Here is a 59,818-nt window from a genome sequence, read left to right as displayed (position 1 = left end):
ACAATTTTACAATGTATACTTGGGGACAATGCATCTGAGACGGCTAATTTTTTGCACTAGAGAGTTGTGTTGGCAACGCAGAGAAACCTACAGCGCCACAGTCGACCGAGCGCGAAACTAACTCGATCTCAATAAACGTAACATAACCCATGACCGTCGAATCTAACCTTAGAATACGTGTCAATCCAACAAGTCATTATGCCCGCGGATTCTTAGGTTAGATTCGACGGTCATGGGTTATGTTACGTTTATTGAGATCGAGTTAGTTTCGCACTCAGCCGACTGTGGCGCTGCAGGTTTTTCTGCGTTGCCAACATAACTGTCTAGTGGAAAAAATTAGCCGTCTCAGATTCATTGTCCCCAAGTGTACGTACGATCGTCATGATCACCACATTTCGAATGATAAAAATCTTCGTTTTCAATAGCCACCTGAAATTACGAGCTTCAGCTTCATTCAACCTTTCTCTTTGGACCAACTGATTGTGCACTGACATATGGTTGGTTCTACACAAAGATGACCAGACACAGAATGAAAGGTTTTCCACAGATATACAGAGTATATCGGCGTACAGTTCCACTCCAGTTCGTTAAATTTGCCCAAATTAAGCGACGCCTACACTGCAACCGGCTACATCCTGATGCCCAATTTTCGTAATTCCCCTATTCCTGCATTCTGCACGTGCATTCCGGACCCCTTACGCACTTAATTTGATTCTCGGTGATCAGTTCATTCGTCTAACAAGAGCGGACCTGCGTACTTAGGGGAATGTTCTGAAAACCATATTGAAATAAACTTTGACTCACGCAAAATATGGTAGTTTTGTCGATGGTTATAGCCGTGATGATATTGTCAATGACATATGTTTGCGAGCTTGTGTTAAATATGTTGAGGACGATATTCGCCGTATTTTTGCATTCGCCGAATCATTTTATTAGTGACATTTATATCCTGTACTATATAAAGTAGAATTATTATCACCTGAGATATCTTCTAGGATTACCGTTTTCTTATTACATTTAAATTATATGCACGTGTGTTGGTATATACGCATCCAGGACTATATAATCCAGTGTACAGTCATAGGGTTTATAAAATTACAACGAACAGATGGTGTCTTAGACATGCTTCGTCGCTTCTCACTGTTCGACATTAGGTTAGGCACAAGGGGTGTGTGAAAATTAAACATGAGTACGTGTGAAATTTTTATGAGTATGTTCCGGTTTTCGTCAAGCTGACATTGCAGACGTCGCATGAACTAAGCAGAAAGAAGTGTCAAAAGTTGTATTGCGAAAAATAAAATGGAAAATCAAATTTGAACGATGTTTTATACTTGCACGCTGCAATGGGATGATTTCGCAAATATGTAAGAAAATAATGCTAAAACTGTCACTTACAAAGTCTGTTCCGAATATTTTGTGATACCTAGAGTTTACGGGATGTTCAACTGTGCGCGGACAACGAATTTTCAAGTTTGTCGGCAATGAATGAGTTTAAAAGTAATCGGAGCATACATTTAACTCGAGTAATTAATCATGAATTACGAATGGATACCATCATGCTTAGAGAACACCATTGAATATCTGATTTCTGATTAATAAGCATATGACACAAAAATGTGATATCAAAAAAACTTCGTCCAGATGTGCATAGAAATATGGGAACACTTATTTAATGCAAAGTTCAGAGTGGGAATGATTACTCGTTCGATTTCCATCAATGTTCAGGAAAAGATGGTTCTGTAAATGTGAGTAGCTTTATCTCAAACAAAAAAAAATAAATAAATAAATAAAAATCGATTAGCTCGTGATATTTCACTGATCGTGAGCCACTTAACAGAACTTGTTGTCGTCGCATTTTCCTCTCACATTCAAGCTAAAAATGACATCGCTATTGCGCTAAGTGGAAAGATCTCGAGTCATTTAAATGCCTGAAATACATGTGACACATTATTCGAAAAAAAGCATTACCGAGCATTATCGAAAAAAGGTGAGAAAAATAGTTTCTTGAGAAAGGATGGGCGGAATTTTACCTACAATCAACCTATCAAATCTCTCTTATTCTCTCCCTGAACGTCGGGACAATGTACATATATATATACATATATACATCTCAGTAACGCAACACGTATATACGAATATGTATACATTGTGCACGCGGGACAAATACAGAAACAAGCTAATGGCAAGATTTTCCGTCTTTGTCCGGAGCGAAGTGGCGGATATATAGAAAGCTCCCTTCCTCTTGGCAAGCCCCGTTTTCTACTCCCCCTCAGCATCTATCCACCCCCCACCACAAGGGTTTCGGGTAGACGTCGTTGTAGCCAACTATGTATAATGAAAGATATTAACTACAATTTTATATCGAATTACTCCTGAAACACGTTGCGAATTACTTGGGCGGGGGCTGGTTTTATACGGGGCGAACGGCGTCGGGCCGTTTCCTGATTGGCTGGGTCATTAGCGTCGGGTTCAGGGATTGGTCCGTTCCAATTTTTGGTGGGGATCCCGGGAGGCGGGACCGAGGAGGCGGTATGGCCGACTCAGGTCGGAACCTGATGCCCCTGGTTCAGTTTAGCTCAGACGAGGGAGCTCAAAGCATACGTCGTTGCATGCCATCGCCAAGAGCTTGGCCGACCTGACAACGCACAAACGTTTCTTACCGAAGGATCCGTCGAAGTGAAAATTCGCGCGGTTTTTGAGCTTTTTTGTTATCGTTGTTATTTACGAATCCCCCTCCCCCCCCCCCCCCCACCAACCCTCCGTCCTCCCCTCGATTCAGTGTAGATGATCAAGTTTTTCACCGTGCTCGCAAAGACGACGATGTGAACAAACGAGCACGGCAAGTGATTTGTTGGAAAAATATTACGGTCTAAAAAGGAACGTAACGTTACGGTGATTTCAACGAAAGGGAAAAGTGCAGCGAGGAACGTAGGACTCCGCTGATCATAAGTGATTGTTGTTTTTTTTTTCATCTGATCGTTGCTTGGTTGATTCGTTTTTTTAATTTCACTTAAACTCAATTTGAACGGTTGTCAGGGAGGAAAAGTGACGCATTGGTGTTGGATTTGATGGGATTGTTGTTGCGTTGAAAGGGATATCGTAGATGCATCGTTGCATGACGAGGACCGATCCTCGCGTCGAGACATTAAGATCAATTATAAAGTGATTAGATACATAGTTGGTGATCAAAGGACGCGAATGAGGAAGGAGAATAAGGAAGAACTCGGAACGGTGTGTGTATTATATGCAGTGACGTGCGTACGTCGGTACGTACGCGGTTAAGTGCCGCGCATGCATAATAGAAAAGTGAGAAATTCACCCTTGTACAGAAAGAGGCACGTAAAGACAGACCAACACAGTGGTAAAACTCGTTGAACGGACGGAGGTTGTATTGTGCGCTTGCACCGGCTCGGTGAATAGGCGCGCTTATATAAAAATTAATTATGAAAAAATGAAAGCGGAAATGGCGGTGAGCGGCGCGGCAGCGGCGGTATACCTCGGTAATTATGTTAAGTGGCCAATTAGCAATTAGCGGAGAAGCTACTAGCGAACACTGTACCGGGCACCTTAATTGCACCTCAGCCGGTTACCAGCACCAAGAGCGCAGGAGCTCGTGTGCCGTTTAAACTATCGTAGTTCCAACAATCTTCAAAGTTGGCGTCCGTCAGGAAACGACCGGCGATCACCCCAGCCGTAGGATAGTTGAGAGGTTGAGTCCGGATCGTCGAAGGAGGATCGATTGGCGAGCTTCCGGGGCGACGAACGATCGGCAAGATTATTTCGCCCAGGTATCGAGGGAGTCCTGCAGGGCTGGCGAGTAGGGACGCTGCGACTTCGGGCGTGCCGAGATCATCACCGGGTGAATCGCGTGCCGTTATGACGGTCCATCACCACCACAATCACCACGTGCCGACCCTGGGTGGCATCAGCGTCGGTGCAGGCAGCCACGGGTTGAACCTTACCGGGATATCCGCAGGACTGGACGCCAGCAGGAGGCTTCAGCAGGACGGTCTCCACCAGGACAGGAACGGGCTCGTCGAGCGGCTCGTCGGAAACGGAATCGAAAGAAGCGGCTTACCTGCCCAGGACAGGAACGGCCTGATCACGGAGAGGAGTCACATCGACAGGATGGGCGATGCTTCGACGACGATGCCGCAGAGGTCCAGGTTCATGATCACCGACATCCTCGCCGGCGCTTCGAGCCCCTCGAGTCCCTCAAGCCTGATCCAGGGTCAGGGACCTCCCGGAAGCCCACCGTCGACACCCCGAGATCTCAGCGTCAGGCATCAGTCCAGATCTTCCCTCAATAACAGCACCCTCGACGAGGACAGCGACGAAAGTCATCACGACGCCGCATCCGTCTCCTCGAACGGTAAGACCTACACTTCGGGTTATACGACAGTGGGTTATTATCCATAAAGAGAAATTCACACCTCGGTATACGTTGATCCGCGAACTTAACAGTTGGGTATTGATCATCAGTTTAGCATGGACCATGCCAGATCGGAGGTGATAAGAGCGGTTCCACTTTAAGTTACTTTGATCATATTCGTGGAATTGAACATCGTCTCTGGGTCCTTTGGTCAAGAGTGAGAGGACAAGGAAATTCAGTTCGTAGTTCGGTTTGAAGATCCGACGCAAGACGATGATGGTGATTCAATTACAAGCCATGATCGTCGGTGAAGAAAACCCGAACGGAACTTCCGAGTCTCAAGTTAGTCTAGGAGTCTGGCGTACCACATTCCGTGAGTTTTGAAAACCAAAAAAACGCGCGATCGGAACGAATTTGTCAAGCGACGTGTGGAGAACTATTATTTAGAATTTGAACCGGCCAACTACAACTACAGCGTAGTAGGTCACCCAACCTAACTTCATCAGTCATGATAAGCATCAAACATCACCCAGTAGGTATTGAGTCGGTAATCCAAGAAACCATTATCTAACGTTATGACCAAATGGTTTTGAATGGAGTCCAACGGAGACGCGAGAACAAGACCCAGAGAATCCTAAAACGAACAAAAGTTTAGGTACGGTGAAACATCTGAGTAGTTTTAGGTGCGGAGAGAATCGGACGGTTTAACTTCCGAGAGTTCGCTTAACACTCTATGACACCGACGACACTGTGGGAAGACTGCAAAGAGTTTGCGCGGAAAAGCGGCTGGAGCAATTACCTTACGACAGCGGGAACTTGTGAGTTGTAGTGAAGTTTTCTTGGTCGTTAATGTGCCCGTGATGACACAGCGATAAAATCTTTTCAACGATGAATAATCACTGCAGCGTCTTGCTACTCGAGTAGAAATTCATCCGGAGTGAAACTTTCTGAAACCTTCTGTATCATAACGTGTGCCACATGCCCGTTGTGCGCCTTGTACCCACTTCGCCTATCCTCACCTCCGATCTCGGATCCATCGCGATTTCGGCCTGAGTCAAGGGCGTCCCCTCGTTTACCTCACAGCCACTCGAGGTGTGTAATTGCGTGCAAACTCACGCCGCCCATGGCATTCAGCGGAGGCAACAATTATCGCCTAAAAAATTATACCGGCGACTGATATATTACACACTGTCCCGATAACCCCAGCGAGCATTTATAATACAGACACCAAGGACGATATTGTATGGTTAATTCTTCCACGCACGTCTTCGAGATACAATTTTCCGGTTTTTAGATGCCTTTCACGACGCATATTGCGTTGCAACTAACTCACGTGTTCAACATCCTTTTGGTAAACGGTCAATCTGCAAATTTTTCTTGTTTCCAAACTTAGTGATTCTAAATTTCAATCTTCTCACCAGAGAAACTTGGGAACACGATGCGAAGCTCTGTTCAGCAGACAGATCGTGCTTCTTACTCCAAGAGTTAGGCCCCATGAACATAAAACGAAGCACATTTCTGAGGAATGATGTACTTCTCGCCCTTCCTTGTTACCAAGAATAAGTATAACGGTTGATGATCGTGACGATCTGAAACGAGTTTGAAGAAAATCAAGCCTCGTTTAACACCCAAGCTAAAATTGATACCCTTATACAAAACAGTGTAGGGGATAGAGTAGTCCGAACACATGGAATCGGCGACTGTCATCCATTCACCGTTTGCACCCTCCAGATCCGCGAATCCGCACGCGATAATAGACGAATGAATCGAACGACCTGTAAGAAAGATAATAATAAAGTGGTGGCGTTCAGGTTGACCCAATTCATAACCATTAGTTCTCTAATAACGCCCCAGTCCTGCAAGTCCCCCCCATATGCATACATAATCGGGTTTTATCTCCAAGCATCAAACTTTCGTGCGTTCCAGCTGCTCGGAATCAGGAGCCGTCGGCTAGTGAGATCCGTTTCTCGAAGCATTGAAGCCGGGTTCCGTTTATTGAAAAACAATGATTCGAATCTCGACCATCATGAATTGGAAGTGTATTAATCACATGTAGATATAATAATACGGGTTGACGATAAAAGGACAACATTGCATCGCTGTTCCATAATTGGAGGTGCAACACGAGTAGTCCAACTATGCACGGGTATAATTTTTTTCCGTATCTAATATAACGCGTATCATCATTTAGCCGTTATCTACGCGTAATGCATAACGTGGGAATGATATATCAGACCAGCACTGGCATACATAAGTATTTATGATAGGTATGGGCGACTACGCGACAGCGGAAATTCGGTGTGAGGTGAGCTTTGGCGTGCCTGTGTCATTGTACGTCCGTATTTAACGTTTCGGTGTGTAATTACAAGCCATTAGCTTACAGCGATGGCAATGCGTCAACTGATTAGAGAAAACGCGAAATTACAACGTTGCAGGAAGACGACTTGTTGAATAATATTTTTATTATTTTCAATGTAACACATATTTCGTACGCGTGTGTGTGTATGGGAGTCTTATACCTACACCGCGAGCCGGTATCTTCGACCTCATATTGTGTGGTATGGTTTCAAACATCATCGCATAGGTATTGCCGTTATCCTAGCCTGACCGATCACCTAGGTACCTGTTAAATACCTGTTTCATTGATAACACGCAACACTCTTGCTAAATATAATTGCCAACTAATACTCAACGTTACAATATCGCCGATTGTTATACAACTCTTTACCAATTTTCCCGTCAATTTATTCGACTTTTTCCGCAACGTACATTTATGACAATAATCGTGGCACGTGTATATTATTACGATTATAAATATTTTTTTGCCAACAAAGTCTACGCATTTCTATTTTTTATTTCAGATTACATCACACGTTCGTGACAATTCGCGTAATTTCATGATTGAAACAGTAAGATCAAGTGTTTGATAATTTTCCGCCATAATCGATCAGTTCGGACATTCGATTACGGATGTATATGCGAATCGAGTTCTGAAAGGTGAAACAAAAAAGTGACATAAACCTTGCTCGAATTAATGGAAATTTATCGCACTTCGGCGAGACCTCGTTAGTCTGACTGTCGTGTGTTTGTACGAGTAATGGTGTGCTAATTTCATATACTCACTAACATTAGATACATACATGCCGGACTTTAACATGTATTCAGGTTATGCGAAGAGCGATAGCTTGTTCCCGATAGGTTTCAATGTCTCTGTTACTCGGACACGAGCAATATTATAATTATTACGCACCGCGTAAAAGAAGGTGTACATATTTAAAGTTTAACAAAAAGTATACGAATACCATTTAGTAAAGATCATTCGAACCGTGAACGGTCGTTTTATTTCTGTCTCAGAAGACTGGAAATTTTTAAGAAAGGTTACACGACGCGAGAAAGGATCGTGTACAAAGTATTCACAGGTTGTCCATCAAATGAATAAAGTTTATGAGAAGCATTTGTTGATTTTCATTAAAATGTGTAAATTACAACGTATCACTAACGAGCAAGAATAGAAATCTCTCTAATACCGATTTATTTATTAATCGGTACAAACAATACTGCCGGTGGTTTTTTAAAAATTCATTTCTCTCTTCCTCACTTTTGACGAAGTCTAAGTGTTCAAAAAGTATGAAAAAGTGGAAAGCATATTTTTGTAAAAAAGAGCAACAAAATGTTTTAAAGAAAAAAAAAAAAATAAATAAATAATGTTTCAACGATTCGGCAAAGCACACGAATAACCACCGGCAGACAAGGCGTGAAATAATTTCGTCAAAAATTTTGACATCTGTTGCCGACACAGGGAGTGAGGAAAGGAGGCCTGCACATGGTACAAAACGAGGTCTAGCTACTGTAGCGAAACTTGCAGCGACAATCGCTAATCCGAAATGAGATCTAAACGGTTGCCGATCATTTCCGGTCTCGGGATTAACACCGGCGAAGTCAGTTGGCAGTTTTGAGGCGTGAAGCACCCCGACAATCAGTTCAACAATGCGAGGTGAAGGGAACCCGGTTTTCGATCGGTGCACTCGGCAGGCCTGTCAACAATGAATCCGTATAAGCGGATTAGGTTCGACGTTCGGTTTGTGAAGGAGAACCAGAGTTGGGTATTTTCACGCGTTCCATTCCTGCGCGTTCGGATCAACAGCCTGCTGCACATGCTTTTTCGCTTTTCACTGAGAAACCAAGTTTTCATCTTGGTAGCACATTTTTAACTACAAAATTTGAGATTTGTGATTTTTCTTAACAAACGCAAGCAAAGTAAATGTCATTGTAGACTTATACAGGCATTAAAAACGTCATGCTGGTATTAGGAGAAAATAGCCACGCAATTCGATTCAAGATGGTATTGACTACGAATTAAACAGAGTATCGATACCGCAAAAAAAGAGCTAGGCTCATTATTGACACTGGAACGAAGATATGGATCTTGGATACAATATCTGTATACTTTCACAGATTCTACACGTTTCGCTCATTCGAAAACTTTCCCATGTAGATTTAGTCTAATATGCACCGATTCATAATTAATTCTTCATTGTTTCGTCAAAGTTGTTCAATTCAGTTGTTTCACGAACTGACTTTGCGTTGCAGTAACCAAAAAAGGATCGACGATAGCGCAAAATGGTTGCGCGTACCTCGTCTTTTTGTAATTCCAAAAATATTTAAACAGTTATTGAAACGATACCTGTTTTACTGAATTTTTTTGGTTACTGTGACGAATCAAATCTTTCTCAGTGTGTATAGTTTCAAATTCATCACCCTCTGTGAAACTGTGCTGTAAAAGTGAGGCCACTTGTAGTTGACTGCACGAGGTGCAGGGGTCTCTGAGAGCCTATAAGAGGCTTTAGGAGAGAAAATCTCGTTACGCAGGCGTCAAGAGCCGACAATATCTCGACGAATCCCGACGCGGACGCAATGCGACGGACTGGATTATTCCTGATCTCTATAATACGTATCACTGTTTAGATCCTTGGGATTTCTACTATGAAAAATAATTATGGTACTTGAGTTACAAAAGTTTCAAGAGCATTAAAAAGCTAATCTGCGCACACATATATACGAAAAAACGTAACCGTCATTACACAGGATATAGTGTTGAAACACGGAATTGTTACTGTATCAAACTATCAACATCAGAGAAATCACATCTTTTTACCTTTTTTTTTTTTTTTTTCTACGAACAATCCATATTGCCTACCCGATTCTGATGATCAGTAGGTAATTTTATTTGTAAACGATATTTATGTACATATGCACAAATCGTTCGGATAAGTTAAAATGTTTCATAACAATAACGAATTTTCACTGAATCGTGTGTAAGTTTGACATATTTATATGTTAAGAATATTATAGATTTTAGATATTATTTTGCCGCATGATAAGCTCAAGATAAAATCTGTCAGAGACGATTTGTCAGGGATTCGTTTGTGAAATAAAATGACTTATTTTTCGTTAGAATCAGACGAACTCTACGAATTGTTCTGCGTGAAAAATCACTACAATAATATGTATTCTCTGATGTTGTGAATAAAAAAAAAAAAAAGTGTTTACAGTCAAAATTTGGCGTTTCAATGATTTTTTTCCGCTCCCGAATTGCAAAAGTTCGATAAAAATAAGTTCAATTTTCTCAGCTTCGGTCCTACTTAAAATCAAAATAAAAAAAAAAATAAATAAAAAACATATGTTTCGAATTTATTACTTCGATACATTTTTCATCCAATTATAGGTTTAGTCTAATCTTTGAAGTTGCCGAAATGAAACATAATCAGTGAGTTCTTTGATTCCATAAAAGACGTGAGAGTGATTTCAGGACTTTACGATTTCCAAAGTTTATATTCCGAGGTTGAAATATGAAGAAAATAGAAGAGATTTATGATTTTCATCATACCTGTAGACGCATAAGAAAGAAATATAGAATGGAGCGCTTTCGCGGTTGCGAAATGTAGGTATTAGGGCTCTTCGTCAAAACTGTCGAATATATAAAGAGGGCTAATGAAAGCTTTGCAGGTACGCCGTGCGAGGTCGTTGCTCACTTTGGGATTGGCTAACACGAGTTTTGCGTGACAAAAAGGCTTTACGTGATTATACAGAAGCGGTAGGTACCACCAAAAACGTCGCGAGAGAACCCTTCGACTTCCGCTCGTTTTAAGAGGCTCCGCCTTACCCCGTTTCGCCTCCTAGTTGTTTCGATTATTCAAGCCGTCGGTTCCCTGATACGATTTTGATCGTCCCCAACACACGCGTGATGTGACTGCAAACCGACTCGAGAATATTCATATCCCAAGCATGTATAATACACATTATATAACGTATAAATCCGGGAGCGAAAAAACCGTTCCCGTTTCTGCCGCATGACGGCAATCTTCTTTCCCCGATCTGCCGAAACCTCCGATTCCCCGTTTCGATGGAAAATATCGAACCGTTGCTATACTCGGAGACTTTGACGTATTTCAACTATCACTGCCTGACTGAGAGAAATTTTTAGTTACGGTTCAAGTCTAGTATTGTAATTTGAATAGGAAAATTTAATCTCTACGCTCTCTGATGTATCGAACGAATTATCCCGATGTAAAATTAACAATCGTGATAACAGCTGACGATAAATTATGGAAAATTAGTCCGCAACTTTCACAAGTAATGAAAATATATTTCTCCTTTCTGCTTTCCAAAAGAAAGAAAGGAAAAAAAAAAGCATCTAAAACACTTACAAAAATTTGATTCAATTCAAGTCGAAATCAAAGCGACGATATTTTCACAACTTCTTTCGAGTTCTCTTTATTCCTGAAATTTTATTCCAACTCGCCGGTCGCTGAAACAGAGAAATAAAATTCTGCGAGTAAGATTGATAACCAGCGTTGTTTGAAAGGTTGAAAAAAACAAAAGGGTCGAACGAGCGCTGCGTTACCGACCTAATGATTAACGAACCCTTAATTGCGGGACGTATTGCATGTTACATTACGATACTCAAGTTGAAATACGTCGAGTCTAATTCAATCGGGACATAAAAATAAAAAATAAAAATAAAGAATGAAATTCTCAAGAGCAGTTCGTTCCTCGATTCACGACCGACGATCGGAGGGGGAAATCAGGGCAAAGAGTCAAGAATCTTCCGCGCCTTAAGTGGGAAGAAAAAAAGGTAAGGAAGCGAAGGGGAGGGCGAAATGAGGAAGAAAACAGAGAGAGAGAGCGAGAGAGAGAAATGTGGCAAAAGAATAGAAGAAATAGGGGCGAAGGGGGAAGAAAAAAAAGGGGGGGTAGGGGGGGGGGGGGTGATAGAGATGAAGTAGAAAAAAAAAAACGGAAACAAAACGAAACGAAACAAAAGAACTCCACGGAAAACAAATGAGCGGCGACTAAGTGGCTCTGCTGGCACTTAAGGGAGAAAAAACTTAATTCGGTAAGGAATCGAGTTTGTCGCCGTAATCTCGTTCCGTTTGAATTATTAACCGCCAGCAGCGTCTGAATACACACACACACACGAGGTATGTGAAACAAGCCAATGTGTTGGTACAGGTGCTGGGCACTTACGAATGATTTAATACGTACATTTGAATTTCGTTGATTTTTTCGAACCGCACTGAAAGAAATTTTTAGTTCCGGTTACCGCTCGGTCCTCAACTATTTTTATTTTTTACCACAATAGAAAAACATAGTTCTAGGTACAGAATGAAAATTAGTTTTCTAGCTGTTACCGGAAAGCCTGGTATCCGTTACTATTCTTTCTCATTACGATCACTGTTCCTAGATTTTCTTGCAATTGTTGCGAAAATTTAATGCTTGTGAAACAATAAATTGACATTAAAGCCTTGTTTGACTAAAAAAGTAGAGTAAACCTCAAAAACTGATTTTGCGTCGCAATTACCAAAAAAGATCGACGATAGCGCAAAAATGGTTAGGCGTACCTCGTTTTTCGTAATTCCAACAATATTCAAACAGTTTTTTTAACGATATCTGTTTTACTCAATTTTTCTAGTTACTATAAAAAATGAAATTTTTCTCAGTGCGGTAATCGGTTGAATTGACTAATGAGGAAAAGCATCTGGGATTCAATGAGGCCGGAATTATTCTTCGGAAAAAGCTTGAATCTCAGGATAATGGAAGTTTAGGTTATTTATCCAATTTTGAATTTTTCTACACAAATCGTGTTGACTTGGAAATTAATCGTTGCTTCTGTTATCAGTTAATCGGAAAGAAATGTCGAGAAAATTCTCAAAGTATGAAGAAACTTCTTCGACAATGTCACAAACGAGTTTTGATGTAGGATTCAGATTTTGAAATCTCACTTCACGATATTTAAACCGTGAACTGGTTTCATTGGATTGAAGTTAATGCGGGTGAAAAATGTTTTATCCACTTTTTTTACCGCTGCTCATTTACATCGTGAACGTGCAGAAAGTTGGAAGAGGCGATGGCAATTAAATAAATGGAAATATATGAAAACTCGATGCCCAGCGTGAGGAATTCTTGTAATTGAAACTTGAGCAGGCGAAACCTCATCTCGCAGGTATATAACATTCGATACGTTAGTCATGGCACGGAATCTGCATTTACTTACTCGGTCGTTTTTTTATGTTTTTTTTTCTTTTTTTCTCTTCTTTTTTTGCATCAATAGGTACTTCGTTCTAATTTGCTCTAGGATTTCAGGCGATCGCTGAACTAGTTACGTAAAGTATAATAAAGTCGTTTAAGGATCTCCGTATCACGCGATATTCAATATATGTATTATACTTGTAAGGGAATACCGATACGCATTAATTAATGCCCCCGTATAATATTGTATTGTAGCACAAAGTAATCCCGATTGAGTTACGCCACGTAGAGTGATTATGCAAGAACGCAGCTGAGGAATGGATAGGAAATAAGTCGTAAAAGATGAATCGAACGTTGATTTGAGGAAACAAATGCAAATGGGGAATTGACTCCAGCTGGTTACGTTGTGCGAATACACATCGTTTGGAGCTGAAAGCTTCGATGAATTTTTATGAACGAAACGTGTTTTTGTATTATGGAATAAACATGGGGCGGGGTTGAAATTCCGAATTTGAAAAGTTACGAAATCGGCTAATTCCGAATTATTTGACGGTGAAACTTCAAGTAAGAAATCAAACTTTTACGAAACGACAAAGTTTCGAACGGTCGGTAAGCCGACGGCTCAGAGTTCCGAAATACTAAATTCCGAAAATTCAAGTTGCGATAGAGCAAATCTCCGAAATGTGAAGTTACGATATACTCAGAGAAATTTTTAGTTCCGGTTACCGCTCAGTCCTTAAGTATTTTCATTTTTACCACAATCAAAAAATAAAGTTCTAGGTACGAAATGAAAATTAGTTTTCTAGCTGTTACCAGAAAGTCTAGAATCGGTTACTATTCTTCCTCATTACGATCAGTGTTACTATATTTTCTCGTGACTGTTGCGAAAATTTAATGCTCGTTCAACAATAAATTGACGTTAAAGCCTTGTTTAAATAAAAAAGTAGAGTGAACCTCACAAACTGATTTTGCGTCGCAATAACTACAAAAAGGATCGGTGATAGCGCAAAATGGTTAGGCGTACCTCGTTTTTCGTAATTCCAACAATATTCAAACAATTTTTTCAACGATACCTGTTTTACTGAATCTTTCTAGTTATTGTAAAAAATGAAATTTTTCTCAGTGTAGAGCGAAATTCCGAAGTATAAAGTTTCGACGGAGTAAAATTCCGAAAATTAAAATATCCCCACACAGCGTGGTTTACCCAACGAGTGGGTGTAAAAAATCAGAAAAACCGAAAATCGGAATAACCAGGATTCCAGACGTGAAAACATGGAAAATCCAAAACGAAGATAAATCAAAGTGCAGAAATTTCACCCAGCCAGAAATTCACACAATTAAAAATCTTCGATCATTAAGAATTTCGATGTTTCAGATTGTTAAATTTTCTCATTTTCACACTTTCGGACCTTTGAGCATCGAATTTCGTACTATTCGAAACTTTGCTGTTCCGACAAAGTTCGATTTATTCACTTTAACTTTCGCCGTGAGATAATTCGGAATTCGGCGCTTTCGAAACTTATCAAATTCGTAATTTCAACCCTGCCCCGTAAAGTGTCGACATAAACAGAATAATATCGATTGATATCCCGCATAATTCATTCGCCTAGCTTCGCAGGGGTTTTAGTGGGTTAAGTTGGTGACACTGGGACACAATACGCCTCTCGGGATAATTTTCAAGGGGTCAGATTGAGACCCCCGACGACCCTTGCGACCCGCTTCACCCCAGGGATCAACACCGTCTGCAATACAAATGTGTGTATATATAACCATTGTAAGTGGATACGTGATTCCCGCGATCGTTTTTGGGTCTCGCCAAATATATTTGTACGTAGCTTTGGTTCAGAGAAGTTAGCTCTTCGGTCGCTTTTTGTTGTTACAATTTCTGTCTCTTTTTTTTTTTTTTTTTTTTTTTTTAATATTCGAAATGTAGTTGGAATTTTATAGATGGACAATTTTTGCACATATTTTTTCGTTTTTGAGGCATTTTTTATTAACAATATTCGTGGACGAAAATGAAAACGAGATTTGCTTAAATCGACTGGATTGTTAGTGGCGATAGCAAAAAAAAAAAAAAAATTACTGAAGGGTTGAAACTACTACTATAATTCTAGGATAATCAGTGGACTGAAAATATATTTTTATCAATTTTGTATTAATTCGATTTCATATCGTTTCTAACCTGGAATAATTTTAACCCTGTTTATATTTGTTATTTCTTCAAATTAATTTCACGGTAGAAAAATTGAATAAGACATTAGACACACTTTTTTAGAAAAACAATCTAAACGAATGTTTAAAAAAAAAAAAAAACAGAAATACATATACCGAAGATCGACCAAAAAATCAAATTTATGTACGTATTTTTCGCAAAAAAGTGCACACGCATCGTTAATAAAATCAAAACTGCAGGGGATCAATTTAAAAATTCGGAGGATATAATAATAAAAATTTTTTTTCATGTAATCTCTTAGTTATTTTGTCCAATCTATTGAGATATAAAATTGAAAAGCCTGTATTATAAACAGGATATACAAAAAAAAAAAAATAGTTGAAATAATTTTTATAAAGTCGAGAAGAAAAATTAAAAAATTCTTGAACGAAAGAAGTTCATCGAGCAAAAAAAAATGATTCTGTGTTCAAGAAAGGCGAATGAAAAATGAATTCCCACGGTTGAGAATGGAGAAAAGCAAATTTTTCGAATGAAAAAAATACGCTAGGTGCAACGCAATGTGAAGCTGGGAGCTTTTGCGAAACTTTGATACCACACACATTGAAATTTTCAATTTTACGATCCGTCATGTTGCAGCAGCAGCAGCAGCGGCACGCGAATTCCCGCGGTGTAGGAACACATCCGCGACGAAGCATGCGACCAGGTAGCCGCCATGATGGCATTAATTGCACCGCATATAATTGCTTAATAAACATCCTGTTAATCACGATTTTATACACGGTGTATACCTAAAGCCGCCGCACGAAACCCGCCGGCATAATAACGCGCACCGTGGCACTGCAATATAAATAAGAAGTGATGTAATTTTTACCTTTTCCTTTTTCATTTTTTTTTTTTTTTGTTCTTTATTATTATTAAAGGCTAAGAAACCCAATATAACGCTCCTAAGATTTTTATTCCATACAGGTATCGTTGAAAAAACTGTGTGAATATTGTTGGAATAACGAAAAACGAGGTAGGCGTAACCATTTTGCGCTATTGTCGATCCTATTTTGGTAATTGCTACGCAAAATCAATTTGTGACGTTTACTAAACTTTTTTATCGTTGCGCGAGCATCGAGTTTTCGCAACAGTTGCGAGAAAATATAGCAACAACGATCGTAATGAGAAAGAATAGTTACGGATACAAGACTTTCCGGTGACAGAAAGTAAAAAATGAAAGTAAAAAATGAAAATAGTCAAGGACTGAGCGGTAACCGCAAGTAAAAATTTCTCTCACAATCAGTGCAGGTTTGGAAAGTAATTAAACAGGCTTAAGGAGGGGGTGAAAATTTCGGATCGTAAGAACGTTATCAGGTTCAAAAATGCCTCTCATCGGCAATGAGGTATAAAAATCCAGACTCGCGTACTCGGGGTACGACCAGTCCGACTCTGCATCGTTCCATCCCTAGGGAGGCGTGTAACCCCTAAAGAGACGTAAAGAGCCGTTATCGGAGGCTCATCGGTTGGAACGGGGTGGTCGACGGCGTATTTTTCGCGGAGGAGGTTAGGGGTTGACGGTGAGGTCAGGGTGGCCGAGAGATTGGGTATTCGGAGGGTGAAAAGGGGCAGGAGGAAGGAGAGAAACAGAGAGGGAGGAAAAGGAGAGGGAGGAGAGAAACAGAGAGAGGTCGCAAAGCTCCCGAGGACGACGGATGGACCGATTGAGTTATACCCGACGAAAGAGGCGAAAGCGCGGGCTCTTAGCCGCGTTTGATCGGCCAGATTCGCTTGAACGGTTCGCCACCGTCGCCATTTTACAAAATGGCCGCCTTTATCCCCCGAGGAACTCGATCTTCAGCCACGAAAGAGGGGCGAGAGGAAGAGAAGCGCGAGGTACGGCAGGAAGGGGGATGGAAACTAAATTCAGTATGTGATACACTTATTGTCGGAGAGCCGGAGAGAGACTCCGAGACTTCCAACCGTGTTCTTTTTGAGAAAGCTAAGACACTTTCAAGACGTTAGGAGGGAAAAAGTTTTACCCAACTTTTCGCTCTCTTCGGCCAGAGCTAGCTTTTGCTGGCAACGTTCACAAGCTACGGAGTAACGCGAGACGTGAATTTAACCTCGGGGAGGGGGTGGAAAAAGCTTCGGCTGTGGCCTCAAGTTCCACCTCAGTTCCTATGCAACACCGGACGAGAGTAGAAAGTATTTTTCAAAACATTTTTAATTCCCCGTGCAGCTTTTCTTTGTCCTCGTTGGATCGCGTGTACGGTCGAAAAATCTACATCGACGTACCTGCGGTATAAGTAACAAACTATTCGACTGAACTTGTTCTCTTCCATGACGAAGTTCAAATATTCCTTTTTTTTTTTCAAACTCTTCGTCGGTGTTTCAAATTTCACTAACAATAATTGTCCTGAGTATGTTTTGGCTAGATCTGGAAACCGAAATTTGACTGAAAATTTTTATGTATAACCACATTTTATCAGACGATTAACGGTCGTTTGATCGTATATTATATACGAGGCTGGAAAATTTAATTTTGACAAATATATGCATTAGAAGTAAATATTAATTGTATTTTCGTATGAATCCCTAGCTGATAGATAATTTATTTCGCGCGAATGAACAAATTTCAATAAAATTACACGTCACCAAACAGATCGTTGTTTTAAGAAAATTAGTCTCTTCTTATTGGGTTTATATTCAGATGGATTTCTTTTCTTCTTTCTTTTTTTTGTCTCCGAGTGTATTTATTGGAGGAAGGTGCGGTCAGACAATCATTTTTTTTTTCTTGATCGAATTTCATGCGGTTTTACGGAAATAATATTTGCTTTCAAGGCAGAGAGAAAATGATTTTCAAGTCGTCAATAATTTTTTAAGCTAAATAATTATTAGGAACGAATGTTTAAGCATCTCGTACAGAAATCAACACGAACAAATTTTATTTGTAGACGAAGTTCACAATCTATAACAAATCGCTGATACGCTACCACAAATGTTGAGTTAATTTAATGAATAAGTTTTTAACGATTAATTAATTGAAGAAATTAAATTTGTTCCTCACAATATTGCATTTGTCATTTTTGAAATTGAACGAATCCGATGCGTAATATTAAAAGATGCATATTAATTATAGAAAATCTATTTAGTAGGATTCTAAATATAGATAACTGTATTTAGTAGATAAAAATTTGCAATCTGTACTATCGAAACACAATTCTACAATTGTCGATCGTAAATAATCCAATCCAGAATGAATTATCCCAAATCATACGGAGTATTCGAAATTCAATCTCTTCTACGATTAATATTCAATTCTCCATACAATTAAGATAATTCGCATATCGTATTCGTCTTTGAATTCCGTGCGTCATAAAATTTTCGAAATCAATTCCAGGTGACTCGTATCACCGCTCAACTTTTGCGCAGTGCATCAACGTTGTTTATACTCGAAAATATTTCGCAACGTGCGAATTGCGCCGCGAATTTTTTTACACATTCAGACGTAATCCCGCCCTTCGTGAGTAATTCGTTCCGCGGTAGCGATGCGGCTGCGTGGTCCAATAATCGTAGCGACCAATGGAGTCTGAGCTGCGCAGAACTCCCTGATCTCGCTTGGCTGGAGATGCACGGAGGGTTTACTGCAAACGTATACGATATACAGCGTAAAACGAGAGAAACGCGAATAAACCCGGCGGACGATCGCGGGAAAGAAGATAAAAGAGAACGAGCTAGAAAGAGAGGAGAAAAGCAGGGAGAGAGAGAGAGAAAAAAAGGAACGCGAACAAACTCCCAGCATCGATTTCCCGTCGAAACAAAAGGAGCGACTGCAGAAATCCGCAAGGCGGCGACCCGACGCCGCATGCAACAAAATCGCATAGATTACAGAATATCAAGAGAGATTTTGCCTTTTTTCCATATTTTTCTTCCTCCCTTTTCAATCCATGTATATTCGCTCCGTTCGTTTCGTGGATCTGGAAATTTATTATACACAAACGGATTCGCCAGTGTTGTACGTCATACTTGTCACAAAGTATCATAAATCATCCTCTTTTCGCGAAAACTCTACTTCGCAATTGCGGTTATTCATTGGCGATTTTTAATTCATAACGGTTTTTAATTTACAACCTCACAGCCCGGGTCTTGATCTATTATCCTCTACGTCACGGATACGCGGAGACAAATAGTTTTTTTTTTCTTTTTTTTTCAAATTACTAAGGGATTTACATACCAGCAACGAGAAAATTTGCTGCTCGTAACCATCCAGTGAAGTGATTATGGTGGTTAATACTATGTTTTCTGGCCATTCTTTAGTTTAGTTGTACATTTTTATAAGGCAAACAAGTGCTTGGGAACAATTATTTATTGTTGTATCGACGTCAAATTAACGCGTTAGTGATTACAAGTAAATATATTACGGAGTTACTATTGTTCAAAAAGAATAGTAGACTGAGAGAAATTTTTAGTTCCGGTTACCGCTCAGTCCTTGACTATTTTCATTTTTTACCACAATCGAAAAATATAGTTCTAGGTAAAAAATGAAAATTAGTTTTATAGCTTTTACCGGAAAGTCTGGTATCCGTTACTATTCTTTGTCATTGCGATCACTGTTACTAGATTTTCTTGCAACTGTTGCGAAAATTTAACGCTCGTGCAACGATAAATTGACGTTAAATCCTTGTTTAGCTAAAAAAGTAGAGTAAACCTCACAAATTGATTTTGCGTCGCAATAACCAAAAAAGGATCGACGATAGCGCAAAATGGTTGGGCGTACCTCGTTTTTTGTAATTCCAACAATATTCAAACAGTTTTTTCAACGATAACTGTTTTACTGAATTTTTCTAGTTACTATAACAAATGAAATTTTTTTCAGTGTAACACGTGCCATACTGTTTGGTTAAAATGTTAGAAAACTCTTTTTCATTTTTAACCCAGATCCATATTTTTCGGTTCTGACTGTACGGTAACCGCTACTAGAATTTTTTTCCCAGTACAGAAGAGTTACGTTGTTATTTCTTTGGGACGAACTGGCAGGTGTTTCTTCTTTTTTGTAACTTAACCTCGACTGTAATAGAATGTAAAATTCAATGCCAATTAGTCTCGTTTTTGTACGGCGATGCGAACTGCCGGTGAAAACAGAACGTATGCGAAGCCGTCACTATGCCTAATAAACTATATCGTCATTCGGATGATCGACGTTCTACTAATAGTTATTAACATTACTTCGATGAGTGGTAACAGCGATTGAATAATTTTGTTCGTTAATATACTGCTACTTCTTGTCTCCACTTACTCGACGTTCATACTTTCTAACCGTTGTTCTCTTCAACGCATGTCCGAAGTAGTAAAACCGTATGTCCAATTAAACAAACAATTTTGAACTTCGCGATTTAACGTCAAGCTTGCCTGTTCCCAGGCGGTAAAGAAGACGACCCAAAGGGCTCGTCCTCAAGTTCCTCAAGTTCAGCGCTGAGCAAAAAGCAGAGAAAAGCCCGAACGGCGTTTACGGACCACCAGCTCCAAACCCTGGAGAAGAGCTTCGAGCGTCAGAAGTACCTCAGCGTCCAGGACAGAATGGAACTGGCGGCGAAGCTCTCGCTGACGGACACTCAGGTCAAAACGTGGTACCAGAACAGAAGGTGAGTTGCAAAAAATTTGTTCACCATACATTTCCGTTCGTAATCTACTCGCCCATTTTGTCGCTTTCGATTCCCGTTCGACTTCGCGTTTGCGTCAAGCTTCGAAGGCTCAGCTGTTGCAGGATGTGAAGAGATAGATACATAGATAGACGTATAAAGAGAGAAAGAGAGAGAGAGAGAGATAGAGAGAGGGAGAGGGAGATTGATAAGGCGTGCAGGGGACTATTGGAACAATGCATGAGGGTCGTGGGGGAGGCGAGGAAGCCGGATGAGATGATTGTCAGTTTACGTTTGTTGTCGACTGTCCACTTTACCCGGCAATCACGCATCAAGACAATCGGAATGCCCCACATATTCACGGCCTGTCCGTTTGTCACGCGATCATTGCTCGGAACTTGCTATACATTTTTTTTTTGTTTTTATCCGTATTACAGGCGATGTGACAACGCAACGCTGACTCTGACATTGCCAATTTTGTGAAATGAGACGCAATATGAGCAATTGGAGAAGCTTTGGTCAGAACGATCAGAAGCTCGACTTTATCGCATTACACTAATGTCAATTTTTAAATGACGGTCAGTGTGAAGCAACACTTGAAATCAATGCATCTTTTTTTCCTACGGTGTGACGTTTGATCGACGCTGGTTCCAACATTGATTGTTTCGCGAAATGAGACTGTGATGTGCGATTTAAACATGTATTTGATTGTCCAGGAAATAGTGTAGTTTGGTCAAAAAGACCAAGACCAAGACCTTGACTCGAAGCTATACGTACGGCAGACCAACTGATTATTGAAGAGTACAACGATCGTAGCTTTTTGCTGAGATTTACTGCGGGAAGATGGTTTGAAACAGTGTTACCAGTTTTTTCTTAGTGATTTTCGTGTGAAAAATGACTGTGTAGAATATGAAGTTCTGCACCATCAGTCGAGTAAACTAACCAAATGGCCTCGCCAACATCGTTAGGAGTTTCTTTTCCATTGCGGTGTGATTTTCTCGGAAAATAGTATCCGGAACAACCAAAGTTGAACGGTTTCTTCTCACGACAGGCTAATAATTCCGATTGTTTCACCTCGGCTGTGGCACCTTGTGAATTGAGTAAGAGTGCCTATCGGTGTGAGAATCGAGTTAGAATCCGATACTTTATCGGGGCGCATGGTCCGCGCACTTAACCGACGATCGGTGGAAAGGCGTTCTTGTTGTTTGGGTATAGGCACGACGAATCGGTAAATGGAAGTGCGCGGCTTTCAACAAAGCCGAACTAGCGTTGTTTACTGTTTCGTTGGTAGTATCTAAACGCCCATGGCATTGTGCTCCGTAACGCGGACTTCATAATACTACGAATACCTAAACGCTGTGACGTTTTTTGCGTACACCGCCAACCGGCCGAGAACCGATCGTATCTTCTTGACCGCTTCCGTGCTGCGGACGTGATGAGCGTATAGAAGAGGAACTTGAATCTCGATAATCATTAGTCAAAAATAATTCAATCGCTCGATTTTTTCCACCTCTTTCTTTACTCGATCACAGACATTTTCACATCACTTTCAATTCATTTTTGGATTGGAATCGTGTGAGGTGAAACAGCTTTCAACTATCGGAATCGAGACCGCATGTGGAGGTTTGGATTTCGATGAAATAGTGACACTTTTTACCGGAGTTCTCAACTATTCGTGTCAGCCTTCCTCGTCCATGTGATTTTTTACTGACGTTACCGATCAACACGGACGATTTGGTCTTGGGACTTTTCAAAAACTCTCAAGAAATTCAAGTAACCAGTTTCAGGTGTCTACTTGATATTTCAATAGTTTTCATGAAGAAACTGACAATTAGTTAATTAGTATAAGTGGTTTAACAACGACGGTCAGCGGATGGTTAAAAGTAACGTAACGTTTGACGGTGTTTGACACGTGAAAAACAGTCGGGTATTCTTTCGATTCAGTTACCACACCATGCTTCGTACTTGTGGCTTTTACATGTTAACATTCATGGTAGATTTACGTTAAATACAGAGACAATTGAAGAGAGCATTATGAAACCAAACGACCGTAAAAAGCAAAGGGGTCTAGATCAGTTTTTGACTCCTCTTCTTGTTATACCGGCTCCTCGATTACACGATTGATCGAGTGAATCGTTAAGGTAACCTTCTAGTCATCGAGACTATAGCTCGGAAGCGAAAAGAACTCGTATAAATTGATAAAATGCTATAAAACAAGATATATTGATTGTATTTTGAATAGAATTCAATTGAAACTTTTCTATCGGTTGGGACCAACGTTGCAAGTCATTCCGTGAAATGCTCCCAGGACTTCAACAGGATATAATCATTAAAATTAGCCCAATGTCAAATTCGATCGTACGAATGTGTTTCTCGGTTGAAAAAAAATTCTTCTTAATTCGATGTGAAAGAAAAACAAAAGTTCGTATCTCTAAACTCCGATACACGTAAGAAGTAAACCAGCTACGATTAATTTCCCGTTAAAATTGACGTAAAGAGCTGTGAAAATAGGCTTCGTACATGCATTACAGTGTGGCTTTAACGCGGACGATTCGAACACAGACGGCGATAGGTTTTTCTCATCCACTTTTCTAGTTCCATCTCTATCTTCCACTCAACTTTTTTACCTCCTCTCCATCCCCCCGCCGATTTAAGTTGGCGTTAATCGGGTGTGGCCAACGGGAGAAGTATCGAGTAAAACAACGAAGCCTCGTCAAGCCGTGTGATTCGGATTAGTTCGCCCCTCGAATCGGGGCCCGGTTTGCTTTTGAAGTTCAGTCCAACCGAGTAACCGAAGACCAAAGGGAATCCTCCCGGGTTTCGGGGGCCCCGATTTTGGGCCTCACGGGGCCCGAATTACAGGCGCCGGTAGATGACGAAGTGAAATCCTCTGTGCGCTGCGCTTCGATGCCGCTTTTCGTGCACACACGCGTCTCTGTCCCTTAATGGTGCGGTCGAATACTCACGCCGCGAGTATAACGACCGGGGCCAGAAACCGTCTAGCCTCGGCGACTTTGGGTCCGTCGGGCCCCTCGCCCCATCGCCCATTACCCCTGACTTGGCTTCTTTGTAATTAGCTCTCACTCGACCGGATGACCGTCCGAGGACCGGATGCTCGTTCGCGGTTCTTTTTAATTTCGTCGAAAAGCCGAAGAGCGATGTGCTGTAACCTATAACCGTAGAATTTTCGACACCCGGTACATAAATTTGGGACTTTTGTATCTCGCTCGAAAAAACGTTCAGTTGTCACGTGTATTCAGATTTCACAAACATCCGCATCGTTTTCGATATGTGTCCATATCTTTGTATTCGTTTCTCAATATTTGACCGTCTGAAGAGCCAAACTTTTTCTTTTTTTTTTTTTCCTTTATGCAGGCTGTACCCGATATTTCTAATAGTTCGAGAATGAAAATACTGTAAAAGGAATAAATCAGACGTTAAACTATTACAGAGAAACGAGTTATTGGAAGATTAACTTTTCCGCCATTTTGCATACATTTCGTTTTTTAGTCAGTCTTAAATCCTCGGAACCGACACACTTGTAGTTGTAATTTTGCCCCAAATATTATACAAATACTTTGAATCAATGTTTTTCTTTCTTATTTGTTATTCCACATAGATTTGATTTCTTCTGTTTTCGAAGCAAAAAAATGGTGACGGTGAAAATTATCAGTAGTGTAGATCGATTTTAATGAAAAATATTTTTCGATCCATTTTCAACTCAAATCGGGATCTAAGAAGTATTTCGAAATTCGGATAACTCACGAAAGAAAACCGCGTAAAGTTTTATCGATCAATACTAATAATAGACTGAACACGAATTATGGGCTTACGAAAATGATCGAATGAGCGACAACATTGTGAGAGTAATAAGAAAAAAAAAAAAAAAAAAAAAAAACACACACACAGTTGACATTTTACATTGAATATCCTGGCTTAATAAAATTCGATAAAAATTATCGGTCGTGCGTACAAAATACACGCAGCTTCACGGCTGAGAGCCGTTGAAGTGAAAATAGTTTATCTTTAAGACAAGAAAAAGTGGTGAATCTCGACCGAGAGCCGCGATTCAGCTCCTCATACGCTAAGAGGAGTGAGAGATAATTTGAAACAGAAACTGTCTTGCCCGTATGTACGTTATATACATGTAATAATAGAAGCCGATCAAACCGGGAGAAGAGATTGCCTTTCGGTTTACCGAACGCACGAGGCACTAAAAATCGACGAAAAAACGTAAACTACAAAGAAACAAGGTGGGGAAAAATTGAGATAAAGTATGGCCGAGCGGGCGAGGCGTACGCGGTGCTACTTAACGCTCTGTAAATTAGCCAACCATCTTGGTATGTGCGCTCCGCGTCCATCGGACGAGTTACTTTTTTCATACCCACTGACTGGACCAGCCTCTGACAACCACTCGCCACGATTATCCTTCACAACCGGATTAGACAAACGGAACCACGATGATTCGACGCGAGGATAAGCGACAAAAGCATATTATTCAAATTTCCCGTAATTATAATATGGTAGGAGAATTTTTGTCGAGAATTTAAGACTAATTGTAACGTGCGAGATGGATTCTTTTTTTCTCATTCGTTTTGTACCAAAAAAAAAAAAAAAATTGAACAGTTATTGAATATATATGGAAAACGAAACTCGAGCGTGAGATTTTTGTTTCGTATAATTGTATAATGACGCAAATTGAATGAATTTTAAAAGATTGTGAAAATATATTATTAAACACCACGTGCAATAGATATTAAACTCGTGAAATAAGGTGAGAATCGTGACAAATTTTATTTATACCTGTCGAAAATTTGCTTTATAATTCAAAAACGTGCCAATAATAAAACAGTTATCGCGTCAAGCTATGCAGGAAATGTTTTAATCACTGAAAAAGAAAGAATCATGGAAGGATGTGGCTAAAGATGAGATAGATTCAAACTTGTAAAAAATTTGATACCAGCCCTGATATCTATAATTTCTCGTGAGTTGGAAAAAAGTTTCTTTGATAATCTCATTGAGAAAATTACGAAGAGAAGATTCCACACGAATTTGAAGAATAAATAGTCCTGGCAAATCGCAAATAAATTATTTCTTTTCTCAAAAATAACTAACAGAAACCCTGTTGTCAGTGAAATCAGAGCTGTAGTGACGGTATTATTCTGTTAAAATAAATTTAAAAAAAAATTCATCGCAATCTTCGAACCTTTCGCCTCGACTGCAGAGGTCAGTTAGGATGCGACATCGTCTCAATTTGCCAACGGCGCATATAACGCAGGATCTCGGACAGGACATTTCCTGTGTCCCTCGAGGGGTCCGGAATCGTGGAGATAAATCTCGGCGAGTGTCTGGGTGGTGGCATCCGAGGTGTGGCCGGCGCCAAAATCGCTTTAAAAACCACCAAGTCACCGGGCGTTTAAGAAGAATTTAACTGCGCGGCGTGTATTTGGCCGAGGGTCGTTAAAGCGTGACTAATTTCTCGGTTTTCCCTCTCTTCTCAAACTCGCGTTTGTTTTCGACGCAAAAGAGCCGAATTAGCCGAGCGATTCTGCCCTTGTCTCAAGTAAGGTTAGATTACCTTAGGTTAGGTTAAGACTGAATCAGCGAAGCAATTTTTCCTTTGTCTCAAGTGAGAATACGTTAGGTTGGGTTAGTTTAAGTTAGTTTAGGTTAGGTTAGGTTAGGTTAGGTGTTTTTACGATTATTCTTTTTTCTTAAGTAAGATTAGGTTAGGTTAGGTTAGGTTAGGTTTTTTATGATTTTTCTTTGTTCTCAAGTGAGATTTTTTTTAGGTTAGGTTAGGTTAGATTTTTTACGATTTTTCTTTTGTCTTAAGTGAGATTATGTTAGGTTAGATAAGATTAGTTTAGATTAAATTAGGTTAGGTTCGTTACAATTTTTCCTCTGTCTTAAGTGAGATTATGTTAGGTCGGTATAGTTTAGGTTAGGTTAGTTTGCGCGGTTCTTTTGTTTTCGGAAAAGATATCCCGGAGCGAAAGATCGCGTCGCCTGCATCCTTTTATAATTAATACCGGCGTTAATTAACAGCCGAAAACCGTGTGCCAGCGCGTTTTGCGTCTCCTCGGGCGTGATTCGATCGTTTTTCGATCCTCCGCGAGGGCATAAAACACGGCTACAGAGTCCACCGAGCCCTTTTGATTCACACGGAGCCCACCTTTTGATCCATATTTGGTATATACGCGCGGAGATCTGTGCGGTCCAGTTTCTTATTACTGTTTTTTCATTCTAATTCTGGTTCATTACAAATTCCTTGTCTTCTGTCTTCAGCATTATTCAACCGTTACAAGTCATTACGGAATCTACATATGATCGTGCTTTTGCAACTTCAGGTGTTGAGTATAGGTTTATATTTTCGAACTCTATTACACGCCGCGAGCGTATTTTCGGCCCTCTTTAATAAACCGATGGTCGTTAATGGCGATCGGAATCGGAGAAGAAGTATTTGAACGTCAGAGAAGTGTTTCACGTCTTACGCTTGTGCCGAGTAATTGCATGTTATTATTGTAAGTACAGATAGCTGTGAAAGTTATATCGATTGATGCATTGTTAAAAGAAATTCGAATTCTGACAACAAGGAACAAATAACGAACTAAAATTTTTCACCAGATAGAGATTCCATTATTGCATTCATCGGTTGCAAGAATCTTTCTTCGTTTTCATACTTTTTCGTAATCTTCATTCATCTGTGTACAAATACTCTGTCTCCAACTTGACTAATTAGTTTACTGGGCCGATTGAAAACATGAAAATAGAATAAACTGTACTTGTAATTTCATATCTACTTGACTCAAAACCGCCAAAAATATATGAATTAAAAATAAATTTCTGAAACAAGTAGAAATGTCAAGTGAAATTGTTTCAGTTGAATTCATATCTTTCTTAAAATCGTTTTCACAACGATGCAACAAACACGAACTTTCCTTCCATCCCGGATGCTTGTCAAAAAATTACTTTATCCTCAAAAACAAAATTTTCCAGTCCGCAGGATTCGTAAAGTCCTAGGCGATAACAGTTTGTCGAAGAAACGGCGCCACAGGTAATTATATCTAGGGAGAGAGGTTTACACGCGTCTCTTACGCGACTCGATTTTTTTTTTTAATTTTTCGTTTCACATTTTACTTTTTCTATCTTTTTTTTTTTTCCTTTTTTTATTTCAAATCGAACTTTTTTACGCTCAGAGAGTGAATTATAACACACGGGCAAGAAGGCAAGACTCGACTGCCGGTCGTTGATCGTTCCGTTCCTTCGTTTGGTCGGCCTGCCACCACTCTGTGATTATATTGTCAATTACTGAGCAGAAACTGATATATAATAACATACATCTACTTTACCAACCCGGGAAGAACAACCGGCTGAAAACCTCGGCCATCCGTCTATAATACAAAGAACGACGATTATCCTCCTCTGTCTATCCGTATGAGCTCACAGTTCGATACCCACACCTGTAAAACAAAATTTCTTTGCTAATCTAATTACGTATTTGATTTTAATTATCGACTAGGCGGTACGTGCCAGTTAGAAATCGCCCGGAGCTATTCGCGCGAATTACAGTCGTTAGGAGGTTTTAACCAAAACGAGAATAGCGCGATAATCTCCGGACAAGATATTCGTACGACGCATGTTACCTGTAATATTGTTTATGTACTGTTAAAAGTTTATAGAAATATCCGAAGGAGTAAACTTTGCTAAACGAAGAAGTGAGACTGTTATTCTGTTTCTGAGAAATTCAATTTTTCAATCAAGCGAAGAAAAAAATGCCTGTGAGTCAGTTTCAAAGATAAATTTTTAAAGGCTAAAGAAAGAAATATTTTCACGCTTGGGAGATGATTTTGACAATTGATCGTAACCAATTCGAGACGGTTGAAAGATGAAAATTTTTGTCTTACTCCGGGAAAAGCAACTAATCATTGACTTTTCGAAATCTTTCGTCAACTTTAAATAATATTTCTCAAATTTCGCGGATTTTATTATACATCACATTTTTCAAAAAAAAAAATAAAACATATCGAAATTGTTCGCAAGTCATTGAAATCGGATGATTTTGCCTCTTCATTCGGTGCTTTAACCCTATTATTTTTGAAATCGTTAAGTATGAAAGTAGGAATAACAACGGATTTGAACGAAAGAAAAAAAAAAAAGAAGAAAGAACGCGATCGTGAAATGTCACGCACGGTTTCGTAACGGTAACAATTAGTCTAAACTGTACATAAAACCGGATAGACAAGTTTCGCATAAATGTATTCATCATTCGTATACGTATATTATATGCTTGTCACATGTCAACCAGCATCGATGAAACTTTAGATCATCGGAGCTCACTTCTGGAGCTCCCTCATTCGCCCGATATGAAGACATTATAAACATACGTTAAAAACACGAAACAAATGTGAAAAATTTATGTTCATTTCCAACGTCGCATCGTTCGAGGAAAAGTTTCCAAAGATTCCATGCGTGTTTTGACATAAAATCGTAATTTTCGATTAGGATTTAATTTTTTTATACACCGTTTTCACGAATAAAATTTGTCTCATTTTATTGAAATTGATGGGACAGCAAGTTTCGGCACTGATGAAAAATATTAGAACAATTGAAATTCCCTGAAACGTATACATCGATTTAATTCAATTCAACTGGATCGACTTGAGTTACAATTTTCTAAAGTTTACTTCGATAACTCGTTTTTTGTTAAAATTGTTATTAGTACTCTGATGAAGACCTATTTAAAAAACCGTCGACCAGCGACGCGAATAAAAAGCGTTAGAATCAGATTAAAAATAAAAGAAACACTAGAAATTTATCGTTCCCAACTTTCTAGTGATAAGATTTTCCAATCGTTCGTATAACTGAGCTTGCACTATTCGAATTAGCTCAGAATCATTTCTATCACAAAGTAGAGATGTTATTTCATTAGTTCAAATTATTTCAAATTTTTCAAACAGTTTTTTCTCTGTCTTCCTAACGATGGTCTTCAACTTAGGTTATTAACACGGTTTACCATCCTGATCCATAATTCTGATTCCATAAGATCGTATTGAAGTTACTAACGTTATCGCAAGGATTGAAATTGCCTGAAATTCAGTAAACGGTAATCGATAAAACAAAACCCGCTCATATTTCTAGATCTCAGTTTCTTAAAAATCGTAGTAAAATGAAGAAAATGGTAATTTTTTTCCCCCAAATGTTTCGTTACGATAACTTTACCAACTTCAACCTCGTTCGATAATACGTTTAATTCCGTGAAACTAACGATGTCGTCGACACAAAAACGAAGAGACAACGCACACTCATGCGGACTTTGAAAGCGAGGATTTAGGCGGCGAAGAAAGCCTCGAAGGGATTTTTTTACAGGGATCTAGAAACGCGATTCGAGTGATATATCTCTTGTGTATCATCCGAGGCTGCAGTGGCAACTCGTCAGATCCCAAATCGACAAGTTCTTGCTACCTTATAATAATCTAGAATTATAAACGTACCATCCGCGCCGAGGGCGAAATTGAGACCGTGCCTAGAAGCCCAGGGATTAAGGCTGATGTGCCGGGACTAACTGAAATTATAATACGTTTCTTACTCTCTTCCCAGCTCGAATTAGTTGTCACGAATATCCCCCACAATTTTACCTCCAGATTCCTCGAAAATCACTTTTTACATTACTTGTATTACATGTTTATTGTATACATTTCTACTCTCTAAAATTAGCCGCGGTTTGAATATCGCGCGAAAATCACCCGGGTCATTTGTTACAAGTTTAAGAAAACAAAACCAAAGAACAAACCATCACACTTATACGAGTATAAACATTTATGTCTAAACACCAAATGATTTTCTCACGTTTAAAACAAGATTTGCTCGCTTTTTGGGTGGTCATAAATTTAGGATACCTTGAATTACGATCTGAACGTAAATTATTGTCGATAATTTAAATCGATTGAATCAGTAGGTACGGCAAATTTAAAAAAGATTTTATTACCGAGATACTAATCTTTTTCAAATAGTAAAAAATTCAAAAATATTCTGTTACAGATTTCATTTTTCATTTGCCTTTTTCCAAGTTTTTTCACAGCTAAAATATGGTTTCTACAGTGAGAGAAATTTTTAGTTCCGGTTACCGATCAGTCCTTAACTATTTCCATTTCTTACCACAATCGAAAAATATAGTTCTAGGTAGAAAATGAAAGTTAGTTTTCTAGTATCCGTTACTATTCTTTCTCATTACGATCGCTGTTGCTAGATTTTCTTGTAACTGTTGCGAAAATTTAATGCTCGTGCAACGATAAATCAACGTTAAAGCCTTATTTAACTAAAAAAGTAGATTAAACCTCAAAAACTGATTTTGCGTTGCAGTTACCAATGAAATGAAAATTTTTCTCAGTGTACAAGTTTTTATTCCACACGATGGGAATGGAAGAAGGGACGGCGAGATTTGATCGAGCAAACTTACTGTCGTTTATTATCACGGTATGAATATTTTAATTACAGACAGCGAGATCCGCGTAAATTAAATACGTGTACATATATGCTGCACAATATAGGTATAATCGCCAAATTACGAATAGCTGTACGACTCGTTATTATACGTGTAACTTGAACGATAATCATCGCGGTGCGACGCTGCTGTACTCGTATATTTATAAACCTACTATTCACATGCCCAGGGTTCAGATTAATTAGATAAGTTAACGAGGACCGCGTTAGTGTCAAATTAATGCGGGAAAAAAGTGAAGTGTAAGAAAGAAGAAAGAAAAAAAACTTAAAAAAACTTGAAAAAACTTTATTAATCTGATGCGCTGTTAACAGCTGCAGGGCGTAGATGTTATTGACGATCTTCGTGAAAAGAAATGATGGAAAATAATAAATCAACTCGCGCTCAGCTTTCGTAATTAATAATTTGGTAAACAAAATTCTCCTTCAGCTGCACACACTGTTTCAGCATTTTTGCTCTATTTTTCCTACAATGACGTATTATTTTTTCAAATTCACTGTATATATTCAATCGGTGCTTCTAGCTTTTGGCAAATTTGAAACTTGACCGATATAAGTTTCACAGCGTTTTTGAAGTTTTTAGTTTCTATCATTTGCTTCCAACTCATTCTCAACCATTATCTTACTCGGGCAAACGGCCTCATATTTATAAAAGTGAAAAAGTGTTCAGATTTTGAACACCAAGACGTCGATGATTGAAACCGTTTCAGCCAGCGCCACGACGGTATTTATATGTTTTTTTTTTTTTACTTGTTTACTTTATTGTACCTTAAACAGTTTCAGATCACATAAAGAAAATTCACCTAAAAATATGCTGCAGATCAAAGAATATTTTTAAAAACTACATTATGTAACAAGGGAATAACGGACTTTTATCCCTGTGTTACATATAGATCACTTTATTCCCGACTCAACTCTGGTCACATTATTGACTTAAAAGTAATTTCCTTTTGTGTGTAGGTGTGATCTATCAGTCGGAAAACTATAATATTATCAAAAGCTCATAATGATACAGAGAGATGTAGTTGAAAATGGAAAAGAAAGTGAAAAAAAAAAACAGAAAAACTGATAAACTAAATTGCGGGAAGTATAAAGTAATATCTCCCGTGAATGTGGGAGAAAAGTGCTACTTTTTCCCCACAAATAAGGGGAAAAAAAAGCAAAGAGGGAATAATATGCCACTTTCGTCCCACTGTTCAGGCCAAAAAAATTTAAGATTACGGCTGAGTCGGGAATAAAAGCTTTATTTATCAGTTTCCCTGACGTAATGGAACTGTGAAAAATAAATCAATAAGAAATCGAATGAGGTTAAAGTTTCATCCGTCTCAATACCAAAAAAAAATAAATAAAAACAAAAATGAAATCAATTAATGAAAACATTTCAAATGAACCAAAATTTCCATAGTTATAACAAGACTAAAAACATTCGTTGCCCTGACGCAGTTCTCGGCGTAGAAATACGCGGGACTTGTAAGGGGGATAATGCATTTTTAATGGCGGTAGTTTTTCTGCGGTCTGGCACGGTGGTTACAGATGTACAACATGCTCACGCGCCGTGGGTTCAGCTTTATACCCTTACGCTGTATGGGACGTATAGGCAGATCACAGGACGTAACACCGTACATAAAAAATCCCACCCCATCGAGTTCGCTCGTTCGCCGCCCAACCCCCGTCAACTCAACCACTCGACTATAAGCAGATAGCCGACGCGTATAATAAATAACACCGACAGGGGTGACAATTTGACATTATTATTTGCTCGGCTGAATCCGAAACGCGTTATTACCGTTATTCAGATCCCTTATTAGATCTTGTTTCCGCAGTATCGCGTTATTGTAATGATTTGTCAGAGTTAGATTCTCGTCGCAACTTTTACGATTCTTGGGAATTGCGTCGACAAATAAAAAAAAAAAAAAAATAAATAAAATAAGTTGAAGTAAAAACTTATTCCAAAATTTATGCATTACTGATGGTTTAAACAACAACAATTTTTAGACTCATTTTGAGGAAAAATCTTATAGTATTTTGTTACAAGTACCAAATCCGATGAAATAATTATTTCAAAAATGGCAAAACAATGTGTAATTGAATAAAATATACTTATAAGTACGAAATGTCGATTTTAATTTCGTCTGTTTGATGAAATTATACTTTTTTCATGTTATTGCCAAAATACCGAATACCCTCTGACAAATTCAATTAAATTACTTCATGAAGCAAAAGTTAGCAGTAATACCCGTTGACAATTGCTCGAACAAACAATTACCAGTCGATCGAACTAATTTCAATAACATAACGTAAGATATAGAATTTCATCCTTTGCTCACCGTCAGGAAAAAACTAACAATTTACAATGGCATACTTTTCGAACGTTGTTTAATGCGTCTCTCAATCCATACGGCATACATTAATTACAACCAAACAAAAATTTTTTCGGTTACAATACTTGAACAATCATTTTTCAATCTTTACACAGAGATTTCACAATCGCAACAGAATCTATGGGATTATGGTGACAAACCTTCTCTTAGACATTACTTGAACATCGTGTTTTTTGTTCACCATAAAATCAACTAAACTTTTCGCTTTTGTGAAAATTAGTACCCTGAAATTTCGTTGCCGGGAATTTTTTTCCGCGTTTGTAACTGATAAAAGAAATCCCTCGAACTGGAAACAACAGCGACTACAAATTTCGTGAACAATCGACTTGGGGATCGTAATTTTCACTACCACGGTTACGAAAACATGCCAAAGAGAATAAATCACGTCTAATTTGTCAGAGCAATTTCCTCTCACGTATGCACTGCATCTCTTGATGACGCTACACGGTGCAGTGAGAAGTGCACTTATCTCGCGTCGCATAATCGCCGTGCGAGGACGATCCGTTATAATGGAACTTGTGCAGCGTGGGAAGGTCCTTGTCTTTCTTAGTGAGCTACCCAGGTAAGAATTCCAAGTCGGATCTCACGTGGTTGTCATCGCCGAGGTAGAAAAAAAAAAAGAAAGAAAAATTCCCGAGAAATCGCGAAATAATAACGAAAAATAAACTACACGGTAATAAGATTCGTTGCAAATAAATTATGTCCTTAGTATCTACAGAAATAAAATAATCGAGTATATGTAAAGTAAGCGAAGTAAGAAAAATCAATATTAACGGGAGCGTAAGACAATTTTGAATTTGTTAAAATTTATTCAAAAGTAAAGTACGTGTAAGATTAGTTAGTTTTATTTCACGATCAAAAAAATAATGACTAGGAGAATAATAATAACGCTGCTTTGGAAAATGAATATCGATCGTTTGGAAAGCGCGAAAAGAGTGCGGTTTTTAGAAAATCAAATCGATAAGTTGGACTTATATTATAGTTTCGTATTTTCCGAAGCTCGTATCAGTGGGATAGTATATGAATGATATTATTTCGAAGTGTTGGAAAAGGAAGCTCATACAAAGCTCGGCCGCGCAACGAGAACCAGAACAATTGAAAAAAAAATAAAAAAATTGAATAGAAAAGCACAAGTGACAATCACGGAAATGTAAAATAGAACTTGGTCGATCAAGGTTAAAAAAAAAAAAAAAAATCCATGGTAAAATCGAGGGTGAGAATCGTACAACGGCGACAGGTTAAACTTGGCAACGTTAAGTTCGAACTGATCGTAAGGGTTGGATATATTTCGAGGGGGTTGTAAAGTAAGCCAAAAGTAAGATTGATACCCTGGGACTTCCGAGGGCCCGAACGTCATCGCCGATCGAGAAAAAGGATTTCGAAAAACGTCCGTGAAGTGGCTGAAGAGAAAAAAGGGAAGCAACCCTTGCGTCGTATCGTCTAAGAAAAGAAGTAAAGGTGTCGTCGGTAGCTACATCAGGGGAAGGGAGAGACGAATTGTTAGGCACTCGTTCCCCGGGGGTATAAATCAGTCAGTCATACACGGAGCATAAACTAGACACAATGAAAACAGGGCAATTAAGGATGTTTTAAGCTGGCCGATCGCTCTCAGGGCATTAAAAAACATTACTCATCGCATAATCGCCGTGCAGCCGCCCGATTGTCGAGATCGTTCGTTCGTGTACGAACGGGGGGGGGGGGGGGGGGGGGCAAAAAAAAAGAAAAATATATATATATATATGTGCAAAGAAAGGAAGAGGAAATATATAATGACGGAGAGAGAAAATGAGAAATGATCATCTCTTGTCTGCGCGCTCCGATTCACAAGATAGAATTCGCGCTTTCCGAATCGGACGCGCATAACACGCCGGGACTGTTTAAAATTCATGAACAATTTTATACGCGCGCGTCGCACCGCCAACAAAAGGGTTCGTTCGAATTTCGAATCGCCTGCCATCCCGTACCGTCATCCCTGTGTGTATCAACCACCCGGCTATAAATGCATACGCCGTGCCATCGCGAAAGGGTCGAAACTGTTGTATAGAAATATTAATTGTCGTATTTTCCAACCGAATTATCCGAGAGGCCATTAGGGCTTTAACGTCCTGCAACAATGCCGCGCTACGTTATTAATTGCTTTTTCAATTCGATTCTCAACTGTTTTCGCGATCGCTTTTACATTTTATTTCATTTCGTTTCAACGTTCTCGTTTTTTTTTTCTTTTTTTTTTGGTACTTCTTTTTCTTTAGCTCCAATTCAAATTATTTATTCCAACCGCCGTACTTGCATGTTTTTTTGAAATTATCGTACATCGAATTCTGATTAAGTACCGACCTCGGTTTTTGATTTCGTTTCTTTATTTTTTTTTTTTTTGTTTCTTGATATCATTCGGGGTATGGAGAAGACGTGTTTTTTCAAAATCGTTTGTTTATAATATACGTGAAAAAAAAATCGTGGATTAGGTTTTGAAAAGCGTTTAGGTGTAAGAAAAAAAAAAAAAAGAAAAAAGAAAGTAGTTGGGTGCAATGTTGCCAAGTTGAATCAACGTTTTTCACGATGAGAAATTTGAAAGGCACTGTATAGTTCGCGCTATCGGGTCAGATTATACGAAAAAATGAACCATCATCCTGACGGTGCTTTCGAACTCCTGTATTGAAAGACGTGTTCGTCATCTTGGGGGAATATTGAAAAGGGACACCCTGAACTACATTATAATATAACACGCTTAGGGTCGCACACTGAGAACAAAATCCACTTTATTCAAGTCTTTATGCATTTTTTAAGCAACACTGAGAAAACTTTCCATTTATTACAGTAACTAGAAGAATTCGGTAAAACAGGTATCGTTAAAAAAAACTGTTCGACTATTGTTGGAATTACGAAAAAGAAGGTGAGCTCCGAGGTAATTATAGAGAGTAAAATATGTTACAAGAAAGGTTCGCTTCGTACTAGAGTATTCAGATTTTATAACGACGAAAATCTCTGACAAGATTCACTGACTTCCGGCGCAAATTAATTTCCAGTGCTTGATATAACTTCAACTCTGAAAACAATTATTCATTTTTTTTTTTTTTTTTTTTTTTTTTTTAAATTATATGTCTATAAGATTTTCCGAAGCTACCAAGTTTGTTACTTCGAATATTGTTTATCAAATTATCACCACTCTTGGAAGAGCAGAATATCGAACCATTCGTAAACTTACCAAAAGTATCAATCGCTGTTACAATAACTGCAAAATTTGTCATCGGTAAACGAGATTAGAGTAAGATTTTAAAACTGAAAAATTTTGAACGATGCAGCAAGTTCACGAAGCTTAAGGATTGAAGTTCCGAATTTGAAAAGTTTCAAAACTTGAAGTAAAGAAACGAAACTTTCACGAAACAACGAAGTTTCGAATGGTCGAAGAGCCGACGCGACGGCTCAAAGTTCCAAAATGCAACATTTTGAAAATTCAAGTTACGACAGAACAAAGTTCCGAGAAGTATCGTTCCAACAGAGTAATATTCCGTAAATTCAAATATACTCACACAGCGTAGTTTACTCAACGAGTGAGCGTATAAAATCAGAATGTACCAGATTCTGAACGTAAAAATTTCCAAAATCCAAAACAAAGAAAGATCAAAGTGGTAAAATTTCGCCAAGCAAGAAATTCATAGAACTGAAAATCTTCGATCATTCGGAATTTCGAAGGTTAAGATTTTTAAATTTTCCTACCCTTTCGGAAATTTACATTTTCAACACCTTCAGCGTCGGTTTTTGGACAATTGGAATCTTTACCGTTTCGTCAACGTTTCATTTCTTCACTTCAACTTTCTCCACAAAAAAAATTCGCAAATCAGCGTTTCCGGAACTTTTCAAATTCGGAATTTCAACCCCGATCCAACGAAGCACAGCGTACGTACAAACAATCTTGAATTGTATAGCACAGGATCAGTCCTCGAATGTACAATTTACAAACCACACACACACGTCGCTACAAGTATACTACGCATACACAGACACGATGTCGGAAGTCGGGAGTTCCCGAGAATGGTAATTGGCGGCAATTCTTGAAAACCAACCTCTCAACCCCGATCGGACATGCAGAAGAAGTATCTCAAGGTGCAGGGGCCGTTTGCCACGACTCGTATAACATAAGTAAGAAATACCCAAGTCTGGGTTTATGCGGCGGTGGATTGCCCGAGATACGATATGATTATCGGTTGGTCGGTAATGCCGCCACCCCCCCCCCCTCCCCCTCCCGCCATCCCTTTCCACTCGCTGTTCTTAGCATAACAATCGGATTCGTGCGGCCCGATGAATTAGGGGTGGAGGTAGGGAGGGAAAGGGAATCACGATTTCCAGTCTCTGCACCAGGTCTACGTATGTAAATCTCGATCTAGGACAATTACGCTAAAGCGGGTGGCGTGCCCTGGAGTGGTTAGCCCCCCGCCCCTTCCAACCCCCCCCCCTTCCAACCACCCCTTCCAACATGGTCCGGTCGTTGCGCGGTTCGCCACACTGCGGTGCTTATTATACTAACAAATAGCCCGGAGAGTTCGCGGCCTAATCATCGCCTATCATGCCAACGCGAGCGTGCCTCTAGGTACGGAGCCTGCCTAACCCCAAACCCTGAACCCTGAACCCCCGACCACCCTCAGTCGAAACGGACCGCAGGAAGAGGGACGCTCGGCCACGCGCCGCCCTCCAAACCCAAACTGCAAGACTGTATAACGATCTGCGTTGTCCATTTTATCGTCAAAGCTCGGATGTAACCCGGGGATGTCTTTGAAAGTTGACTGTGAAAGTTGGATTTTATGAACGATTAACTTCGCCTGAGAATGTTTTCACTTTTAGACATAGTCCCAACAAATGAGCCAGGGTTTGACCCTCGACCTCTTGGATATGGTACGTGATTTTTTACATCCTTCTTCCAATCGTTGAAGGCAATCTGATTTTTTGCTCTCATTTTTTTGTGGGTATATCGTTTTGAAGACCGACATGTCCTTGGACATAATTTAAATAGCTGGGAGAAAAAAAAATGTCAGTTACTTTTTTTAGAGTTGGAAGAAGAATGTGCGAAATCGTGGATCAAATCCAAGAGGTCGAGGGTCGGATCCTGCTCCATTTGGCGTGGAATGCCTCATATGTAGAGAAGACAAAGAAAAGTAGAAGAGATTTATTAGATTTCCCCTTTTCACCTAATTTTTTGTCGACCGTCTATTAGGATTGTCAGGGTTATTTTCTCGTTCTACATTAATTCTGATCAAATTTAGTTTTGCTGAAGAAAAAAATTCGAAGAACAAACCTCGAGTAAGAAAGCTTCTTACAGTTGGTCGTCTCTCTTGTTGTGAGAAGATGTAAAAAAAAAGTTACTTTTCAAAACAGGAATCAAATGCAAATTTAGAACTAAGTAAAGTACCATAATACGAAAAAAAATATGTAAAATACATGTAGGTATGTATGTACATATGCGAGAAGATTTTGTAAATTTTATTGATCAGTTATTATAGGTATATATCATAAAAAAAGAAAACAAATCCACTACTATTTTGTACATGTGTTTGAAAATGTACGGTTACGTCTATACTTTTGACGAGTAAATTATGATTTCAAAAAAAAAAAAATCCTTAGCCTCGAAGAAAGTCCGAAAACGATTAAAGATCTTGAAAAATAATTTGAATAAACATAATAACAGTCTCTTTTATAGAGTTGCCACGATTATAATTACACATTACGGGCATAAGAAAGAGAATATTATATCCAACGGATGATATCTGAGATGATTAGGGTGAGACGATGCTCGAGTTGCCGCGAAATGCCCTTTATACAACCGGGCCACTTATTTTCTGGGGGTGTTCCAAGCGCAAGGAATATAACCCTTTGTGCCTTCACAAGGGAGGGGGGGGAGGAGGAGGTTGAGACTTGAGCTTGAGATAAGGAACACAGAAAAAATTTCGCCCCTATTCTCGGGGCTGCCGGATTTAAGATTGACTTGAATCGTGCGTGAGCCGGGGGTTGAGGGTGGGGACAGAAGGATCGAGTGGCTGGAAGAAGGGGCGAATTAAGGGTGATTTTATACCCCGATAAAACTATACACAAATTTTCCCCCTCCCCGCGTTCCGGTCCCGGCTCGTTGCCGTTCCTGCAAACCCGTCTTTACACCCATTTCTGCATATCGAACGGAGCCACTTACTTCCTCATTTACGGTAATTCCTGTCGGCATTCGACCGTTTGCAAACGACCTCGTATCACAGCCGAGAATTTACCCTGCGGGCAATTTTTTGCGCTGCGATTAATGCGAATGAAAATCTTGGACGTGTCGTATTTTATTGCATAAGGGCTGATAGTCTTTTCAAGAATCCTGACCTCGTTTTTTCTGGACGATAAATTTTGCTGGATAGTTTTCTTCGCGACATGGTTTTTATTCTTGTTTGGAACGCGTGACAAGGATTTGCATTTTTCGTGATCATAAGTCTTCGACGATTCGGAGACTTCGTCATTTGAAACTGCTAATTGGAGTTCATTAGATTGTTGACTTCTCTACTTCTAGATTAAATTCTAGCTTTTCTGTAGTCCTACATTGCTGGATATTTTTCAACCATTTATAGGGTTTGCAAACATCCGGTTTTGTACAAGAATCGAGCGGCAATTATCGATAGAAATGAAAATAATTTATACCAGTCCATAACCGTAGCCTTGATTCAACCGACCGTACAAACATTAACAATCATTAACTTTTTAAATGATTTTTTGACGCGTTAAATTTTTAAGTCTTCGGATTACGAAACATGTCAAATATATGCTTTTTTCTGATCCACGAATTTGAAATATCACAAAATAGTAAGATCACGATGTTTTGGATTCAGCTCGATTTTTTTATTACTTTCATTATCTTAAAATACCGCGGGGATAATGACTTGTTGGATTGACACGTATTTTGAGGTTAGATTCGACGGTCATGGGTTACATTAGGTTTATTGAGATCGAGTTTGTTTCGCGCTCGGCCGACAGTGGCGCTGCAGGTTTCTCCGCGTTGCCAACGTAACTGTCTAGTGCAAAAAATGATCCGTCTCGGATTCATTGTCCTCGAGTATACATATGAAAAACACTGAGAAAAAAAAATGTAAAAAATCGGCTTCACCTCTGATTGCAGAACGAAGTGGAAGCGGCAGACGGCCGTGGGTCTTGAGCTACTGGCTGAGGCGGGAAACTACGCGGCGTTCCAGCGACTCTACGCCGGTGGCGTCGGGGTCCCGGGACACCCGTCGGCCGCGGGGCCTTACTGGCCCTACCCTGGGGGCCCGCCCCCACCCCCAAGCGACATCTATTACCGCCAGGCGGCGGCGGCCGTCACCCTGCAGAAGCCACTGCCGTACCGCCTCTACCCCCCGGCAGCGGCGATGATGCTTGCCGGGCCGAGCGCCCCCCTGGGAACCCTGGCGGCTAGCTCGAGCCTATCTAGTCTTAGCAGCTACTACAGGGCGAGTCCCGACACCCTCGACGCGAGGGATCGAGAAACCCTTGAGAGGGCGAGCGTCGGGAGGGCGTCGAGGAGCCCCGAGAGGAGCACGCCACCCCCGAGAGAAGACACACCCCAAAGCGTGAGGGCGGAGAGCGACGACGAGAGCATACACGACGTCTAGACTTTTTAAGACTCCGTAAATTTAACAATTATTTTTTATCATATTTATTATTGACGGTGTTTTGTCATGACGAATGTACCGATTTTACCGGTCAGATCACGAGTTTTCAGTCTGGGTTCTAAGCGTCAAATTTTTATTTCTTCCACGTAACTGATGAAAGAGAAGACAGTTTTATCGGATAAAGTTTGCTTTTGTAGAAACCAGAATGATATTTCGATTTATAAAAATAATACTGTTTCGGTTTTTTATTAGCTGAATAATTTTTGATCACACATTTTCTTCAATTTTCATACAACACTCTCCTGGACGCGAAATCAAACTTTTTTGAAAAATAGTAATTTTCATCACTTGACACATAACAATAACCAGGTACACAAAACCCAGTCAAAAAATCTCTGTAGGCTAGCGATATTATTAAATCGTTATTATTTCTTCCAAGACTGCAAAAGCAAACTTTAATATATCGGGGTACGTTATATATATTTTTTATATTTTTCCAACTGTTTTGATGCGTGACAAACGAGAAAATAATTAACTCAACCCAGGCACAAAATTGAACAATTGTTTTACTGAACGATGTACTTTGCGTACAGAATTTGACTTATACTTATTATGTACACTTGGCGGGGAGTAATATTGGAAAAAAATAATCATAATGAAAACAGACAAACATTAATTTCAACTATCGGTTCAATATGGAAAAACAAAGCGGATTTTTCTTTCTTTTGCTTTCTTTTTACAACAGAATAATTTCTATGAATATTAATTTTCATCGCTGTGATAACGGTATTATTATAAATATGCTTGATATTTTGTAGCAGAACATTTTACTTCAACGACATTCGACTTTTGTTTTTTCACCGACGACTCATATTTGTTTAAAAAAAAAAAAAAAAAAAAAAACATCTGATTGGTCGGAAAAATGAGCGATATGGTCAATCATTTGCACCGATAACTGACCTTACCGTTTATTTGGATCAAATTAATGCTTCGATTCAATTCCATTACGTTTGGTGTAATTCAACAAGTAATTGCTCTCCACGTGATATTTTACGTGTTCGGTATCTCACACTGTTGAAAGAAAGAAATAAATGGATGCACGTATTTTTGAGACGTTATTATCAACTCGATGATTTTCTCTTCGAGTTATGGACAAAAAAAAAAAAAAAAGAGAGAAAACTTCTCGCAATATACTTTCATCAAGTAACGAAACTCAAATTTCACCAGTTGCGAGAAAACCGATCAGAAAAATGTCATCAAAATCGTTAAAACACGTTTATAGGCGGAATTGGAAAAATGAAAAAAAAAAAAATTAAATCGTGTTTTAAATTCTTCGCCGAATCTTTTTCGAAATCATGCGGGTTACAATTTTCTTTCTCGGCTTAACGAGTCGGCTTTTCCTGAAACGTGAAAAGCAACGTCAACTTACCTCAGCTAAAATAATGAAAAAAAAAAAAAAAACTAAACAAGAACGAAGAAAAAAAAACAGAAAGAAAAAAGAAACGTCAATCCAACAGCGAACGCAAATGTACAATTAATATGACATTAGCCTATGCGACTGTACCTGCAGCGTATACGCAGGTGAAAAAAAAAAAAAAAAGATGAAACCACAAGTTTTAAACAACACTAAATTATAGAGACACGGTCGATGCGGTGGCGGCAAAGGAGAGAGAAAGAAAAAAAAAACGAGAGACAGAAAGAGATGAAGAGGATTGCAAAAAGCTCTTTACACGGAACGCTCACGGTTATTGTTACATGTTTTATGTACAGCCTCCGCAATGCAAGCACGATAGACAAATCTGCATCGATGCAAACAAGAACGACGGCAGTGATAACGCCACAAAAAAGGAGAAAAAAAAACAAAGTAACACAATCGGTAGGAATAGGAATGCAAGATAAGCGAAAAACGTTTGTTCATTCGTATCGCAGAACGAACGAATCGGATCGTTATACGCAGAGCACGAGAAAAAATATTCCGTCTTTGTAATTTTTTTTTTTTTTTTTTTGTGACGGGAAATAAAATCTTCACCATTTAATCGCGAGTAATTTATGTTAATATTGTTATCATTATCATTATTGTTATTATTATTACTATTATTATTGCTATAACTATTATTTTCATTTTTAATCATTACCGTATACGTATGAAACGAGTATACATGTGTACAAAGAGTGCAATTAGCTTGATAAATAACGGTGTAGAACATACAACTTTATCGTACACGAATGGTATATTCAATTTTGATGAAAAATGGTACGACTGCATGACGATGTATATATGCATATTGTTATAATATATTAGTGGTAATAACGATTACTGATAATAATGGGAATAATAATAATTAATAATAATAATGATCGTATTAATCGCAAATATCGTAGTATAAGTTGTACAACGCGAATAGGTGTGAAATAAAATTTCCAAAATTTCGCTACAACAATACATAATTCGAATTGCAAAACTTTTAGTTCTATTGCGATACGGCAGAATATAATAATTTACATTGTCGATCCGGATTTGAAAACGTAATATTGGTTCAACCATTGTAAATATTATTATTGTTGTTGTTGTTGTTATTATTATTATTATTATTATTATCATTATGTAGTGTAATTCGAAGTATAGGTTAGGTGTAATTTTAACGGTAACCGTAATTATATATATATACACAGTATTTAGAAACTGTACATACATTACACATGGATATTATATACGTATGAATATGTGGGTAAGTGTGTAACAGCCAATGAAAAATATTGTAAAAATATATATATGATATATATGATATATCATATACATATTTACGTAGAAATGTCAGAGAACGAGAAGATTTTCGCTTTTCGCGAAATATTGTAATAATGTTAGATAAAACTTTGACATAATACTTACGAATAATACGAAATAGAAAAAGACAGTGAGAAGTTCGAAAATAAAGGGTGATATGAACTAGCAAAGTTTAGGATGCAAGGCACGAAAACTTGCTCGATCCCGTAAAAATAAGTGAATTTAATCGATAAATGAATGGTGAGGAGGAGAGAGAGAGAGAAAGAAAAAAAAAAGAAACAGAAATTACCAGTATTATAAATGTACGAAAAGTTTTAGGATAATAATAGAGAGCGAGAGGAAGAAACGAGCGAGAGAAAGAGAGAATGGAGAAAATGTATATTGAGAAAAGAGAAAAACACAACTGCAGATATTCTTAATAATTAATGTATTGAAAATCAGACAGGAAAAATAAGACGTAAACAATTCAACATAAGTAGAAAGGAAAAGTGAAAAATAAAAATTATACTCGGGACTTAACGCCACTCTCAGTGAATAACGTACTTTCAGCAAGTATAATAAGCGATTATATATTATATATAAATATATAAATATGCTTTGTATCATAATGTCTGTATAGCAAAAATGATTATATGGAAATATATTATATTAAATTTATATACGACGGTAGTTTAATTTTTTTTTCTCGCCATCACAATATCCTCTCAATTCTTTGCATGATCAGTTTCATGCAGATAAATCAATCTTTTTTCTTTTTTCTTTACTGTTTCTGGTCGTAATAATGAACTGTGCCTTTGAAATGACGGGGCGGGGTGGAAATCCCGAATTTGAAAAGTTTCGAAAGTGCCAGATTCCGAGTTTTTTGGTGGCTGACAATTAAAGTAAATAAATCAAACTTTGACGAAAGATGAAAGTTTCGAATGGTCCGAAACCCGGAGCTCAATGTTCAAAATGCCGTAAGTACGAAAAAGAAAAAATTCAAAAATCTGAAACATCGAAGTTCCGAATGGTTCAAGATTTTCAGTTATGTGACTTTCTAGCATGGTGAAATTTCGCAATTTTGATTTTTCTTTGTCTTGGATTTTGGATATTTTTACGTTCGGAATTCCGGTAATTCTGATTTTTGGTTTTTCTTATTTTTTACAACGAATCGTTGAGTAAACTACACAGTATGAATGTATTAGAATTTTTGGTATTTTACTCCGTCGATTAAAAGTTCTAGAAAATGCCGAATTTCGAGTTTTTTTGTGGAAAAATTTGAAGTAAAAAAATCAAACCTTGACGAAACAAAGATTCGAATAGTCCAAAACCCGGTTCTCAAGGTTCCGAAAATGTAAAGTTCCGAAAAGACAACAAAATTTAAAAATCTAAAAAATCGAAATTCCGAATGATCGAAGATTTTCAGTTCCATGAATTTCTGGCCCATCTTTCTTTGTTTTGGCTTTTAGCAATTTTCACGTTGCGAATCCTGGTCATTCTGATTTTTTCCGCTCACGCGTCGAGTAAAACGTGCGAGTATATTTTAATTTTCAAAATTTTGCTCCGTTGAAACTTTACTTTTCGAAACTTTGTTCTATCGTACCTTGAATTTTCGGAATCTTTTGACGCGTCGTCTTTCCGACCATTCGAAACTTGGTCGTTTCGTAGAATTTTGACTTCTGTCCGTCAGGTTTCGCCACCAAATAATTCGGAATCAAGCGTTTTCGGAACTTTTCAAATTTGGAACTTTAACCCCGCTCCGTTTCCGGCAACCCGTCGTATCCCTGGACTCTGCCTTTTCACGTACAACTGCACACTGCAATTATTACATCGAGGGAAGGGTTATTTTATTTCGATTAGGGTAATACGGGTAGCCCTCAATTAGGTGAAATTAATTTGGTACCCATTAGCGGTTAGGCCCTGCTGCTACTGCCGCTGCTGCAATACTTCACCGCACCACCGCACCACCGTAACGTTTTTATGGTGTATCGGAGTCTGTCGCCGCGGACACCCAACCGTAACTTATTGTTATAAGTAGAACGCTGATCGTTGACTGGCTCGTCGTTTATTGTGATCGGTAACACCGTGTATTTCATACGCGTTACACGGCTATCGGTCTTTGAGGGAGAAAACGTGAGAGAAGAGAGAGTAGAAAAATCATTGACTCTTGTTTTTTTTTTTTTTTTTTTGTTATTTTGTTTCACTATTTTTTCATCAGAGTGCGTAAACTGCCGGCTCGGTTTTGTAACGAGAGTCTATATTCACATTTCATTTTCGATTTTTGAAAAGAAATTTCAAATTCAAACGAGTCAAGATTATACGCAAAAAAATTTTATATACACGTATATAACATACGTATGTGTGTATCGTGTTTTTTTTTTTATACTCGTTCTGCATTTCTAGTTCGATCGAAACTTCAAGTTTGAAAATTTGGATTTGCTTTTTAAAGTAAATTTACCATACAATATTTGAAATACCACAACTTTGAAATTAACGTACGAAAGGTTCCGTAGAAAAATTTACATTTTTGCAGGTAATCAAAATATCGTCCAAGATTTCAAGTGAATAAATTAATTTAAGACGCCTCGAAACGTGTAGAATTCTTTTTCTTTTTTTCGTTTATTCTTTTACCAGAATTGCAGATTTTTTTTTACAGAAAACATGAAGCCTCGGATTTGGTGCAAAAAGGTGAAAGTTTGATATTCATTCATTTATTCTCGAGACAACTTCGTTAAGGAGAAACATGTCACTTCAACTTTTGATTATTAAACACAGGCGAGAATTCGCGTCAGCTTGATTGGGGAAAAAAAAACAAAAAAAAATTATATTTTTTACGAAAGATTAATGCCTCTAATCTAAACCTAAGTCTAAGCTACTTTTCACTGCTAAAATCGTATTTTCAGATTTTGTATCCTGTTTCACGAGATGTTTGCCCTTTTTCCTATGAATCAAAAAAAAAAAAAGAAAAAAAGAACAAGAAAGTCAAAATCGTTTATTGTAAAGTGAAGTTATAAGCCAGCCGTCAAAGTTACGCATGTTTAACTGGAGGCTAAAATTCTTTTAAAAAAAAAAAGAAATGGTAGAATGTCTTTTCGAATATTTACAGTATCTCTACCGTGTCAAAATAGAACGTGAAAAAATTCAACCTGTTCATAGTATACCACAAGTGAAATGTACGGTGTGATTCGGTTTTATCGTTGAAAATCAAAATTGCACATCAAAATTAAAATCAAAAATTATTTCAACACAGCGAGTGTCATTTGACATCAAAGTGTAACGAGCTGCGGTCGATTTGAGTGATAGAAATAAAAAAAAAAATAAAAAAAAAAAGAAATCCATTTTTTCGAACGCATCACCTGCAAAGCACAAGTTTGGCGCAAAACCTTAAGCAACGGGCAAGCAACAGCAGGGAGGGAGAGAGAGTTGCAGTAAAGGGGGGTAAAAGAAAGGATGTGGTTAACCTGTGTTTAAATCGAGTCGCTTTGCAGGGCTTCTGTTTCCTGAACTGGACAATGAAGGTGGTGCTCATGCACCTATCGCATGCCAGATTATGGGAGAAAAAAGAAGCGTAAGAGGGTCGCGTAAACGCGTATACATATGTATGTACATTTTTTTTCCTTTTTCTTTTTTTTTTTTTTTGTTTTTTTTTCTTACATACATGCGTAGGGATAGTCACATCCTGCCCGCCTGACTGTCCGTCTGCGCTCAAGTCTGCCGTATCCGTCTCTCGGTTTCGGTGTAATCTCCACCACTCTCCTTATTATACCTGTCTCTTATTATAATAAACGACCGTAATGCCACTTGACCATGGCAGAAACTGTTTCGTGTTTATCTTGTTGGTGTATGGGGTAACGTTTCGACTCCACCTTTACCTTCGTAAATCGGTAAACGGTAGGAATGACAAAAAAAAAAAAAAAAAAAGAATCGATTTTCGAACGATTTTTCCCCGATTAATCTGGTAAAATCGATCATTTATTGAACTCGACTATTTTTCCTCAGAAAATCGGTTTCGGGTTTTTTCACTCCCGTGAACGAAGCGATGCAATATCGATTTATGCGATTAAGGTATCGATTAAAAAGCTGAGTGCCTATTTGATGTATAATAATTGGTGAAAGATAAATGAATATTCTCACCGGAAAACGAAAAATATTTTAAACAGAACTACAAATTATCCATAAATCTTTCCGCCGTAAGAACTATGTACTGATATTTACGAAATTTTGGTTTCAAACGAACAGTTTCCAAAGAAATACGAAATAATGGATTAATCTATTCATTTTTCAATGATCGTTGGAGTGAATTTGTGATGGAATGTTACAGCTAATGACATTTATTAATTATTTATTGATAGTTAATTATATTTTGGTTAATATTGTTTTGTACACTAGAAAAGAAAAAAGGAAAAAAAAATTTTTTGTTTTACATTGGAGGGCCGCAAGGAGTTTCGACTCCATGGCCTTAATATATAAATAATAATAATAATAATAATAATAATAATAATAATAATTTTTTAACGATTTAATCGAGTCGTTTTTGTTTATTTTTTTCGACTCGATTAAATCGATGGATCAGTGTTTTTTAGATTAGTGGCTATCGCTACCCGTGAAAACCTTTTCCAAAAACTATCAAATGTTTTCAATCCTATGTCTTTGACCTACGAATTTTTAAATCCATCCCAAAAACGCCCAGATTGATTTGTTTAAGACAATAAAAAAAAAAAAAACATTTTCACCGAAGATTGAGAGTAAAAAAACGTCTTTTTTTTCATTTTACAACTTGCCACAAGTTTTACACAGAAGTTTTTAACGAGAAAAATTTTCCAAGTGGCTTCAGAATATAAGATTTTCGCACATGATCCGAAAACTTGTTTTTTCTTTCTTTCATCCGAGTATAACACGGATTACGATTGCTCAAATTTGTTCATTTGTAACACTTTCTGTTAATTTTTTATTTTTCTTTTCATTTGAAAAAATGTCTCCAATTACTGGCACGAATAAAGAAAGTGCATTCTTTTTGTTCACGTTCACGACGATGAGTCGTAAGCTTGAATTCGTAGTTCCGTTTGCTTAAATAAGGTACAAACATACGCAGGGTTTATTCTTCCGTGAGTAAATTCACGAATGATGGATGGAAAAAAAAGCCCGATAAATTGTCAATACGATAGTTCCGAAAGAGTTTTATTTCTCTCAACAAAGTGTGCAAATTTTCAATCGTGCCGCGACTTTATTCTACCCTCCATTTTGGATGCAGTGCAATTATCATATGCATCAAACGGTTATGTATAATATTTGTCTTTTAACCCTGTAATTCACCTTTTTTTTTTTACCATACTACTTCTTTAGTATCAACAGCCGACTTTTTTTTTTCACCCGCATGGTGCCTGAAATATTTCTAACAACTAAAAGAAATATGAAAATTTATTTACTTATTTACCTATTGCAAAAATAGCTCACGTGCACAGATGGTCGAAATTCGTACTTTTCCGCTAATCTACCGCAAAAATTCGAATGCCAATTTTTACACAAACTTAATACGCACTAAAAAAAATTTCCAGAATATTTTCAAAATGGTTCTCCTTGTTTTTTTTTCTTATTTTTTCCGCTATATTGGATCCGCCATTTTAAATATTCGAATTTCGCGTTCAGATTCGTAATCAGTGACTCCAGAAATCACGTGATATGAATTTTCATCAAAATCAAACAACTTTTTGAATCTACGTCCGCCACATTGGGTCCGTCATTTTGAATTTTCAAATTTTGAGTATCCACAGCCCCCAAGAGCCTGTGCATGAAAAATATCAATCGAATCGCACGTAATAAAAAAAAGGTACGTATGAAAGGGTTAAGCGCGTCCGTTAAAAAATATAAAATATAAAAAATAAAAACTAATTAACAACCGTTGTACCAAGAATTTTGTTTCATCTTCCCTCGTTTCTCCCACTCTCCAATATTCTCAAAGCGATTACAGATCCATCTCACTCGCCAAGTTTCCGTACACTCAAAATTGGCTTATCTTCCACTCTCCCTGCAAGAACGCGTCAACGACAGGTAGGTAGGTGGTAGGTACGAACGATGATCTCCACCCATTATATCACATGACAAAATAATATCCTCGGACATGCGTGGATCCAGCGGGACCGGAAGTGAGTGCAATTAACGATGTACGTATAATACGCCTGTGCAAGTGGTCCGTATGACGTACACCGTATACATACACGTATACCGAACAAGATACGATCGCACTAACTCGAAGCCTAGCGGCTAGGCGCACTTTTGTGTGCCACCACAAGAAGATCCGGAAGGAGATACGAACTCGCTGAGGACAGGTGCCTCGGCCCGACGAATTATACGCTCTTATTTAGCTCAGTTTCTTATCTTAACTCTCCCTCGCGTTGCACCCTCCCCTCCCTCCCTCCACTCTTTATACCCGCGTCTAATTGTAATAAGAAACTGCCGTTTCCTTTTACGCTATTACGTTTATACGTAGGTACGCGTTATATACGCACGTTCAAGGTGTTGGTGCGCAGGTTGCGCTTCCTGCAAGCGTTCATCTTTCCGCAAGTTGCGCGTGATCGTTAAACCGTAGTTACGTACACCTACTCGGCAATAATTTGCCGTCGCCCGTTTGCACCGAAGTTACGATCAAGTGAAATTAACGCATTACCATTTCTCGTACCAGAAAACCTCTCTTCGCTCCGACGCTGGAAATTTTTTCACGTGTTTCATTTATTTGGCGGGAAATCGCACAGCTTTGAAACGTTGATTGATTTGTGGGTATGGAGAATCGACTCGATGGAGATTAATTGTACGATTGGATGAAAAAAAAAAAAAAAATAAGTAAGCTCAAGTCAAGTTAGAATTTTTCAAACATCGATTTTTTCAATTTTACTTTCATAATGTACATAATGTATATATATATATATATATTCAAGTAGATATACAAAAAATTTCACGTCGATCCGACAAATATTCCAGAAGTTACGAGCACATTTTCAAAAACACCGCGGAGCCTTTGACAGCATTTTTGATACTTTGAACGCGTTTTTCTCAAAACGAGTTTTCAAAGTCAGTGAAGAAAATTTCTAGAAAACGGCTGAACCGATCGGTCTCAAATTTTTACACAAGCTTCGTGAATATATTTTTCAGTCCTTGATCGAAGAGTTTTTCTCGTCGATAGATATTTTCCATTTCGCAATCAAATTAAGGCGAAAATTTTTATGAATAATCGAATTTTATTTTTTGAGAAGTCGTCGTTTTGCTAAAAATTGATATTTTGCTTATTGCTTCGATTAAGGTTCAGGTGATACCTTACATTAACTAAATCGTTTTTTGCTTTTTTCATTTCGCCTTTTTTATTTATAAGTGCTCCCGGAGATCGGCTCCAACAGCTTTGAAAATCATAAGTTTTACAAATAAAAAAATATCAGAATCAAGTTCAATATTACCCCGATATATGCAAAAAATTTTGTATTAATAAATTGAAACATCTCTCCATGAAAAATTCTTGAAAAGTTTCTTTTTCTCGTTCTCCCAACTGCGTATAACACCTTGATATACCCACCCAAGTATGATACGCCTTTGCTCCTTGAGAGGAAAAACGTGGCACGTGACGGAGAAAACGCGTAAGCGTAGATATAGAAAGGCGTTTGTAACGTATATCACGCACGCATCTAACGTCTTACGTGTACACGTGTGTGTGTGTGCGCGCGCATGCGTGCGTGCGTTAATGTTTACTGGCTGATATTATACCGCGAGGGAAAGATTAAACGCGAGCAATTACAAGGTAATTAATTCCAGCAAAATGAGAAGGCATGAGCTGGACAGCGCGCTGTATACATGGACAAACATAGATCTGTAACTCACGTTACGTGTGTGGTATACGGTATAGGTGTTTATGCCAACTGCACGTTATAATATCACCCATGTACGTCTTGTACTGTATAAGCTCTTATTGTTAGGCTATTAAATATCTCAGAGGGAGGCGAAATTGCTGACTATAGCAAGATGCGGAAACAAAAGGAAACGGCTATCTTCCCATCACCTAGAAAATCTCACCTGAGATGTAAAGGTGATCTAACTGTAGTTTCTATAAGCGTAATTATACGTACATACACGTGTGTATGATAATTAATACGTCGCGGTATTCTGCATTTAAGTTTCGCAGCCGTTCATTTAGCCTTCTCACTTTTGTGCTTCGCTCATTATCGTCGTTAAACAATGATTTTTTTCCAATAACTGTTTGGAATGTTTCCGTTTCGAAGCCATTTTCTAACAGTGCGATAAAACAACGTTCGCGCATGCGCGCAATTCAAATGCTACATTTTACGCACTATATATGATGACTCAATTTTACGCATTGTGTCATTGAGCGTGAGTTGCCGAACTGCAATTTTACGCGCTTTCTATGGCAAGTTTCTTACTTTTGAAATCGAAGTTTCCTTGACAGGTGTTGGAAAAAATAGCGTGTGTAACGTGTGCGGGTAGAAGATATCTGACTCGTGCGATAACAGCACTTGCCTTTAAGTTTTTCATCCTGCAAACTTCACACTAATCGGGAATCGCCTACTTTTCACACTAGTAACACAATACATTATCCTGTTCGTATACGATAAAAGAAATACGTAGAAAAATAAAACCAAAAGTGCCTAGAATCATTCGACACTGAGCGAAGATTTCTCATGAAAATATCATACCATAGAAGTAAAGAAACCAAAATTATTCTAGTCTTTAACAACAGTCTGAATATAATATTCATTGTCGAGACGGAAAAAAAAAGAACGAAAAAGTGTTGTAAAACTGCCCTAAGAAAAAATTTTTTACATAACTAGTGCTCAAATTTTTATTAAAAGCTCTGAAATTCAGTAGAATGTTTTTGAAATTTTTTGGTTTTTCCGAAAAGTTTTCACTCAGTAGACACTGGAAGATCTTTGCAGATATAATCTCTGACGAAAAATTTCAGATCGAAATGACGATAATGAATACAGTCGGTAAATCGTTGATGATATTTTATTCTTTTTCGTTAAGAACACTCCACATATCTCCCAAATTTTTGTTTCAGCACATAATTGAGATTCTCGGATTTCTTTTCGTTTCCCCTTTTGTACAGAATTTTTCATTGTTATCATGACATCGATTTTTCATCAATTACCAGATTTTAATGACAGAATAAACAAAATTAAACAGATTATTGAAACTGATCGTATAATGAGGATAGGTGAAACGAAAACTCCTTTAAAACGAAAGCAGGCATACTCATGCATACGTCAATGAATCTACAGTCGTGTCGCAAATAGGTAGGTACTTTATATATATATATACATACATATACATACACACACACATATATATACAGTGTGTACGGCAACAGTTAATGTATAACCAGGATCGCGATAAGCGCCAAATGTTTATCCAACAATTTCGTTCGCTCGCTTTCCCCCGACATTTTGTCTTCTCCCTCACATCCACGGGTGGGTACCTATTTCATTAACGTTCAGGGGTTGTATAAATACATACATCCATGAACATAACAAGTAAAACGAACGCGGTAGGTAAATTGCAGATAGTGAATCGGTCGCACACAGACGCGGAGGGACTTCTGGCACATGTTAGTGGGCGAATGGAAATTTGAATATTGTAATTAAGCCCAGGGCAGACGCGCCAAGGGATAGATTTGATCTGAAACTGAAGCTTCCGACGCGTTTTCGGCGCGCATACACCGGGACAGAAAACTAAACATGTCGAAACTCCCATGTCCTACGGTTGCGCATCGCGCCCAATTCGTGAAGAGCGTCGAGCATATGGTGCCCGGTCAGACAATTACCACGTAGGAGCGAACACGAGGGATAATGATTTTATCTCCGTTCGACATCTGAACCGTTTTAGAGGCGTAAGAGGGCGAACGAACCGGGCGCTTCGTGTGAAACCGACCGAGCTGTTGGAGCAGCGTAGGAAAGTTTTCAATCAAACACTTCGCGTCGGCGAACGAGGCGAAGAAAAGTGCGCCACTCCTGGTTTGAATCAAAATGCGCGCGCGCGGGAAAAACGCCTCGCCCTAACCTATCAGCGATTGGAATGTCTTCGATAGGGAGAGTCTGCCGGATGCGACGTCACGTTTTATCGAAATAGAAGCGAACTTTGAGCAGCGTAAGCTGTCGAGTGATGAACTTCGACGTAAATAACAAACCTAGAAAATGGTTCAATACATGCTCGATTTGGAAATACACTTTCATTGTACAAGATAAATGAGGACGATACAATGTGAGTCTCGCTAAATTTTTGGCTGTAAGATTAGGTGGACATAACCTCTCAATAATTGATAAGTCAGTTTTTACAAGTAATTTTCATCCAACGGCAGTTGTTGAATACATGACAGTTCAATAATTTATCACAACGAACCGAACGATTACTGATGTGCGGGTGAAATCATGGTGCAAAACATACACCGAGGGTTACAGGTTAGAATTTCTCTTGAGAGTGCGATGTTTCAAGCAGAAACTCGTTGACATAGATTTACGAAGAGTTTACAAATTAGCAGAATCCTACATGCGCTAAACAAGTACTTGATATCCGACATGGGATTACGAAGTTGGACGAAAATGCGATCAGAAGTACCTTCGGATGATATGAATAATTCAAATTACGCGCGAATTTGAATTTCAAAAAATGGCGCAGCCAGTCTAGAAGATAACATGCGGTGGTCATTTCTCCTTGTAGTCAAATTCCTTGAAACTAAGTATATAAGGGTTCTCGATGTAGCTGATTTCGAAAATGGGCTCAGATTTGAGAAACTTTCGAAATTCAAAATGGGAGAATATTAAAATCGATCCAATTCGCTTGAAATTTGCTACTCGGGGGTTGTAACATTTATTCTGCAGAAACGGGCATTTTGAACGCTTGGCAAAAATTCAATTTAAATCTTGAATAACAGATTGAAAAAAGTTGTCCCACTCATGAGACGCTGTGCCGCAAAGGGTCGAAGAGACTCGGCCGGCTGAGAACCGCTGAGATGTTAGATTGTTACCTGCGCATCCTTCCTGCGGACGCGGCGGTTAGTGGGCCTAAGCGAGTCCCATATTCTATGACTAACTCGGCAACAGCTCTACGAAGCCCGCTTAGCTCCTCGACACCTTCTCGAAGCCACCGCGATGCTGTGTCGCACGGCCTTGTGGGTACACCGCGAGTTGTCATCGAATGCAAATAACCGGCGTTCGTTGCTCGTTTACAGAAGGAAACTCGAATTTATTGCTGTACATAACACCGAGAACATTTATACGACTAAATAACGTATTTAAAATTCTGTACCTCTTAACAGATTTTCATTAGATTGGAACAGTGTCGATAGTTTTTCAGTGGTGTTTAACGAAAGGTTTCTCAAAGATTACAAACGTGAAAATGGCTGAAGAACGAGAGCGAACCTTACTTTGCAAAATTCCCAACAGATTAAAAGAATTGTAACGATTTTTGTGCTCGTATTCTTATATTCGTATGCATACGGAATTATGCATAAATACTTGTTTGCGATTTTAAAAAACTGTTTTTTAGTCCGGTAATAGCGGAATGAAAAGAACAGGAGGAGAATGGATTCTTCGTAAAGCTCGAAAGACAGTTTCTTAAACAGGCCAAGGGAAAAAAAATTTCCAAATATATGTTCGTTTCTCATAAGAAAATTGTAAATTTACAGTTTTTGAATAAATGTTATTACCAGACCCTGATCTGAAAAAAGATCGGGGAAAGTTTGTGTAGGAATCAATCGCCTGCGTGAGAAAATAATAATCGGGACGATGTGAAAAAAATTATATTTTTTGTCAGAGTAAGAAAAAGGGAGCAAAATTTTTTAGGCCGGTAGATCGGTCAAAGCCGACTACACGAAGCCGGGACAGAATCCGGTATATAAGATGGATGGAGAATCATTTAGGCAGAAATAAGGTCCTCCGCAGGACTATTAATTACGACAAAGGAACCGCTCGAACATCATAAGCGGCGACTTGAAAAGACACGAACAATTAGTTATTTTAACTAAATTATCTTCTGGACAATGGGCGACGCTTAACAGGTGAGAAAACTTCTCGAGCAGTTCGCTGCACCGAAATATACAATCCTGATTACGTTCTGGTCTCCCCCCTCCCTTATTGTGTCACGGGAAATTGGTTTTGAAAATACCCTTAAAATTGTTATTTGTTTTCTTTATAAGTAGGTGTGCTATACACACACCCTAAATACTGGTCGTAAATATCGCAGTCTTTGCCATTCGAGTATCCAGACAAGCTGCAACGAATGGTACAATTTACAAATTGATCAAAAATTTTAAGCAATATAGCGATTATCAAAAAATCCAGCATTTATAATTACTATAAATATTGAGCAGTTACTTGTAACACATTTGCTTTCAATTCTTGCAGTGTTCAAAGACTTTGTTATAATGTCTGGTTTAATGGAATTTATTAAGTAACTACACGTTACAGCGAATGAAATTATTTTTCAGTATTGAATAGTTGTTCTGAACCCCGATAAAAATTAAGTACAAAACAAGAAATGTTTCACGATTGAAAATAAACGGTTGTAATCACTTGGTTTCAGTCACTTGACACGTGCAATTACCACAAGTTTATAGTTACAGATATATATCGATGAGTTATTTCATCATAGTATTATCTGTTGTTAGAATAAAGCTATTTATCTTCTTAGCAATGATTTTATTGATTTTTGTATCAAAATCACGATACCTACCTGCAATTGAATCGTTTTTTTTTTTTCAAATTATTTCTCCAAATACAAAGTTCAGTCCACTCTCATGCAAAACAGTGACTAAATCCGAACCTAAAATACGTTCTGGTTAATGGTGCGCTATTTTGACACTGAATTCAATCAGATTATAACAAAACAAACTATAACTCCAGATAAGCTAAGGATAATAATGAATATGTTAATGATAAAACGCTTTAGACAAAACGTTTATTTCAGGTTCGCGTTTCAGCGAAATTGAAACAAATCGTTAAATACCGTAGAACAAGTGATATTCTCCAAATATCGCAACATTAAATATCTGTTTGCGATAATCAAGTGCGTCGTTTCAATTAAATCAGGCTTGAACATCGATTTATCATTGAATCAAAATCAAATTATCGCAAAAGTTATGAAAAAACATGGTACGTGCAATAATAAACAAATTATAGCAAGACGTAGCAGGGTGGCCTCAAATTTTTGGGAAAAACATCCCTTAACATTTTCAAGTTTTCCACGAGACTTTCGCAATTCTAGTAAGTTACTAAAACCTACATCCTTCAAGTTATTAACTCTATATTAAATTCAAATTCAATTTTAATGGAAAAAAAATATAGCGTACAAAAAAGTTAGTTCAATCCAATTTATTTTATCGACAAAAAGAAAAGTGAACTTGTTAAATGAAAAAATCGTTTCTGATTCCCATGATAGAAAACTAATATTTTCAATATTTTCCACGACTAAATTAAAAATTCCCAGACAATTCCAGGTTTGCCACGATCCTTAAATTCCCTGCCACCCTGAGGTAGGTACTAGATTATCTACTTCTAGGTGTAAAATTCATTTTCGTTACGTACACTGAGAAAAATTTCATCTGTTAAAGTAACTAGAAAAATTCAGTAAAACAGATATCGTTAAAAAATACTGTGTGAATATTGTCGAAATTACGAAAAACGAGGTACGCGTAATCATTTTGCACTGTTGCCGATCCTTTTTTGGTAATCGCAACGCAAAATCAGTTTCTTCGGTTTACTCTACTTTTTTAGTTGAACAAGGCCTTAACGTCAATTTATCATTGCACGATTGTGGTAAAAAAATGAAAATAGTTAAGAACCGAGCGGTAACCGGAACTAAAAATTTCTCTCAGCGTACCCGGAGCAGTATCAACTTTTCGGTTACAGTAAACAAAGAGTATCAAAATCAAGGAGCGCGCAGTCGGCACAACTATAAATTCCTGATTGGTGCTAGTAGTTACAAAGCGTTCTAGTTCGCGGCCATTGTCGCCGTCTCGACAAGATGATCGCCGCTCATTTGTTTCTTTGCGGATGCCGCGATAGAGTTTCGTGCTGCAGGGGCTGCCGCCTGTAATTCCGTATGTCAGCGCCGAATATTAATTCGAATTCCTGTCTCGGTTAAATATGGCGGCAGCGCGAGGGGGTTTTGTCTGGTAAATGAAATATCTTCGGTAGCCAGGTACCCCGTGGCTTCTCCTCGAGGCCGCGTTCGATTCCCTGCTTTGTCCACCACGGATTCTTTGGGGACGCCCTGGAGCGGATAAGTGGAATCATTTCAACGAGGTCCCCGCTCCAGGAGTCACCGGGGTGCCCCGAGTCCTCCAACTCATACCGAGACACCTTATCCCGAGACGCCAAGGCGATGCGGGCCGGGATACGCGATATTCTCTAGCTATTCGTTTCGGCTCTACCTCGATGTTAACACTCGCGCCTCAAACACTGAGAGAAATTTTTAGTTCCGGAAGCATAAACGTGGAAAAGTTTCACTGACGATAAACGTTGTATAAAGAAAAAAAAGGTCGCCCAAGTACTGAGTTCTATGTGCAAATTATAGCAATTGTCAATCGTGTCAAGTTTAGACGATCGTCGTTTCATAACCGAAGGTTGTACAAGTTTCGAAAGATTGGTGGCACATTTACGTCGAATACTTAACCCGTTAGCAATTGCATTATTTTCTTCTTCAAAGAAATTTTTCTGAAATTTCACCTATACATAACCAGAAGTAGTAAGAACCCGAAAGTTATGACTCGTAAAATTCCATTCGAATCGATCCCGTATTTTTTCCGGAACTTGGAATACAAGTGGAAAAGAAACGTTGAAGTGATAAAAGTGTATTCACAAGTGATAGATATCTTTTTTTTTCTCTCAAATCAACGTTTCTATCAGTGATAAACCTTGATCGAAAAAATGCAAAAATTTCAGTAATTAAAGATCGAAAATACTTTCTTTTCAGGACCTGCTTGGTAAAAGTTCGATCAGCGATCGTTCGTGCGTAGATTAGTACAAAATTTTTATCAGATTATTTTTGAAATTAAAATTAACAACCAGCACGCTGCCAAATTAGCCTTTAATATCTTTTCTCGGCCGTTTCTATGACGTGTATCGGTGCATGGAGGGAGAACGGATGTTGGTTGGCGTATTACTTAAGATGGCAGTGCTACCATCATCAATACGTGTCACAGAGTTACGTATATTATTCACTTCACACAGAAGGCTGTCCCACCACCACAAGACGAACCTTAATTATCTTCCCCCGTTCTGTTAGCGTGCAACCACCTAACAGGCAATCTCGTCGAGGATTTTTGACACCCCTTCTTCGCGTCCCTTTTTCTTGCTCCGTTTCCTCGACGTTCTAATAACGCGATATCGCAATTCGCTCAAATTACCCGCGAAAACTTGTTCTGTAAAGAAAATCTATTCTAAACTCACATTGGATTCGGAATCGTTACATATTTTATTTATAACTGCAATTTTTTATGATCCAAGTTGGTGAAACTTGACGGAACCGACAAGACGAAGAATGTCTGGAATCAAAAACTGTCGTATTGGATAAAGGTATAAAAGGTTGTAACTGAAAATAGTATCGACCAATGTCAAAACGACGATCGAAGAGGAAAGGAAAAGTTTTCGGAAGAAAAAATACTCGTACGAAAGATTCCACGCGATTTTTAGTCGTACGGGTTACATATTCCATCCGTTTCCAAATCCTTGACTTTTAGAATTCTCGCGATCATAGGCATGTTTAAAATATTTAATGTACATTGAAAAACGCACAAGAAAAAAAAAAATTCTAATCACCTGATTAATATTCAAAGTAAGCTTAATCTTATCGGATCCAA

At 38.5% G+C, this 59,818-nt stretch overlaps 1 protein-coding gene across 1 annotated transcript; it reads left to right on the top strand.

Annotated features, from left to right (window-relative positions):
• The first annotated feature begins 2,587 nt into the window (after nt 1-2,587).
• On the top strand, nt 2,588-44,240 carry LOC124179737 (homeobox protein B-H1-like). Its single transcript, XM_046564438.1, has 3 exons — nt 2,588-4,372; nt 20,476-20,698; nt 40,712-44,240. The coding sequence occupies exons 1-3, from the start codon at nt 3,877-3,879 to the stop codon at nt 41,199-41,201; spliced, it is 1,209 nt and encodes a 402-aa protein (XP_046420394.1). The 5' UTR covers nt 2,588-3,876; the 3' UTR covers nt 41,202-44,240.
• Nucleotides 44,241-59,818: the final 15,578 nt, after the last annotated feature.

This window comes from Neodiprion fabricii, chromosome 4, assembly GCF_021155785.1.
Source record: "Neodiprion fabricii isolate iyNeoFabr1 chromosome 4, iyNeoFabr1.1, whole genome shotgun sequence".
In the NCBI taxonomy this organism is placed as follows: Eukaryota; Metazoa; Arthropoda; class Insecta; order Hymenoptera; family Diprionidae; genus Neodiprion; species Neodiprion fabricii.
This window is presented reverse-complemented; position numbering and strand designations above follow the sequence as displayed.

Coding starts and splice junctions, on each gene's coding strand:
- LOC124179737 (XM_046564438.1), top strand. CDS start 3,877: ATGACGGTCCATCACCACCACAATCACCACGTGCCGACCCTGGGTGGC. Junction 4,373..20,475: donor CGCATCCGTCTCCTCGAACG/GTAAGACCTACA, acceptor GCCTGTTCCCAG/GCGGTAAAGAAGACGACCCA. Junction 20,699..40,711: donor ACGTGGTACCAGAACAGAAG/GTGAGTTGCAAA, acceptor CTCTGATTGCAG/AACGAAGTGGAAGCGGCAGA.